The sequence below is a fragment of the Schistocerca cancellata genome, chromosome 8 (assembly GCF_023864275.1).
Source record: "Schistocerca cancellata isolate TAMUIC-IGC-003103 chromosome 8, iqSchCanc2.1, whole genome shotgun sequence".
NCBI lineage: Eukaryota > Metazoa > Arthropoda > Insecta > Orthoptera > Acrididae > Schistocerca > Schistocerca cancellata.
In genome coordinates, this window is record NC_064633.1 from 571,732,748 (window position 1) to 571,804,836 (window position 72,089).

A 72,089-nucleotide genomic window follows, 5' to 3' on the forward strand; every position below is an offset into this window, starting at 1 on the left:
CTCTCGCAGCCTTATAACCGTTCTCTGTTGACTATATTGCCGGTGTATTCTCGACAGCTCAAATTTACACCTGCTGCATCCGTAACCTGACTTGCCCACGTGAAAAGAAGAGTTTTTGCTACCTCGCAATTCCAGAAGGATAAGCAGTCTCGCAGCGTATGACACCTCTCTTCAGCCTACATGTTACATCTGTTTGAAAGATGGATAACGTGAAGCCGACCCATAATTTGGTTTCGCCAAATATTCACAGGAGATAATTAGGTGAATGTTTAATAGACAGTCGATTTATGTTACAGTTAAGAACACAGAGATGACGATGCAGGTGCTGCTATGATACAACGACGGCACTTGTGATTTATGGAAAACACTTATTCTTAGGATGAAGACAGAAATAATTTTATAGTAATGGGACAACGAAGAACATATTATTGTACAGCGCAGCGCAGAAAGCTGTCACACAAGATACCTTCAGGAGTAGGTAAAGTGAAGTAGAGAAAGACTTCCAATGGTAAAATGGAATGTATGTGCCTCCAGAATTAATCTTTGTGTTCATGGGTTCACACTAGCAGTAAATTTTCGGAAGTTTAAAAACATTTTGGATGTTTAAAACATTTTTAAAGAGATGTTTACTTCTTCCCTCACCTGTGTGCTATCAGCTTTCATCGAGAGGCTGTTATCAAGCAGTTCAAAAATCAAACACACCATCAGTTTCTCACAGTCATTCAAGAAACATGAGTATAAACAAAATCGTCAATTTCAAGCGCTTCAAAGTCTAGCACATAAATTGGTTCAGTATCACGAATACGAGCAAAGTCTGAGCTGGTACGAGTTATGATATTGCCCTCAACTCGTACAGCACGCGACGAAGTGGATGGTGGTGAGTTTTGTTTACAGATCTATTTTATGACAATGGCCGTAAAGTGTAGATGAAACTTGAATTTTTGGAGCGGTCGATAACAGTAGACGGCGAAAGTAGCTGACAGCGCACAAGTGAATGATGAAGTAAGAAACATTCTTTAAAAAAAATAGCAACCGAAACTGCCAAAACCACAGGAAAACATCACAGATAACCCAAATCTGGATGATCGGATAGTGATCTGAACCTCATGCCTCCCGAATACGAGTCCCTCGTCTTAACCACTCCATCTCCCCGCTCCTTAGTTGTTCGAGTGTTCCCACCAGTTGTACGAACTGATGCAGTTCGTCTGTTACGGATGTTTACGGAGAAATAAGAAAACTAGAGCCAGTTCCTTTTTTGAAATAGTTATTTATTCCATGAACTAGTTTTTGAGACTTTTCAGGCTCATCTTCAGATAGAGCGCGGGAGGTTACGTAGCTATTTTAAAACGTAATTCTGGGTGCTAGTTTGCGACAAAATGGGGAGTTTTGTTGTTTATATCAATCCATCTGCTTCCGATGTTATGGACAGTTGGTAACATATCACTTACTTTTACAGAATATATGTGTGTATACACGGTAGTAACAAAACTTTGCCAGCATCCAGCATGTTGTTGTGGTCTTCAGTCCTGAGACTGGTTTGATGCAGCTCTCCATGCTACTCTATCCTGTGCTAGCTTCTTCATCTCCCAGTACTTACTGCAACCTACATCCTTCTGAATCTGCGTAGTGTATTCATCTCTTGATCTCCCTCTACGATTTTTACCCTCCACGCTGCCCTCCAATGCTAAATCTGTGATCCCCTGATGCCTCAGAACATGTCCTACCAACCGGTCCCTTCTTCTTGTCAAGTTGTGCGACAAACTCCTCTTCTCCCCAGTTCTATTCAATACACTTTTACAGAATATATTTGTGTATACACGGTAGTAACGAAACTTTGCTAGCATCCAGCATTTGGATGGATATTAACAACAAAGCCAGCCATACTGTCGCAAGCCAGCACCCAGACATGCACTTTGAAATTGCTGTGTAACCTCCTTTGCACCACCTGAGGATGAGCCTGAAAAGGTTCGAAGCCCAGTTCATAGAATAAATAATTACTTCAAAGAAATGCAATTTTCTATATTTATATTAAATTGTATGAACGCTTGTGCAAGTGCGTGTGAATGGAAAACTTAAGACTAATTTCAAAAATGTATAGCTTAAAATAATTTCACCACAATCAGTAATTTGTTTTCAACTAATTTGTCCTCCTTGAGAGTAGTTACCGCAGTAGATAGTTTGTCGCAATGTCTTGTCCAAGCATGCGGGTGTCCAGTTAGTCAAGTCAGTGACGTAAGGAAACACTCCAAACATTTACAGAACAAAAAAAAAATGATCCTGTGAAGTATATTATTTACAGAACAACCCGATATCGTAATTCACATGAGTTGTTTTGCAAAAACACTTCAAGATGCTATGTTACACGAGACGTACGCAAACCCAACAGTTTGTCCGGAACGAAACTGGTACCGTGACTCATAGGACCCAGCTACTTATTTCCTTCTCTGCGTGAGCCAATGAACGGCGCCCTTGTGTCAAGTTTGACGAGTGGAATTTTTCAGAGAGCAGTTACACGGCCTCGCCCGTCACCTTGAAGGTAGGAAGGAAAGGACGGCAAGGAGTGATCGACCCGTTGACGGCAAAGTCATTAAAAGCGGAGTACCGGTGAAAGACCACAGCGCTGCCCACAAATGTTGGTAGTGATTTCACTGTGCTATCTTCTGCTATTTACAGTTGCCGTTGAGAACACATCCAGATTTTTTTTTTTTAACGTACGCTGTCACGGGCCACTCATTATTTCTCAGCTAGCTGCGAAAGAAAAGAAGGAAGGCCAGTTAAACCTTCCATCGGTATTGAGGTCATTAGAAACGCAATTTGAACAAGTTGTTGAGAAGAATCAGCAATACCATTTCTGATGGGAACGTACCAACATTCACTCTGAATGATACATGAAATTGCGGTTGTCGTCGGTTCACCGCATTTTTCCAACGTAGACCAGTAGTCGTGACGACGTTTTGGGTCAAGAGCCAATACTGGTGTTGTGTGCGACATGACGGGACACATACGAGTAGGTACCGATCTTATTATTAATTTGCAGAATGAAAACGTCAGACGTTCTAACTTGCAGTGTTTGTCAGGAGAATCAAAAAACATAGTATCTATTTTTGCGTACAGGGTGATTAAAAAAAACGTTTGCAAACTGACATGGTACATTGGACACACAACAAGGATCATTCATCACTAGAGACAGGACTATAGGCATTTGTATGTTGCATATGCATATGTATTTACATATGTGGCTCCTTTTCACCGGTAATTACATATTTTAACTAGAAACTAGTGACAATGCGTATTTTCGATCTATGTTTACATTATTTTAAAAATTTTGACGGGCGACCTCTAGCTCAATCTAGTTTTAGAGTCTCACAGATTGACCGCGACCTAGAACTGTGTGCAATCGCTATCTCAGAGGCCACTGCCTTGCCGAATCATTACAGAAGAGGAACAGAACAGGAACAGGCAGACAGAGTCAATGCCTCTTCGCCCGCGCCCCCGTTTAGTTCCCTCCACCGTCATACCGTGCGCATCGGCAACTATGAAATATAACTACGCAAGCTTTTAGTCGCACGTCCATTGTTTCAGTTTGGCTTTCTATGTCGAACGTGTTTACGACGTGTGATGTGTAACGTGTTGTGCGCCATGCCGCCCGAAAAAAGAAACGTCGTTTCGTGGATAGCTGACCATCCTGGAACTGTTTTGTATTGTAGAGTATGCGTCCACCTGCTTAGCTTGGTGGCAACGTGCTTGCCTCCCATGCAAGCGACCCCGGGCTCCATTCCCGCCGGCCGGGTTGGAGATTTTCCCCGCTTGAGGACTGCGTGTTGTGTTGTTCTCATCATCATTTCATCATCACCGGCGCGCAAGTCACCCAATGTGGTGTCGACTGAAGTAAGACTTGCACTTGGCGGCCGAATTTACCCGGATGAGGCCTCCCGGCCAACGATGCCTCATGCTCTTTTCATTTCTTTGTCGAGTTTGCGAGAAAAACGCTTTGCGCAAAAAAAGTTTCAAGTAGACCAGCATGTCAAGACAAGTCTTCATATCGCAGGAACGCAGAAGAAAGGATCACGACAACGACTTCTGACAACAGCAAGTTGGGATTTGTCCAAAGGTAACCAAAAAAAGTCGGTTTAACATGGATCTATGTCAAGCATTCATTGCAACCAATATTCCTCTTCACAAACTTACAAATCCACCCTCAAAGGATTTCTGCGCAAATATTGCTTAGATAAAAATATACCAGATGGATCAAATTGCGTAAAAATTACATACCGACAATTTATGTGAATGTTTTGGAAGAAATACGCAATGGACTCAAGGACAGCATTAGATGGATTTGAATGACGAAACTACAGACACTTGTGGCCGTTGCACTGCACATTTAACCGTTGGTGCTTTAAAAGAAGAGCCTTCTTCTTCCTATTTAGCGGCCTGCAAGGAACTTGAAAAAGTAAATCATTCTACGATCGCCACATTTCTGAATTTGGGTGTTAGAAAAATATTTCCAGAATCTTCTGTAGCTGTAAAGGTTTTTGTGTTTATTTCAGATGCTGCTCCGTATGATCAATCAAGAAAAGCCCATCGAGTATTTTATCCCAATTTGTTTCACGCGACGTGCTTTGCTCATGGAGTACGTCACCTTGCTGAAAGAAGTATGTTCCACGTTTGTGAATGTAAATAACCTGATTTCATCCACAAAGAAAGTGGCTGTAAAGGCCCCTCGTCGCATCAAGACCTACAGAGAAAAACTACCAAATGCGCCTTTACCTCCCGAACCAGTGGTAACTCGTTGGGGTACGTGGGCCGAAGCGGTGTTGTTCTACAATGAACATTTCGGGGCCATTAGAGGGGCAGTAAACGAGTTCGATAGACCAGAGGCTTTGGCAGTTTTCCAGTGCAAGAAGGCTTTTAATGTTTCTGGTTGGCGTTGAATCTATTCATTTAATGAATAAAATTAGTCTAGTGAACTCCTCATTGCTGGAGGTATTCCCAAGAAATCTTACAGAAAAGTCTGAAAACATTTTAAACAATAACCCTTGTGCCAAACTGACAGTTTTATTAATGGTATGGGTGAACTTTTACCAGAAACAATAAGTGCCAACGTAGCACCCAGATTCAAATACTGCCCAGTTACGTCAGTTTGTGTAGAATGGTATTTTTCTGCTTATAGAAATGTTTTGAAGGATCGAACACACACTCTTACTACCGAAATTTCGAACAGTACTTGATCGTTTACGTTTACAATAGTAGAAAAATGTAAAATAAATTATAAATGATGCTTTGGTCCAATAGCATTAACTAAAAGTTAATGCTGTTGAAAAAAATCATGACTGTATGTTGTTTTTCAAATAAAATATTACTCAGTTTTTAAGCGTGCCCCTCTGCGTGCGATATATCTCGAAGTTGGTGCTGTACATGTCGACTCACTCGCATCGCATCCGCTTGTTACCGACAACATTAGCAAAGAAGGAACAATTCTTGAAACGCGGTATGCGTCCTCATTTTGAAAATTTTTAGAAAATAATCCCAGAAAGGCCCCCTTGCTAACCTCTACCAGAAAGTATTCAGGAAATGGTATCAGCGTTCTGAATGTACCGATTTGTCGCGTGGCCGGCGCTCTTTCTCGTAACTGCTATGCACAGGTAAGACATTGAGATGTAATGAACGCAGTAACTACCATGTGTTTTATTATTTGATTTTTCGTAATTCGACAATTTTAATGCATTTTTAAGCATTTTTCATGCGTATTTGCGTGCATATTTTAAGATTTTTATGATGCATATAATCCGATCTCTAGTAATCACGTAGGACCCGTCGGTCACAAAGACCGTCCGGTGCTAATAAATGGCGTTGCGGTTATTTAGTCACATGCTATAAATGCACGCCCGCTACAGGATGTAACGCCGGAAATGCATATCCTCCTATTTCCATCTATTGTACTATAATTTTTTTCCTTATTTTTGTTACCTGAATATATGACGTTTCTGTGTCTTTACATATTCTAATTGTTTTACTATATATATATATATATATGCATTTATGTCGATGTATAATTGGTTTGTTTTGTAAATATTATTTGTATTTTTACGCCTGGTCTTGCCTAGGGAAAACTATGCTATCGAACGAATATGTCGATAGGTCGTGTGAAGAATCAAAGTGTGTAGGATCTTTGGTAGTGTTAACTCTGCCGCGTGGGGCGCGGGCAGAGGGAGTCTGGCTGGAGTAGCGAGTGGAGCAGGTGTGTTGTGTGAAGCTCCCGCGAGTTGCCGCGCTTTCAGGGTTTGGCAGAATGTAATTGCACTCGACTCGCGATGATAGTTTCTGACATGGTGTCGCGGACGGGAAGCATTAGCTGGCGCACATCAAGAGCCCGTTTCGCCTGGTGACCGTGTCGAGAAGAAGGCGCGCCAACATCCAGCTTCTGCAACAGCGACGGCCGACAATGAGTGACTGTCGCCACCTTCAAGATCGACGGCTTCAAACCTTCAATCAACCAACAAGGAAGACTGGAAGCACGTAAAGTTTTAGAACTGAATGGCAGACCTCAGCTTTTCAAACTGTACCATTTTCGTAACTATAATTACAGCAACTTAGCATGAACATTTGTTGCTCATTGTCCCAATTGCATTACCAAGCAGGGTCCCTTCCTTTTCCGGAATGAACCCGAGTGTCGTTGAAATTCAAACGCCAGCATTAAAGTACTATAATTCGATTTCAATGCTTTAATTTCAAAGTTCAGTTAAAGTATTCATAGCTGGCTACAATATTTAGATTACACAAGCACAAATTAAGAGTGCGAGTTTTGTTACCGTATTTTAGCTTACCTGTGACTGCAGCTCAGCTTGGTACGTACTAAATTTTACTATTGTTCAGCATCATTTAATTCAAGTTCAAAGTTAAATCTCTTATTTCTAAATTGCGTAGATTCAAGTAGCTTTTGAAATGATTGTTGAGGTAGTCCAAGACTAACTGTATTTTACTGAATTTCGATGTGCTTCGGAAAGAAAGCTCACTATTAACTTCAGTCACTAAATTAACTTTCAATTTTCCTGTTTTATTAATTCTTTTGCTAAATTAAGTCAGAGTGTAGCGAAATTCATTACTTTTGACAAACTTTCAGTTTTCACACTACACGTGTCAACCTTCAGTTGCCACGCTTCTAGTGCTAATTATATGTGTAATAACCTTTCTTTTTCAGTTACTATAGTAATTGTCCTTAGGACTGGCGACCGTAATTTCCCCCAAATCTCAAATATCTAACTACCGCTAGTTGATTGTTAACGTAACGGCCGCACATTTACTTTCTTTATTAACTTTACCCCTTTTCAAAATTAATTTCCACCAGTTTCATTAGCACAGTTCCTTTCATTAAGATGTAACCCTTTCCTCCCTCTTTACCGACAGATTAACTTCGGTGACGATTGCTTTTCCAAAACTCCCATTAGGTACACGCGGTTTAATTTTTCATTGTCATTAAGGTCGATAAGTGAGGGGGAGGTTACAAGGAGATGCTCAAAGTTCTGTCCATATGTACTGAAACACGCCTGACATCGCCGCTGCATTGAACGGCACACCCTGATGTATCTCGAGCACATGCTGCTGCCGCAACAATCTTGCCCACTAGATCCTCCGGCGATGTAACACGTGTTCCATACAGAAGACCCTTCAGATTCCCCCACAGGAAAAAACCAAATGGGGGGGGGGGGGGGAGATCGTGTGACGGCGGTTGCCGCGCGGCTGGCCCACCGCGACCAAACCTGCCTGCAGGTGTCCACTCATTTGTCTGCGCGGAGGCTCCGTCGTGCAAACATCAAGTGCAGGCACGGAAACATCATTCAGCATGTCCGGCATAGCCTCTCGCGGGAATAAAGAAACATTCCACCATTAAGTTAGTCCGGGAAATACATGGCACGATTAAACAGGCCTCGACGATGCCAGCCCAGACGTCAAGGGTAAATTTGCGTCGTGAGGCATGCATACAAATACAGGGTGTTTCAAAAATGATCGGTATATTTGAAACGGTAATAAAAACTAAACGAGCAGCGATAGAAATACACCGTTTGTTGCAATATGCTTGGGACAACAGTACATTTTCAGGCAGACAAACTTTCGAAATTACAGTAGTTACAATTTTCAACAACAGATGGCGCTGCGGTCTGGGAAACTCTATAGTACGATATTTTCCACATATCCACCATGTGTAGCAATAATATGGCGTAGTCTCTGAATGAAATCACCCGAAACCTTCGACAACGTGTCTGGCGGAAAGGCTTCACATGCCGATGAGATGTACTGCTTCAGCTGTTCAATTGTTTCTGGATTCTGGCGGTACACCTGGTCTTTCAAGTGTCCCCACAGAAAGAAGTCACAGGGGTTCATGTCTGGCGAATAGGGAGGCCAATCCACGCCACCTCCTGTATGTTTCGGATAGCCCAAAGCAATCACACGATCATCGAAATATTCATTCAGGAAATTAAAGACGTCGGCCGTGCGATGTGGCCGGGCACCATCTTGCATAAACCACGAGGTGTTCGCGGTGTCGTCTAAGGCAGTTTGTACCGCCACAAATTCACGAAGAATGTCCAGATAGCGTGATGCAGTAACCGTTTCGGATCTGAAAAATGGGCCAATGATTCCTTTGGAAGAAATGGCGGCACAGACCAGTACTTTTTGAGGATGCAGGGACGATGGGACTGCAACATGGGGCTTTTCGGTTCCCCATATGCGCCAATTCTGTTTATTTACGAAGCCGTCCAGGTAAAAATAAGCTTCGTCAGTAAACCAAATGCTGCCCACATGCATATCGCCGTCATCAATCCTGTGCACTATATCGTTAGCGAATGTCTCTCGTGCAGAAATGGTAGCGGCGCTGAGGGTTTGCCGCGTTTGAATTTTCTATGGATAGAGGTGTAAACTCTGGCGCATGAGACGATACGTGGACGTTGGCGTCATTTGGACCGCAGCTGCAACACGGCGAACGGAAACCCGAGTCCGCTGTCGGATCACCTGCTGCACTAGCTGCGCGTTGCCCTCTGTGGTTGCCGTACGCGGTCGCCCTACCTTTCCAGCAAGTTCACCTGTCACGTTCCCAGTCCGTTGAAATTTTTCAAACAGATCCTTTATTGTATCGCTTTTCGGTCCTTTGGTTACATTAAACCTCCGTTGAAAACTTCGTCTTGTTGCAACAACACTGTGTTCTAGGCGGTGGAATTCCAACACCAGAAAAATCCTCTGTTCTAAGGAATAAACCATGTTGTCCACAGCACACTTGCACGTTGTGAACAGCACACGCTTACAGCAGAAAGACGACGTACAGAATGGCGCACCCACAGACTGCGTTGTCTTCTATATCTTTCACATCACTTGCAGCGCCATCTGTTGTTGAAAACTGTAACTACTGTAATTTCGAAAGTTTGTCCGCCTGAAAATGTACTGTTGTCCCAAGTATATTGCAACAAACGGTGTATTTCTATCGCTGCTCGTTTAGTTTTTATTGCCGTTTCAAATATACCGGTCATTTTTGAAACACCCTGTAGCATTTAGGTTCACATCCACCCACGTATGTAGGCTGTGACCGTCCATCACACTCCCCAGTCAGAACGCAGCCTCATCGGTGAAGAGCACACTCGCTGTGAAGCTTCGGTCTCCAGCGGATTCCTGCAGAAACCAAAGCGCAAATCCCATGCGCTTGTTGTAGGCCCTCGGTTGCAAGGCCTGGACGCGTTGGAAATGAAGCGGATGCAGTCCTTCGCCGTGTCCAGTGCGCCAGATGGGCGATTGGAGGATATCAGTGGCGCTGGACGCACCTCGTGTACTTGCTGACAGCGTACGCTGCACCCTTTCTTCCGCCGCGACTGACCGTGTTCTCCGTTGGCGACCAGCATCCGCCTTGTGCACATGGAACGAGCCGGTTTCGCATTTCGGCGACGCAGGGTGGAGAGTAATGTGTGGCACTGTACCTTTTTATAGGGATATTCCGCACGATTCAGACGCACGGCCTCGGGATGATCAAACGCATCTCAGCCATTTCGCGAGTAGTTAGCCACGTTACTTCCAAGGCGTGAATGACGACGGTATGCGAACGCTCCGCCTGTGATCGTACAGTAACGCCCTCTCGCGACTGTAGCGACCTTTCGTGGGGCTTCCGACCTCGAGTTCCAATGCCATTACTGATCCTTGTTGTATGCCCAATGTGCCACGTCACCTTGTAAACTGTTTTTTGAATTACCCTGTATAAGTTATTTGCTTCGAAAAAAGTTATTGTGATACTACGGAGTTAGGCTGTCGACGTCATCACAGCAATAAATAGTGAGACAAACGAAAAAATGCACTACTGGCCATTAAAATTGCTGCACCAAGAAGAAATGCAGATGAGACACGGGTATTCATTGGACAAATATATTACACTAGAACTGACATGTGATTACATTTTCACGCAATTCGAGTGCATAGATCCTGAGAAATCAGTACCCAGAACAACCACCTCTGGCCGTAATAACGGCCTTGATACGCCTGGTCATTGAGTCAAACAGCGCTTGCATGTCGTGTACAGGTACAGCTGCCCATGCAGCTTCAACACGATACCACAGTTCATCAAGAGTAGTGACTGGCGGATTGTGACGAGCCAGTTGCTCGGCCACCATTGACCAGACCTTTTCAATTGGTGTGAGATCTGAAGAACGTGCTGACCAGGTGCACCCAGATTTGTCGTTGAGTACACCATCGCAGGCGCTCCTGTGTGTGATGCAGCGTCAAGGGTAACCGCAGCCATGGTCTCCGAGCTGATACTCCATCTACATGATTACTCTGCAATTCACATTTAAGTGCTTGGCAGAGGGTTCATCGAACCACAATCAAACTATCTCCCTACCATTCCACTCCCGAATAGCACGCGGGAAAAACGAACACCTAAACCTTTCTGTTCGAGCTCTGATTTCTCTTATTTTATTTTGATGATCATTCCTACCTATGCAGGTTGGGCTCAACAAAATATTTTCGTATTCGGAAGAGAAAGTTGGTGACTGAAATTTCGTAAATAGATCTCACCGCGACGAAAAACGTCTTGGCTTTAATGACTTCCATCCCAACTCGCGTATCATATCTGCCACACTCACTCCCCTATTACATGATAATACAAAACGAGCTGCCCTTTTTTGCACCCTGTCGATGTCCTCCGTCAATCCTTCCTGGTAAGGATCCCACACCGCGCAGCAATAATCTAACAGAGGACGAACGAGTGTAGTGTAAGCTGTCTCTTTAGTGGACTTGTTGCATCTTCTAAGTGTCCTGCCAATGAAACGCAACCTTTGGCTCGCCTTCCCCACAATATTATCTATGTGGTCTTTCCAACTGAAGTTGTTCGTAATTTTTACACCCAGGTACTTAGTTGAATTGACAGCCTTGAGAATTGTACTATTTATCGAGTAATCGAATTCCAACGGATTTCTTTTGGAACTCATGTGGATCACCTCACACTTTTCGTTATTTAGCGTCAACTGCCACCTGCCACACCATACAGCCATCTTTTCTAAATCGCTTTGCAACTGATACTGGTCTTCGGATGACCTTACTAGACGGTAAATTACAGCATCATCTGCGAACAACCTAAGAGAACTGCTCAGATTGTCACCCAGGTCATTTATATAGATCAGGAGCAGCAGAGGTACCAGGACGCTTCCCGGGGGAACACCTGATATCACTTCAGTTTTACTCGATGATTTGCCGTCTATTACCACGAACTGCGACCTTCCTGACAGGAAATCACGAATCCAGTCGCACAACTGAGACGATACCCCATAGAACCGCAGCTTGATTAGAAGTCGCTTGTGAGGAACGGTGTCAAAAGCTTTCCGGAAATCTAGAAATACGGAATCAACTTGAGATCCCCTGTCGATAGCGGCCATTACTTCGTGTGAATAAAGAGCTAGCTGCGTTGCACAAGAACGATGTTTTCTGAAACCATGCTGATTACGTATCAATAGATCGTTCCCTTCGAGGTGATTCATAATGTTTGAATACAGTATATGCTCCAAAACCCTACTGCAAACCAATGTCAATGATATAGGTCTGTACTTCGATGGGTTACTCCTACTACCCTTCTTAAACACTGGTGCGACCTGCGCAATTTTCCAATCTGTAGGTACAGATCCATCGGTGAGCGAGCGGTTGTATATGATAGCTAAGTAGGAAGCTATTGTATCAGCGTAATCTGAAAGGAACCTAATCGGTATACAATCTGGACCTGAAGACTTGCCAGTATCAAGCGATTTGAGTTGCTTCGAAACCCCTAAGGTATCTACTTCTAAGAAACTTATGCTAGCAGCTGTTCGTGTTTTAAATTCTGGAATATTCCATTCGTCTTCTCTGGTGAAGGAATTTCGGAAAACTGCGTTCAATAACTCCGCTTTAGCGGCACAGTCGTCGGTAACAGTACCATCGGCACTGCGCAGCGAAGGTATTGACTGCGTCTTGCCGCTTGTGTACTTTACATACGACCAGAATTTCTGCGGATTTTCTACCAAATTTCGAGACAATGTTTCGTTGTGGAACCTATTAAAGGCATCTCGCATTGAAGTCCGGGCCAAATTTCGCGCGTCTGTAAATTTTAGCCAATCTTCGGGATTTCGCGTTCTTCTGAATTTCGCATGCTTTTTCCGTTGCCTCTGCAACAGCGTTCGGACCTGTTTTGTGTACCATAGGGGATCAGTTCCATCTCTTACCAGTTTATGAGGTATGAATCTCTCAATTGCTGTTGCTACTATATCTTTGAATTTGAGCCACATCTCGTCTACATTTGCATAGTCAGTTCGGAAGGAATGGAGATTGTCTCTTAGGAAGGCTTCTAGTGACACTTTATCCGCTTTTTTAAATAAAATTATTTTGCGTTTGTTTCTGGTGGATTTGGAAGAAACGGTATTGAGCCTAGGTACAACGACCTTGTGATCACTAATCCCTGTATCAGTCATGATGCTCTCTATTAGCTCTGGATTGTTTGTAGCTAAGAGGTCAAGTGTGTTTTCGCAACCATTTGCAATTCGCGTGGGTTCGTGGACTAACTGCTTGAAATAATTTTCGGAGAAAGCATTTAGGACAATCTCGGAAGATGTTTTCCGCCTAACACCGGTTTTGAACAAGTATTTTTGCCAACATATCGGAGGAAGGTTGAAGTCCCCACCAACTATAACCGTATGAGTGGGGTATTTATTTGTTACGAGACTCAAATTTTCTCTGAACTGTTGAGCAACTATATCATCGGAGTCTGGGGGTGGGTAGAAGGAGCCAATTATTAACTTAGTTCGGCTGTTAAGTATAACCTCTACCCATACCAATTCGCACGGAGTATCTACTTCGACTTCACTACAAGATAAACCACTACTGAAAGACACAAACACTCCACCACCAATTCTGCCTAATCTATCTTTCCTGAACACCGTCTGAGACTTCGTAAAAATTTCTGCAGAACTTATTTCAGGCTTTAGCCAGCTTTCTGTACCTATAACGATTTCAGCTTCTGTGCTTTCTATTAGCGCTTGAAGCTCAGGGACTTTCCCAGCACAACTACAACAATTTACAACTACAATTCCGACTGTTCCTTGATCCAAGCACGTCCTGTATTTGCCATGCACCCTTTGAGATTGCAGCCCACCCCGTACTTTCTCGATGCCTTCTAACCTAAAAAACCGCCCAGTCCACGCCACACAGCCTCCGCTACCCGTGTAGCCTCCAACTGAGTGTAGTGAACTCCTGACCTATTCAGCGGAACCCGAAACCCCACCACACTATGGCGCAAGTCAAGGGTGCTGCAAACGTCGTCGAACTGTTCGTGCAGATGGTTGTTATCTTGCAAACTTCCCCCTTTGTTGACTGAGGGATCGAGACGTGGCTGCACGATCCGTTACAGCCATGCGGACACGATGCCTGTCATCTCGACTGCTAGTGATACGAGGCCGTTGGGATCCAGCACGGCGTTCCGTATTACCCTCCTGAACCCACTGATTCCATATTCTGCTAACAGTCATTCGATCTCGACCAACGCGAGCAGCAACGTCGCGATACGATAAACCGCAATCGCGACAGGCTACAATCCGACCTTTATCAAAGTCGGAAACGTGATGGTATGCATTTCTCCTCCTTACACGAGGCATCACAACAACGTTTCACCAGGCAACGCCGGTCAACTGCTGTTTGTGTACGAGAAGTCGGTTGAAAACTTCCCTCATGTCCACACGTTGTACGTTTCGACACCGGCGCCAACCTTGGGTGAATACTCTGAAAAGCTAACCATTTGCATATTACAGCATCTTCTTCCTGTCGGTTACATTTCGCGTCTGTAGCGCGTCATCTCCGTGGTGTAGTAATTTCAATGGCCAGTAGTGTAAGTAATGTATTATGAACGTTCTAGTGCCACTCCAGGAAACTGACTGGTTCTAAGCACCATTCTGAATGTTTTTATTTCACGTGCCGTTAATGCAGAGACGCTACGTTTCATTTGTGACCATACAATTACAGAAATACAGCAAATATACTGTAATTAGTGAAACGGTAGTCAACAAAACCGTTTCGCATTTCTGTTAAGCTTTTCACTAAGGAATAAAATAACTAAATTCAAGGACAAAATTGACTGCATCATTTTCTATACCTCACACAATTTCATCCTTGGGATCAGATTTGCCAAGTTTACTGTAGAACTCCCTGAGCTGTCGCGGACGAAATGGCAAAGTTGTTAACAAGTCTTCTTGTTTTCTAACTGATTAACGTGGGTGTTCTTTGAGACGAAGGACGGCATTGCATGAGTCTGCAGAGGTCTTTTCTCCTTTACACTGACATGCTTCCATTCTTCTGTTTGTGGGGAACAGTTTTTGTACAGCTGTTAGAAGTGGACGAGTAAAATAAATTTTGAATCTACTGGTACTAAACTTGGAGATCTTACCTGCCTGCATTGACAACAATGTTTCAGAGCGTCTTTAAAATCATAGAAGTCAGACGTATGTATTGTAATTGCCTGGAATAGGTTCATAACTTTAGTTGACTCAAGAGTCTTGTGGAACAAAGGCCCTGCTTCCTTTCATCGTTTCTCCGTAACCGCAAAATCTCTGTCCCACCTCAGAAAGCTGTGACCACTCACCAAAACATTGCATTTTCTATCTTCAAATCATATTGGGCTAAATGGAGGAGACCTTGAGTCATGATACTTGGCAATCCACTGGGAAGCGCTGCTACTTACAAAGACTATGTCCCATCTACTAATGAATGTTTCAAACATTTCCTCCGTGTTTTGACACTTGGAACAAGTCCAGGGACATGCAGTATAGTACAGAGAACAACACAGCACTGAAAATGCACTTCGTGAAAAAATGGCACTCAGAATGTGTTCCATTTCCATTTTTCAATTGGCAGCTTACATAAATGTATTATGTTATAACCCTCTAACAAACCAATTATAACAAGGACGCGATAACTCCGGCTTAGGCCCCCGAGTACTGATCGTCAAAAATCGGCGCCATTCGGGACACGGACACATAGTATGGACTGTTCTCTGTTTCATTTTCAGGTCGCTGCCACCACAGTGGCCCCTAGTTGTGACGCTGTAACTGCCTGAAGAAGTGTTGTTTGTCTGTGCGAGCGACATCTAGTTAATTAATAACAGCAATTGTATTTTAATCATTAGTGTATACGAGTCACGACAACAAATGTTTTGAATGTAATTTCTCTTCTAGTCACTGCATTGTATTGTAACAGCCTTAATTTAATGTAATGTTCCTAGCTGCAAATAGGTACCGCATTTGAAGATAACCGTCTCTAATGCGCGCTCACTTCGTGTCATGCCGGTGACTTCTCAGCACTGGAAGACAAACAGTAAAACATTCCCTCCCTCACATCCCCTAACCATAAAGTGGCCGCGCTACTTACCACTCTCTCTCTTAGGCAAGCAGCCAGCTTCGTTTGTCTCGCAAACAAATTCAGTACACCTTAAAACGCTATAGTCTCCAAGGATTCTTTCTTTTGTTACAGAGCAGGAGAACGACACTCTCAAGAAGTTCTATAACATTAGTTGACATTTTTGGGTTCTGCTGTCAGTTGCTAGTCGCATGTTATCATAATACGAGTATAGACAGAGAACCGCGGGACACACGAATAGTTGATTCCGGCCGCAATTGAGCTTAACAAGCCGTGTCATATACAAACATTGTCAGACCTACATTAAGTGACATTATCACTGGATTCTCTTCCTATGTCAGAATCATCTTACGTCCCTATTAGTTTTAAGTATACTTTCTACTTTAACGTGTAGGTACATGGCATTGTCCAACTACGCGCTAAGTTGAGAAATTGGGAAGACCATTCAAAAATTCCGGTAGCCGCCTTGTTAGCGTCAGTACCACCTTAAATGCAAGTGGCGGAAAAGGTAAATGAACAAGTTGCTGCAGTATCTTACTGATAAAATTCAACTGTGTCGTAAGTAATGACACGACCTGTGAACCTTGCCTAATCTGGGAAAAATTCTTAGCTAACGCACTGTCCAGGTGTGACTCCTGACCCGCTGTGACATCTTTACTACTGCCAGTAACTCTTTTCCCAGGTTTGAAACTTCGAAAATGTAGATCTAGACACCTTGCTGGAGTGCTGTCTAACCGTTTGAACCCTTATAAGTTCTGACATAATTCAATGTGGTTTACTCTGAAAGGCTGACTGAGACAGCGAGATTTACATTACGTGATTACATCGCCAAATCGTCCACGATATCTTCCGACATTACAATAGTGCCGTCAGATGTACTGTCATCTTCATTTCGAGAACTCGCGGCTACCTAGAATGAAAACGCCTGTCACATGAGTGCGAGGTCGCAAAACACCATTGATAATTACGCCATTCGACGTCTCACATATTGTCTACGGTTCAACCACAATGTTACCTGCTAATGACAGCAGGGGTCGAGTCAGGAGGTATCCAATGGTGAACACAGCATTAGGCTACGGAGCGTAGTTGAATTGCTTCGTGCACGAGTAATTAAAACAGTGCTACAGTCCAAATGGTATTGATACAAACCAAAGCAACGACTACGATAAACAAAGTAAACATTGCGTTATATCTACAACAACAGTTGCCGAAGCTGAAGTTTCGTCAGAAAGTAACCCAAGAAATTTCGCAGAGCGAGAAACAAGTGGCAGATGAAATATTAGCGTTTCTGCAAGGTGAGTCAGCGGAATGTCTGGTGTAGAGTGCGCTCCGCTGTGCGGACAATGTACATGAGGAGTACAATCATGACGAAAAGTGTTTAACAAGCGAAAGTTATACTGAAACAGAGGTTTAGCTATGTAGTTCATCATCGTTGTAGGTCGGGGAGGCTCAAAACCCGTCGCCAATGAAACGTAGTAAAGGACAGTCGTTGTCCAAGAAGCGGATGCTTAGCACAATTACATACATGGGATATCATTTGCAGCAAAAATTATGAATAGATTTAGAGTAAGTATGACAGTGTAGGGCATAAGAAAAACTACGGATATTCAAAGGAGGACAAGGCGCTCTCTTTACAAAAACTGGTGTTTCAGTTTCAGCGTTTCAAGGATGCTCGATACAATTTACAGGGTGTGCCTGACCCTGTGACCCACTAAGTTACGCACATCAAACTGCGACATATGTTACAGTGATTTCAAGGGAAGCAGTGGATGGCTGTATAACTTCAGAGAGTTACAGAACTGCCGGCCGGAGTGGCCGTGCGGTTATACGCGCTACAGTGTGGAACCGCGTGACCGCTACGGTCGCAGATTCGAATCCTGCCTCGGGCATGGATGTGTGTGATGTCCTTAGGTTAGTTAGGTTTAAGTAGTTCTAAGTTCTAGGGGACTGATGACCACAGTAGTTAAGTCCCATAGTGCTCAGAGCCATTTGAACCATTTTTAGTTACAGAAATGGAAGACGTAAGATACAAAATTTCGAACAACGCGTGAACTTGACAGTGCACAGCAAACTGTGCAATCGGCCCGAAAATTTGTAGTTGGGATAAACATACTAATCCCATCTTTCTGCAAGGCATTTGTTTTCAACTCTGACAAATCGGGAAGGAGAGAATCCTGGAAATTAGAGGTGCCAAGAGAGTTGTATCGAGATCAGCTAACATCAAGATCGTATGAACCATACTGTGAAAAGGCATTTTTTCGGCAGTCAAACATGTACAGGCGTAAAACGCAATACTTGAAAGACAGTCCTACATTCCAGCAGTACTACAAGCGCTCTTTCCCATTCTACAGCTTCAGGTGACCCATATTATGTCGAAAGTGGAGGTGGCACGTAGTTGGTCATGGGTCAAAGATTCTAAGCCTTTAAGCGTTCTTTGTCTCCTTCTACACACAGCGCAAAGAGTGATGAAAGTCACGATCACTTCATTTGTAATACGAATGTGTGACAAACTGATGACCATTGTTACACCCCCAATGAGCAATATCCCAGTTTTTCTTCCAGCGCATAATACACTACTGCCTATTGAAATTGCTACACCAAGAAGAAATGCAGATGATAAACGGGTATTCATTGGGCAAATATATTATACTAGAACTGACATATGATTACATTTTCACGCAATTTGGGTGCATAGATCCTGAGAAATCAGTACCCAGAACAACCACCTCTGGCCGTAATAACGACCTTGATGCGCCTAGACATTGAGTTAAACAGAGCTTGGATGGAGTGTAAAGGTGCAGCTGCCCATGCAGCTTCAACACGATACCACAGTTCAAATAGAGTAGTGACTGGCGTATTGTGACGAGCCAGTTGCTCGGCCACCATTGACCAGACGTTTTCAATTGGTGAGAGATCTGGAGAATGTGTTGGCGCCGGCAACAGTCGAACATTTTCTGTATCCAGAAAGGCCCGTACAAACCTGCAACATGCGGTCGTGCATTATCCTGCTGAAATGTAGGGTTTCGCAGGGATCGAATGAAGGGTAAAGCTACGGGTCGTAAGACATCTGAAATGTAATGTCCACTGTTCAAAGTGCCGTCAACGCGAACAAGAGGTGACCGAGACGTGTAACGAACGGCACCCCATACCATCACACCGGGTGATACGCCAGTATGGCGATGACGAATATACGCTCCCAATGTGCATTCACCGCGATGCCGCCAAACACGAATGCGACCGTCTTGATGCTGTAAACAGAACCTGGATTCACCCAAAAAAACGACGTTTTGCCATTCGTGCACCCAGGTTCGTCGTTGAGTACACAATCGCAAGCGCTCCTGTGTGTGATGCAGCGTCAAGGGTAACCGCAGCCATGGTCTCCGAGCTGATAGTCCATGCTGCTGCAAACGTTGTCGAACTGTTCGTGCGGATGGTTGTTGCGTTGCAAACGTTCCCATCTGTTCACTCAGGGATCGAGACGTGGCTGCACGATCTGTTCCGGCCATGCGGATAAGATGCCTGTCATCTCGACTGCTAGTGATACGAAGCCGTTGGGATCCAGCACGGCGTTCCGTATTACCCTCCTGAACCCACCGATTCCATATTCTGCTAACAGTCATTGGATCTCGACCAACGCGAGCAGCAATGTCGCGATACGATAAACCGCAATCGAGATAGGCTACAATCCGACGTTTATCAAAGTCGGAAACGTGATGGTACGCATTTCTACTCTTTACACGAGGCATCACAACAACGTTTCACCAGGCAACACCGGTCAACTGCTGTTTGTGTATGAGCAATCGGTTGGAAACTTTCCTCATGTCAGCAAGTTTTAGGTGTCGCCACACCGGCGCCAACCTTGTGTGAATGCTCTGAAAAGCTTATCATTTGCATATCACAGCATCTTCTTCCTGTCGGTTAAATTTCGCTTCTGTCGCGCGTCATCTTCTTGGTGGAGCAATTTTAATGGCCAGTAGTGTATATTTAACGGCGTGCGATAGTGAAATAATTTCACAGGAGGCCTTCGATCGGGAAAGTATCAATTTCGTCTCCTGCATCTGTGAAGACGGTCTGGAGGAATTTTCGCTCTGAAATAATAGTGTACTGAGATGGCTGAGTACTTTTATTTCATATATCCATCAACATCATCACAAGAAAAATCATATTCAGACATTGCTATACTCCTCGAAGGAAGATAGGACCGTGGGTGAGTTACTTTGAACAGTTCAATGACAGGATTATTGTCATCAAAATCAACACTCATGGCCAGGAGACCCTTTCTGGGGCTGTTCGGCCACCCAGGTCTAGTTTTTACTTGTTTTCACTCCACTTCGGCGCCTTGCTTGTTGATGATGATGAAACTATTATGAAGACAACACAACGCCCACTCCCCGAGCTGATAACATATCCGCAACGACCGGGAATCGAATCCGGGCCGTCCGCTGCACAATCGGCCGTGCTCACCACTCAGCTACGGAGGCGGAAGCAAGTAAACACTGCCGACAGATCGGGTATCCATGCAGATGGCACAAGTAGAAGACGAAGAGAGAGAGAGAAGGCAGAGTTCGGGAAAATATGGTCTTGGTAGTAAGAATAAGCAAGGCGAAATGCTAGTTGAGATCTGAGATCAATTTCAGCTAGCAATAACGAATAGCGGTTCTAATATTACAGGAGGAGGCGGTACACGTGGAAAAAGACAAGTTACGAGAAGACTGTGTGCGGATTACATCATGACCAGACAGAGATTTGTAAACCAACTATGGGACTGTAAGGCGTAGCCAGGAGCAGATACAGAATCAGATAGTAACTTAGTAGTGCTGAAGAGTGGGAAGAAATCAAATTAAAAAAAATAGTTTCTAATGTTTTCTGAAATGATTTGTCTAAAGGTAAGAAAAATGAAACATTTGACGTGCCATTGAATGATGCACTAAGTCGTATATAGAGAAAATGTGACATGTCACTTTTTTCTAACCAATTTTATTTCTTCCTTTTAGAGAAATTATTTCACAAAACAACTGTCCAGTTTTTAACCAACTTGTTATTTTCAAGTTGTGTTCAGGAAGCTGGAGAGATAATCGAAATATCGATCGACATTCTGTTACTGTACAGAATCTATAGACCAAGATAGAGAAAGCAGTACTTGATATTTATTTTATCAAAATGAGAGAAATAATTCTACCTTTTCTACGACAAAGTGTAACTTTCTAAGGACAAAATGGTCAGGCCTTAAAAAGATGAACTATTTGGCAATTTATCTACGTATCTAGCAACAAATATTGGTGAAATATTTAGATTTTCCCTGACTTCTTAATTATCCTGATTACTTTCAAGCAATGAAATCTGTTTTTGCAAAAGTAGACCACATGCTGGTGAACTGTCAACTTGATACCGATTTGTTCATTCCGATTCCTCGTTTTGTTATGAATATTCGGAAACGCTACACTGAATGTTTTCTAGGGAATGTTGAATCCCATAGTGCTCAGAGCCATTTCAACCATTTGACCCACTAACCGGCGAGATGTGTGGGTTATGAGCAGCCACTGGACCATGAAATACAAGTTTCCTCACCTTCCGCCTAACTTTCATAGTGCTTGCAGTGGATCCTGATACAGTTTGGAATTCGTTTGTGATGGTCTGGTTAGATGTCTGCCTATTACACATTACGACCCTCTTCAACTGTCGGTGGTCTCTATCAGTGTACAGACGAGGCCGGCCTGTACGCTTTTGTGCTGTACGTGTCCCTTCACGTTTTCACTTCACCATCACATCGGAAACAGTGGAACTAGGGATGTTTAGGAGTGTGGAAATCTCGTGAACAGACGTCTGACACAAGTAACACCCAATCACGTGACCACGTTCGAAATCCGTGAGTTCCGAGGAGCCCCCCATTCTGCTCTCTCACGATGTCTAGTGACTACTGAGGTCCTTGATATGGAGTACCTGGCAGTAGGTGGCAGCACAGTGCACCTAGTATGAAAAAGGTACACGTTTGTTCATATTTCTTGGAATGAAGTAAACAGAGAGTGAAGGTAAGCTAAGGTAACACGGGTGCAAAAAAAAGGGAAGAAATCGAAATGGTCCTCGGTAGAATAGATTAAGCTTCGATGAAATAAGGCGGATGACACGGGTAATGATCTAGCAGTTTCTGAAATCAATGGAGAAGAAGCAACGAAACTAATTAAGTCGGCTTGTGCAATCAATGAACTTAGTCATCAGACTTTAGCGAAAATAAACGGTCCAGTCACATTAATATGAGGACCGCCTACGTTCGATATCAACGTGCAGTTACTACTCACAGACAGCAGGTTGCAGCACAGGCAGTGGAGGAGGGTATACAAAGCGTGTCGGGAGCAGGGGGGGGGGGGGCAAGAGGCGATCACAGTACAGTCGTTGACGTAATGCGGAACGGAGCTATTTACCTGACGTTCAAAACGGCTTGACCATTGCCTATCGGGCAGAGGGTGAAAGCATTTCCGAAACGCTAAGTCCGTCAACTGTTCACCTGCCGTCGTGGCTGAAGTATACCATGCGTGGCAAAATGGCGCTGTCCGAAACCGGCGCGACGCCGAGGGTACTGGTGCACCACGGGCATTATACACTCCTGGAAATGGAAAAAAGAACACATTGACACCGGTGTGTCAGACCCACCATACTTGCTCCGGACACTGCGAAAGGGCTGTACAAGCAATGATCACACGCACGGCACAGCGGACACACCAGGAACCGCGGTGTTGGCCGTCGAATGGCGCTAGCTGCGCAGCATTTGTGCACCGCCGCCGTCAGTGTCAGCCAGTTTGCCGTGGCATACCGAGCTCCATCGCAGTCTTTAACACTGGTAGCATGCCGCGACAGCGTGGACGTGAACCGTATGTGCAGTTGACGGACTTTGAGCGAGGGCGTATAGTAGGCCGGGTGGACGTACCGCCGAATTGCTCAACACGTGGGGCGTGAGGTCTCCACAGTACATCGATGTTGTCGCCAGTGGTCGGCGGAAGGTGCACGTGCCCGTCGACCTGGGACCGGACCGCAGCGACGCACGGATGCAGGCCAAGACCGTAGGATCCTACGCAGTGCCGTAGGGGACCGCACCGCCACTTCCCAGCAAATTAGGGACACTGTTGCTCCTGGGGTATCGGCGAGGACCATTCGCAACCGTCTCCATGAAGCTGGGCTACGGTCCCGCACACCGTTAGGCCGTCTTCCGCTCACGCCCCAACATCGTGCAGCCCGCCTCCAGTGGTGTCGCGACAGGCGTGAATGGAGGGGCGAATGGAGACGTGTCGTCTTCAGCGATGAGAGTCGCTTCTGCCTTGGTGCCAATGATGGTCGTATGCGTGTTTGGCGCCGTGCAGGTGAGCGCCACAATCAGGACTGCATACGACCGAGGCACACAGGGCCAACACCCGGCATCATGGTGTGGGGAGCGATCTCCTACACTGGCCGTACACCACTGATGATCGTCGAGGGGACACTGAATAGTGCACGGTACATCCAAACCGTCATCGAACCCATTGTTCTACCATTCCTAGACCGGCAAGGGAACTTGCTGTTCCAACAGGACAATGCACGTCCGCATGTATCCCGTGCCACCCAACGTGCTCTAGAAGGTGTAAGTCAACTACCCTGGCCAGCAAGATCTCCGGATCTGTCCCCCATTGAGCATGTTTGGGACTGGATGAAGCGTCGTCTCACGCGGTCTGCACGTCCAGCACGAACGCTGGTCCAACTGAGGCGCCAGGTGGAAATGGCATGGCAAGCCGTTCCACAGGACTACATCCAGCATCTCTACGATCGTCTCCATGGGAGAATAGCAGCCTGCATTGCTGCGAAAGGTGGATATACACTGTACTAGTGCCGACATTGTGCATGCTCTGTTGCCTGTGTCTATGTGCCTGTGGTTCTGTCAGTGTGATCATGTGATGTATCTGACCCCAGGAATGTGTCAATAAAGTTTCCCCTTCCTGGGACAATGAATTCACGGTGTCCTTATTTCAATTTCCAGGAGTGTAGATGACAATCATGAATGCCGGCTGCGGAGATGTGTACGGGCGAATAGACGTGCAACTGTTGAGTAACTGACCTCCCAGATGAACAATGGGGATAACAACAGTTACGACTGTTCAGAGAACGTTGCTGCGAATGGGCCTTTGCAGCACGTGCGCCGGCCGGAGTTGCCGAGCGGTTCTATGCGCTTCAGTCTGGAACCGCGCTGCCGCTACGGTCGCAGGTTCGAATCCTGCCTCGGGCATGGATGTGTGTGATGTCATTAGGTTAGTTAGGTTTAAGTAGTTCTAAGTGCTAGGGGACTGATGACCCCAGAAGTTAAGTCCCATAGTGCTCAGAGCCATTTGAACCACTTTTTTTTTTTTTTTTTTTTCAGCAGGTGCCTGGTTTCCAACCTCGCATCTGGACGTTCACTGAGTGGTGACAGATGGCCTTTTCAGGTGAATCAGATTTCACCATCCAGCAGACAGATGGCCGTTAACATGTTTGGCGTGAAACGTCTGCAAGCGAGCACCCTGAGACAGTTATGGCCTGGGAAATGTTTTCGTGGCATTCACTGGGTAAACTCGTCATTCTGGAAGGCATAATGGATCAACAGAAGTATGCCTCTATCCTTGGGGACCATGTCCACCTCTGCATGCTGTTTGTTTTTCCTCGGCGTGATGGCTACTACCGGCAGGACAAGGCAACGTGTCACACTGCTCGCTGTGTACGTGCTTTGTTCTAAGACCACCACCACGAGAACAGCGTACTCCCCTGACCATCGAACTCTCTGGATTTAAACGCAACTCATACTCTATGGAACCACCTCGATGGAGCTGTTTACGCCGTGGATCGTCAACCGAGAAACCGGACGCAGCTGTATAGGCCGCGGCACTGGAGCCGGCACTGCTCCAGATCCTTGTCTATACCTTCCAGAACCTCATCTACTCTCTTCCTGCACGCCTCGGATCGGTCCACGGTGCTTTGAGTGGTGTGCCATTAACGTGAATGGACAGTGTATCATCCACACAATCCCAGAGGTAGCACGCGCAGATAAGCTTGAGAACTACACTAAATTGAAATAAGAACACCGTGAAGTCATTGTCCCAGGAAGGGGAAACTTTATTGACACATTCCTGAGGTCAGATACATCACATGATCACACTGACAGAACCAAAGGCACATAGACACAGGCAACAGAGCATGCACAATGTCGGCACTAGTACAGTGTATATCCACCTTTCGCAGCAATGCAGGCTGCTATTCTCCCATGGAGACGATCGTAGAGATGCTGGATGTAGTCCTGTGGAACGGCTCCATGGAGACGGTTGCGAATGGTCCTCGCCGATACCCCAGGAGCAACAGTGTCCCTAATTTGCTGGGAAGTGGCGGTGCGGTCCCCTATGGCACTGCGTAGGATCCTACGGTCTTGGCGTGCATCCGTGCGTCGCTGCGGTCCGGTCCCAGGTCGACGGGCACGTGCACCTTCCGCCGACCACTGGCGACAACATCGATGTACTGTGGAGACCTCACGACCCACGTGTTGAGCAATTCGGCGGTACGTCCACCCGGCCTCCCGCATGCCCACTATACGCCCTCGCTCAAAGTCCGTCAACTGCACATACAGTTCACGTCCACGCTGTCGCGGCATGCTACCAGTGTTAAAGACTGCGATGGAGCTCCGTATGCCACGGCAAACTGGCTGACACTGACGGCGGCGGTGCACAAATGCTGCGCAGCTAGCGCCATTCGACGGCCAACACCGCGGTTCCTGGTGTGTCCGCTGTGCCGTGCGTGTGATCATTGCTTGTACAGCCCTCTCGCAGTGTCTGGAGCAAGTATGGTGGGTCTGACACACCGGTGTCAATGTGTTCTTTTTTCCATTTCCAGGAGTGTATCTCAGAAATTGCTTTACAGCTCGTGTATCCAAGCTGCTGCCACAGAAAATATATTGTACTATAAAAAAGAAGATTGGCGATTTGTTACACTACGATCAGTTCGGCTTTAGGAAAGATAGAAACACAATTCAGATATTTCTGACATAACGTTTGATAATGGGAGCAACATTGAAGAGAAAGCAAGACTTTTTATAAGATTTTTTCGATCTAGAAAAAACAATAAACAATGCGAAATTCTGCAAGATGTTTTGAATTCGGAGGAAAATGGGCGTGAGTTATAGGGAAAGACATAATATGTACAACTACCACGAGGAAACAATAAGAATGGTAAACTAAGAACGAAGCGCTCCGATTAGAAAGAATATAAGACAGTGATGCTGTCAGTGTCTCCTACTATTCATTCTCTATATCGAAGAAGCAATGACGGAAATACTAGAAATGTTCAAAACTGGCGTTAAAATTCGGGGTGAAAGGATATCAATGATAAGATTCGCTGATGACTCTGCTATCGTCAGTGAAAGTGATTAAGGATTACGGGACATATTGAATGGAGTGAGCAGTGAATATGGATTGAGAATAAACCGAAGAAAGAGGAAAGTAATGAGAGTGGCATAAATGAATTACTTTTGAATACATTATGGGAGTGGCAGTGATCAATGTCTTACAAATATTTACTATTAAAAACAGTCTTGATCACGATTTATTTATCAAGGTGATCGGTTTCGATCACTACTGTGGTCATCTTCAGACCATTGAATAGGAACCTCTTTCTGTTGGAGAACAGGAAGAGGTTCCTATTCAATGGTCTGAAGATGACCACAGTAGTGATCGAAACCGATCACCTTGATAAATAAATCGTGATCAAGACTGTTTTTAATAGTAAATGTTGGCATAAATGAGATTAGTGAGAAACGCCACCAAAATTTGTCACCAAGAAACAGACAAAGTCAAGGAATTATGCTACCTTGGAAGCAAAATGACAGCTGACAGGCGAAGCAAGGACATAAAGCGCTGAGAAAGAGGGCATTCGTGAATAAAAGCAATTAACAAGTGTCAAACATCAGCCTCAATTCGAGGAAGAAATTTATGAGAATGTATGTCTGAAACACAGCACAGTGTGCAAGTATAACATACACTTTAGAGAAACCGGAAAAGAAAAGGATTCGAAGCGTCTGAGACGTGATGCTGTAGTAGTAAATTGAAAATTATATGGTGTGATAAGATAATTAATGAGAGGTCTCATCAGAATCGGAGATGAAGAAAGATGTGGGAAACACTGTCATGGAGAACGAACAGAAAGGTAGGAGATGGTGTTAATACGTTAGGGAATAAACTCTCTGATATTTGAGGCAGCTGTAGCAGGCGAAATTTGTGGAGGAAGACACAAATTGGATTACAACCAGTAAGCAACTGACAACGTGGGGGGGGAGGCTGTTTGGAAGGGGGAGGGGCTTGGGGGGGGGGGGAGCGAGTGCTTCTCTGAGATGAAGAGAATGAAACAAAATGAGCTTGATGAATTATGATAATCATTTATCCTGCATGAGGTGGAACCAAGTATCAATTGCTATGCCGGTGCACATACTTAAATTCTGGTCACTTCCACGTAAAGAAACCAATTACACTATTACAAGGCGAAGCACGTTACTTGGATCAGCTATAAATCAGTATATTCACTTCCAACTGCGTGGTACTGGAGTCAGAGCAAATTAATGTCTTCCAACTAAATTTTTTGTAATGTTTTAAATTATTCCTGTCAATGGAACAAGGCGTTATTACTGGAATAATTACGTGTCATTTAACTGCTTGTAGTTTTAAAACGCAATTACCTCCACGAACTTCTTACTTCCCAACTTTAATGATTTCCTTGATTGTGTGGTGGCGTTCCTCGAGGTAGTAATATTCCAGCATAGACACTTGCAATAAAATTTTTTTGACAACTAAATATTTCTATAGTACTAAAACAAAGTACTGGATTGCGAATTCACAAACGGATGAGATATTTTGAAACACAGTAATCTTGACGAAAACTGCCAATAAATCAGGCCCCGAACACGAAATTGCGCGATTACAGCCCAACATAAATTACTGCCAGGCCGTAAATCTCGGAGAGTGCAAGCAAGCAGCACGGCTGAGCCGTTCACGTGGAGATTCGCAGCTGAGTGGCCTTCGTTTAGATTTTCTGATGCTGCTCTGCACTTTGCAACTGTGACATGAGAACCTTATTAACAACTGAAAAATATACAATAAAAATATATAAACTAAATATTTAAAATAAAATACAGCTATAAACACACAAGTGAAATTATTGAAGTAGTACAATGCGTAATCCACCACCTATCAGAAAATGATCCCTGTTGGTTTTTTCCCGTCTTTTGCAACTAAGTGATTTAGGAAGCTCTCGGGTGTTTAATTTCCTTTAACCATTTTTTTTCTGTTCCGTCTTCTAATGAAGTACTATCAAAGGGAAAAACGTTATTTTCAGACAGTACATTCGTGTAATTCAGTAATCACATGAAAATATATATAGTAACAATGAATTTGTCTTTATATTTAGCTTTGCAAGTTTATTTATTTTTTGCTAGACGTGATTGTTCCAGATTTGCTTGTTATCAGTATTTTCTGGGTTTGCGTGCTTATCATAACATTGAATTACGCATGTATCGGCATCGATTTACTTTTTTACAGAAGCCAGATGGTTTAATACGAAACAGCAGAAATTTCACTTCGTCGAACGTAAGGTGAATTTAAGTTACTACGAGGATGAATGCCACTGAGTACTTCTCAGTTAGTGGTGTTATAAATACATTTCGTCTTATGTATACTACAGAAAACAGAGCAGTGCACAATATCCTTGTGCTTAATCGCAAGTACATCGGTGACTTCGAGTTTAGAAACGATTAATTTTGTTCTCCATGTTAGTGTAAAATTTGGATCCGTGAGCATGTCATGGAAAACTCGTGACAGAATTGCACTCATCTCACAGCCGAGGAGAACACTATGGTCAGCACTCTGGACTCGCATTCCTGAGGATGACGGTTCAAACTCGCGTCCGGGCATCCAGATTTAGGTTTCCCACGATTTTCCTAAATCGCTTCAGGCAAATGTAGGGATGGTTCCTTTGAAAGGCCACTGCCCATTTCCTTCCTCACCTTTGACGCAATCCGAGCTTGTGCTCCGTCTCTATTAACCTCGATGTCTACGGGACGTTCAACCCAATCCTCTTTTCCCTTAACATTCTAAAACCACGGCAAAATACATAGAAGTCTCCCGCGCCCTAATCGTGTAGGGATCGTATTATTTTTGTTTTGTGTCTCTGAGTGCTGTAACTGTATGGGTATCGTGCTTCTGAGGCCGCTACAGTGGACTGGTAAAAAGTAAACTGAAAACCACTCCTGTGCTATCCAGTACACAGTAGATGATCAACGATTATATGGCTTGGGCGCACGTGATCGTAGAATCCTTATCCGTTCCCCAGAGAGTATATTTATGATTTGAGAGCTTAAGAAAAACGGGTTTTGTATTGTCTCAATGAAGCCGTAACTTACGGTGCCAGCGGTGATTTGAAACTTCCGCGCAGAAAATCAACGTGTTGCCCACTTCCACATATTTCTCCTGTTCAGTGGGCTGTCCTGTCGGGAATTTCTTTATGATGCGGTCTAAAGTAAGAGAATTAGGCTCTTATTAGGAAACGCTAATAACTTCCATTCATTACTCTGCAAAAATTGCACTCCTTTTTAATAAGTAACCATTAGCATAGAGGCAGTGCTGCCCAGATTTGGACTTAATTGATGATTAATATTTGTGGTTTCTGTCCCAGTGTGCCTAGATGTGACAATTATCAGAAATACTGGGGGCTTAAGATCTGTCGCTGAGGTATTGCAGTTTGGCGGCACGTAAATTGGCTCGTTCGTCGTTCTCCTCCAGATCCAAATAAGGAAACTAATGAGCTACTTGACCGATAGCCTGTCACGTTTGTTAACCCAGGAAGGTAGTCACGTCGGAAACTGTAAGATACTAATAAAGAATAGACAAAGAATGGAAAAATCAAAGACAGGTAGTGCAGCGATGAAATACATGCCTGTTAATGCTATGATGCGGATTACAGTTTAGTTCAGTAAATACACTCCTGGAAATTGAAATAAGAACACCGTGAATTCATTGTCCCAGGAAGGGGAAACTTTATTGACACATTCCTGGGGTCAGATACATCACATGATCACACTGACAGAACCACAGGCACATAGACACAGGCAACAGAGCATGCACAATGTCGGCACTAGTACAGTGTATATCCACCTTTCGCAGCAATGCAGGCTGCTATTCTCCCATGGAGACGATCGTAGAGATGCTGGATGTCGTCCTGTGGAACGGCTTGCCATGCCATTTCCACCTGGCGCCTCAGTTGGACCAGCGTTCGTGCTGGACGTGCAGACCGCGTGAGACGACGCTTCATCCAGTCCCAAACATGCTCAATGGGGGACAGATCCGGAGATCTTGCTGGCCAGGGTAGTTGACTTACACCTTCTAGAGCACGTTGGGTGGCACGGGATACATGCGGACGTGCATTGTCCTGTTGGAACAGCAAGTTCCCTTGCCGGTCTAGGAATGGTAGAACGATGGGTTCGATGACGGTTTGGATGTACCGTGCACTACTCAGTGTCCCCTCGACGATCACCAGTGGTGTACGGCCAGTGTAGGAGATCGCTCCCCACACCATGATGCCGGGTGTTGGCCCTGTGTGCCTCGGTCGTATGCAGTCCTGATTGTGGCGCTCACCTGCAAGGCGCCAAACACGCATACGACCATCATTGGCACCAAGGCAGAAGCGACTCTCATCGCTGAAGACGACACGTCTCCATTCGTCCCTCCATTCACGCCTGTCGCGACACCACAGGAGGCGGGCTGCACGATGCTGGGGCGTGAGCGGAAGACGGCCTAACGGTGTGCGGGACCGTAGCCCAGCTTCATGGAGACGGTTGCGAATGGTCCTCGCCGATACCCCAGGAGCAACAGTGTCCCTAATTTGCTGGGAAGTGGCGGTGCGGTCCCCTACGCCACTGCGTAGGATCCTACGGTCTTGGCGTGCATCCGTGCGTCGCTGCGGTCCGGTCCCAGGTCGACGGGCACGTGCACCTTCCGCCGACCACTGGCGACAACATCGATATACTGTGGAGACCTCACGCCCCACGTGTTGAGCAATTCGGCGGTACGTCCACCCGGCCTCCCGCATGCCCACTACATGCCCTCGCTCAAAGTCCGTCAACTGCACATACGGTTCACGTCCACGCTGTCGCGGCATGCTACCAGTGTTAAAGACTGCGATGGAGCTCCGTATGCCACGGCAAACTGGCTGACACTGACGGCGGCGGTGCACAAATGCTGCGCAGCTAGCGCCATTCGACGGCCAACACCGCGTTTCCTGGTGTGTCCGCTGTGCCGTGCGTGTGATCATTGCTTGTACAGCCCTCTCGCAGTGTCCGGAGCAAGTATGGTGGGTCTGACACACCGGTGTCAATGTGTTCTTTTTTCCATTTCCAGGAGTGTAGATTCTGAACGTCAGTTTTGTCAGCTGGGCTTCCTCTCAGTTTCCATCTGAGAAACAGGAAATAGATAACGTATATTTTAAGAATCTGTGCCATCAGAAACGATCGAAGTTCACTTTATCCACTAAAAGAAGAAAAATCATATATATTTGCGTGATTTCGAAACTTAAAATATTCCTCGATGTTCACTATCCGCGGGGTAACAGGAAGCAGCACAATAAACCACATTCTATTTCGTTGTGGTTGGTATCTGTTCCTCTTCCAATTTTTATCTCCTTGAATTTAACCACGACGACGCCATATCCGGCTGTTTTTTTTTCTTTTTGTTTCTTTTTACCCATTTATGCCTCATATTTCGCCGCGACTGTCATACATTCCTAAAAAAAGATGTTAAATAATATTTTCTAAAGTTTGTGTGGCTTATTTTTGACGAACTGTCGATTTTAGATTTGAAAATACGCTTATGAAGAGCATTTAGTGGACCAGATAGGGCTTCTTGAAAATTAAGTATCGTGGACTGAAAGAAATTAATGCGAACTCAATGAGACTGTGTCCGCGTCCATAGCTAGGTGGTCAGCTTGCTTGACTTTCATGCAGAAGACCCTGGTTCGATTCCTGTAACTGTGAAGGATTTAGTTCCAGGTGGAACGGGCTGCACTCTACCTCGTGAAGCCGATTGAGGAGCTACTTGACCGAGTAGTAACGGCCCCAGGCCAAGAAAGCCGGGATAGCCGTGTGCCCCCCCGTACTGCATCCAAAGACGCTGTTGGTGGAGGATTACATGGCTGTCAGTTGGTGCCGATCGGCGCGGCTATTAATGAAGGTACCCGAAACGAACAGTCTAAACATTTGTGGGTAAAAGAATGAAATGTGGAGCTGCATGAGGAGAGCCTTTCAAATCCTCTCTTACATCCAACCAGACGTCCTTAGAAAGTTGACATTCCAATGTGGGCTGTATATAATAATAATAATAATAATAATAATAATAATAATAATGAATATATGGTCTTACAGTAATATTAGCCTTATTAGCATTATGTCAAGTACTGTGATCATAACAGAACATTCTTGCCGAACGAGAGTATTGAAGTACTGAGAGAAATTCGTTGCAGCAGTTAGAAGGAGTTAGCTCTGGAGAAGAATCTGATGGTCTGGAAAACATAGAGAAATACTTGTGTAAAGGTAGCAGCTCAGAATAATAACAACAACTTAGGGAGAAGGTTTTCTGAGATAATGACGAAAATGTGACAGAAATAGTGGTTCACTTTGTACAAAAGGAAATTAGCTGAGAGGTTACCGAACAGTTTGTTGCAGAGTTGTATGGAGAAAGATTTAATGTTATCCACAGGCACAGACAGATGTTGCACTGCAGTTATGGAATGACAGTGATTTCACAAATGTGGAGAGGTATCAAGGAAAACGACGAAGTAAGAAACCTACGAAGATGAAAGCGTGTGTAAGATGGACGTCACCTGTCCGGCTGCAACCACCCCAGCTCTGCGTAGGAAGGACTGATATCATCAAACACCTCATCGTTTACATATCTTACGCAGATATTCATGGCTAGGTCGAAGGATACTGGAAATTTTTCCATTTATGGTGTGTTGCCATACAACATAGCAATAAAGATTCTGCTGGGCTTGTAATTCCACAAGTTTTTATTTTAATTTAGGTTTAGATCTATGTATTAAAAGTTATCCAGGACGACAGGAAGCGTTTAGATCAAATATTAAAAATAGTCTGAGGTTGTACAATGTTCTTTGCTAACCCAGTTCTTGAGTTAACAAAGAAGATTGTGCAACCCAGGACTATTTTTAATATTAGCCGTAATGAGGTTGCTGTATCACCACGCCACAACGGAATGGAGGAGGAGGAGATTAGTGTTTAACGTCCCGTCGATAACGAGGTCATTAGAGACGGAGCGCAAGCTCGGGTGAGGGAAGGATGGGGAAGGAAATCGGCCGTGCCCTTTCAAAGGAACCATCCCGGCATTTGCCTGAAGCGATTTAAGGAAATCACGGAAAACCTAAATCAGGATGGTTGGAGACGGGATTGAACCGTCGTCCTCCCGAATGCGCGTCCAGTGTGCTAACCACTGCGCCACCTCGCTCGGTCAACGGAATGGAAGAGCATTTATATCACACGTTATGAAAGAAAGATACGTATCACGAAATGATTATCATTGCATTTTCCCGCTGCCACCTTCATTAAGTGCTCACACACGGTGCTTACTAAGACGTCACGAACAAAGTTTTTCTTTTTTCATTCTAAATCATTTAACACGTAAATCATTAACGTTACGAAGTTTTCACACAAAAGCTTCTGTCTGCACGAGCTGCGGTCTTCAAGTTGTGCTCCTCGGGAGCTGAATAGTGTTGGAAGATTTACTGTGGGCAGTAGCTGTAAGGGGCCTGGAGAATAACGTCAGACAAGAGGAACCCCAGGCAGCGCATTACTGCTGGTTGGTGCACGTGAATGATTTAAAGGCGTGTAAAACCTGATTTATTGGTCTTCTCTGCAACCGTAGACTCTTGACCTTCACTGCAAAGACCGGTTCCTGCTGGAAGTTAGACAAGTATAATAGCAGCGACAGAAGTAGCAACTATTTACGCAGTGCATCAAGAGTTCAACCATATATTCATATTAACCTTTCTGTCTAACTGCTGCATAAAAAGCGAATGCGGTTCACTATAACCTTAAATTCACTTTAGTGAATAAATAACATAACAGCAAGGGGAAAGCGGTGTCCGGAAACCAGAACACTGCCTTAGCTCTATGCACTGAGGTGACGAAAGTTATGGGTTACCTGTCAATATCATATTGGACCTCCTTTTGTCCGGTGTGGTGCAACGACTCGACGCGGCATGGGCGTAACAAGTCGTTGGAAGTCGACTGCAGAAATATTGAGGGATGTTGTCTCCATAGTCGTTCATAACTGCGAAGCTGTTGCCGGTGCAGGGTTTTGTGCACGAACTGATCTTTCGATTAAGTCCCACACATGTCAGATGGGATTCATGTCGGGCGATCTGTGTGGTGAAATCATTCGTTCGAACTGTCCACAATGCTCTTCGAACCATCGCGAACTATTGTGGCCCAGTGACACGGTGCATTGTCATCCGTAAAAAATTCCATCGCCCTTAATGGCTGCAAATGGTCTCCAAGTAGCCCAACATATCCAGAACTCAGTCCATTCCATGTACGCAGAGCCCACACCATTATGGAGCCACCACCATGTTGCACCAGTGCCTCGTTGACAACCGTGGTGTCTGCGCCACACTCGAACCCTACCATCAGCTCGTACCAACTGAAGTCACGACTCATCTGACAAGCCCACGGTTTGCCAGTCGTGTAGGGTGCTATTGATATGATCATGATCCCAGGAGAGGCGCTGCAGGTGATGTAATGCTGTTAACAAGTGCACTTACCATAGCATCTTAACGCCAGATTTCGCCGCCCTGTCCTAAAGGATACCCACATGGATATCTGCGGTTATTTCACGCAGCGTTGCATGTCTGTTAGCACTGACAATACTGTTCCATAAAAACACGGGAGAACTGCCGGATATCAGTAACTTCCTGCCACGATATTTCGGCGCAGAGTCTTCTGGCCATCTTCAGGTGAATGCCACTGCAGTAGTACTGGCGAGTACGCGCTGAGCTCCGCTATTTAAAGCCTTCTGAGGTGACATTGCGCATGCGCTGCTCAGCGTGCGCGTTCATAACGGCTCCGTGCGCTGCGCCTCGCGCTCTCCACTGCGAAAGCCTGGCGTATCGGTGTCAGGTCGATTTCCATCTTTGTGCAGATAACTACATCGACTACGAAGTTTCTCTATAACAGGATTCCAAGCAGAGTTCAGCTGATAACCGCTATCTCGATTGATGAGAGTCTCGTTGTCAGACAATCTTATTTCCACAGATTCATTGATAATCGAGCTCCAAAAGTTTGATGTATGGGCCAAAATTTTTGTGTCGTTGTAATTCATGGAATGGTGTGTGGAAATACAATGTTCGGCGATTGCGGACTTGGTGGGTTGGAGAAGGCGAGTATGCCGTTGGTGTTCCACAATGCGTTCCTGCACAGTTCGTGTTGTTTGCCCAATATATGATTTGCCGCATTCACATGGAATTTTGTAAACACCTGGTTTACGCAGGCCCAGGTCGTCTTTAACGGATCCCACCAGTGATGAAATTTTGGAAGGAGGGCGAAAGATGACTCTCACTTGATACTTTCTCAATATTCTGCCTATCTGTGAAGAAATATTCCCAATAAATGGTAGATAAACAGTCGACCTGAAGGCCTCTTCCTCTTCCTTGTTCCGTCGTTTGTAGGTATTTTTGAAGAATGGCTTTTCACCTAGGCAAGTGAACAGAGTGATGAAGACCTACAAACGACGGAACTTGATGGTGCACCAGTAAAGTCCGGACTTAGACCGCTGTGCCACCGCCATGAGTTGGTTTGTCGGTCCGGTAACACATGTGGTTGGCAGCTCGGGACATGGACACCAGGCTTGAGAAAAGTCTCGGAAACCAGGCAAATGTCGATGGCCTCATCCCGCAGCAGCTGTCGAAATTCGCCATCTTGGGTGCGGATGCCCTGGGCATTCCACACGCAGACTGTGACTCCTCATTGACTACAGGCCATGCTGGAAGGCCAGTGGTCCAGTGGAGATTGCCTGAATGGCTGCACTGAGTTGCCACGGGATATCTTTGAGAAGCTCCCGAAGTTCTTGCAGGAGGACCATGCTGGAATCGGCCGCCTGGGATGGTACAGTTGCAGCTCGGGAGTGTTGAGCCGGGCTTGCCACGACGCCAGCCTGCGAGTGGTCGTGTTGTCCCTGGTCTTCACCCCGCTGCTGTCCAGAGCGCCGCGCTGGTAGTCGCGCTGTGGCCCGTGGACGGCCGTCCATCTCGGTGTTGGTAGCTGTTGCAACAGTGGCCGGCTCCGTCACAGGTACGGAGGCCTGTGGTGAGGAGCCAGAGGTAGTAGCAGCAGCAAAACTGACGCCAGGTCCGACTGGTGCAGGTCGCTTTATGGAGTCAGGTCGTTGACCACGGCTCCGTGCCACAGCCCGGTGGAAGCTGGAACAGCCGCGGTAGGACGCCACATGTTCCCCACCACATCCAACGCATTTGGGCGGTCCATCTGTCCGCTGCCGTGTGCAGTCTCGACTGGCGTGCTCCCCTGCACACTTAACACAGCGTGGGGGAAGCGTGCAGAACCGCGCTACATGCCCAAGCATTTGACGGTTGTAGCATTGTGGTTCGCCCCTCTTAAAGAGCGCAGTTTTTCTGCAGTAACAGGTGTCGCCGCGATCTCCGTGACCTGCCATAGCCCGCGGTTGTGTGGGATATCACAGGTGACCACAAGGACCAGCGGAGTCTCCTTTCTGGTGCGGCAAGAGGGTAGGCGGGTTATCTACCGGTGACCAAATCCATAGCCTATATCCTCCAGTTGCCGTCAGACGTGACCCAGGCTGTAGTTTCGAGGGAGGCCCCGAAAGACGATCTTGAGTGTCTTGTCCATTGCAGATGGGTAAGTGTAGAACGGCTTCCCTCGTTCTCCGAATGTAGCCGTAAGCTTTCTGTAATCTTCTGCCGTTTTTAAGGTGACCTTATAAACCAGGTTAGTGCCAGCCGGCTTGATAACGAAGTTATCTTGGCCGACAAGGCGAAGGAGCATCCGGTAGAGGCCATCGTAGTCCTCCGTGTGTTGGACCACAATGGGCGGCGGTTTGGGTTTTCTCTTCTGAGCAAGCATCTCCACACCTACGGCGCTGAGGAGAGTTGAGCCTTTCTGGCCGGTGGTTTGACGAGGTGAAACCCTTCGTCATCGACGATGACATCTGCCTGTTTCGCCTTTTTGTCCTTAGGAGGGGCGCGGGTTGTTCCTGCGGCAGTGGTCGCTTGCCTTTTCGTCGTCCTGGTGGCGGTGGAAGCGTCATTTCTTGCCGTCGACTCGTCGTCCGAATCGGGCAGCGGAACTTGCAGTGCGTCAAAACGTATTCCGTTTCCGTATCCATATACGTTGCCACGTTCATCGTAGGTGGGGGGTCGGATGCGGCAGCCGACAAAGCGGGCTTTGCCGGACGGTGATCCGCCACACCCTTCGCTGTACGGACACCCTCCCGCTACGACATCTCAACGCTAACTGCGTGCGTCACATGATGCTTCACTTTTTTTTTACTTTATTGTTATTTAAACACCTGAACAAAACAGGTAGGCTGGCAGCGGCATGCTACGCCGCTCTTCAGCCAGAGAGTTGACAATCACAGTACAAAAAATGGAGAATGAAATGAACATAGTGACGGGCAAAAAACAGTGGTCACAGTCACACAAAAAACACGGAGCCGTTCACACTCGACGAGAAAGACACTGAAAACACGTTGACACGGCGCACAGAACACTGACGAATCCGATGGCACAAGTGAACGGAGAAGCGTGACGGCGGACACTAAAAACACGAAACGACGTCACACACACGAGACACAGATGGCGATGATCTCCGGCGCGCGAAAGTCCACGTAGCGTGTGCGAGTCCGGGGACCTGCCAAGAGGGGAAGCAGGGTGAGGGTGGGTGGAGAGGGAGGAGAGGGGAGAACAGAGATGCCAATGGCTGAGGAGAGGGGAGGAGGAGTAGAAGGACAGGGGAGGGGAGGCCCGGGGGAGAAGTGGGGACGAGGGGGGGGAGGTATGGAGGGTGCCCAAAGGAACAGATACAGGAAGAGGGAGGGAGGATCAAATTTGGTAGGAGGGGTAGATGGAGGGGAGGAGGACATCATCAGGGAGGGTGAACTGGCGGAAGCCACCTCGGGAGAGGGTAAGGAGGGTGGAGAGATGGAGACCGGGTGGGACGTGGGAATACAGGCACGGCAGCGGGCGGGGGTGGGAGAGGAGCGGGGAGACGAGCGGGTGAGGAGGATCGAGTTTGCGGGAGGTGTACAGGATCCGTATCCTTTCAAGGAAGAGGAGAAGGTGGGGGAAAGGGATGAGATCGTACAGGATCCACGTGGGGGAGGGGAGACGGATGCGATAGGCGAGGCGGAGAGCATGGCGTTCAAGGATTTGGAGGGATTTGTAAAAGGTAGGGGGGGGGCGGAGATCCAAGCCGGATGGGCATAACAAAGGATAGGGCGGATGAGGGATTTATAGGTGTGGAGGATGGTGGAGGGGTCCAGACCCCACGTACGGCCGGAGAGGAGCTTGAGGAGACTGAGGCGGGAGCGTGCCTTGGCTCAGATTGTCCGGAGATGGGGAGTCCAGAAGAGGCGACGGTCGAGGGTGACGCCAAGGTACATAAGGGTGGGATGAGGGCGATAGCACGGCCACAGATGGTGAGATAGAAATCAAGGAGGCGGAAGGAAGGGGTGGTTTTGCCTACAATGATCGCCTGGGTTTTGGGATGCTTCACCAATGCACTGCCCTTTTATACCTTCTGTACGCGATGCCACCGCCATTTGTACACGTGCATATCGCTATCCCATGGCTTTCGTCACTTCAGTGTCTTCCGGCAAACGTTGCGCTGATGAAGGGACGGTGGCCGGCGTCGTGCTTTTATCTCCTCCCCTTCTCCTTTATGATAAGAACGAAAAGGTTATTACAGCTATAAACCAAGTTGCTACGATCTTCTTCAACAAAGAAATTCATGGTATCCAGTAAGGTATTACATAAACAATGTAAGTCCAGAAGACCACCAAATACTAGTACTCGAAAGACCAACATATAGTTCCACACTAAGGGCTACACCCTCTTAAAGAAAGAAACCTATCCATAGGTTTTCTCAATGCAAATGGTCGTCGAACCAAATAACTTACAATGCAGTCCATTGTGGATAAAGGAAAAGCCAAAATTTTTGGTGTCACTGAAAACAGAAGCAGAAGAAGAAGAAATGAAGCAGGCAAAAAGGAATACAAACATCTCAAAAATGAGATCAACAGGAAGTGCAAAATGGCTAAGCAGGGATGGCTAGAGGACAAATGTAAGGATGTAGAGGCTTATCTCACTAGGGGTAAGATAGATACTGCCACAGGAAAATTGAAGAGACCTTTGGAGATAAGAGCACCACTTGTATGAACATCAAGAGCTCAGATGGAAACCCAGTTCTAAGCAAAGAAGGGAAAGCAGAAAGGTGGAAGGAGTATATAGAGGGTCTATACAAGGGCGATGTACTTAAGGACAATATTATGGAAATGGAAGAGGATGTAGATGAAGATGAAATGGGAGAAATGAAACTGCGTGAAGAGTTTGACAGAGCATTGAAAGGCCTGAGTCGAAACAAGGCCCCCGGAGTAGACAACATTCCATTGGAACTACTGACGGCCTTGGGAGAGCCAGTCCTGACAAAACTCTACCATCTGGTGAGCAAGATGTATGAAACAGGCGAAATACCCTCAGACTTCAAGAAGAATATAATAATTCCAATCCCAAAGAAAGCAGGTGTTGACAGATGTGAAAATTACTGAACAATCAGTTTAATAAGCCACAGCCGTAAAATACTAATACGAATTCTTTACAGACGAATGGAAAAACTAGTAGAAGCCGACATCGGGGAAGATCAGTTTGGATTCCGTAGAAATACTGGAACACGTGAGGCAATACTGGCCTTACGACTTATCTTAGAAGAAAGATTAAGGAAAGGCAAACCTACGTTTCTAGTATTTGTAGACTTAGAGAAGCTTTTGACAATGTTGACTCGAATACTCTCTTTCAAATTCTAAAGGTGGCAGGGGTAAAATACAGGGAGCGAAAGGCTATTTACAATTTGTACAGAAACCAGATTGCAGTTATAAGAGTCGAGGGACATGAAAGGGAAGCAGCTGTTGGGAAGGGAGTAAGACAGGGTTGTAGCCTCTCCCCGATGTTATTCAATCTGTATATTGAGCAAGCAGTAAAGGAACAAAAGAAAAATTCGGAAGAGGTATTAAAATCCATAAAAACTTTGAGGTTCGCCGATGACATTGTAATTCTGTCAGAGACAGCAAAGGACTTGGAAGAGCAGTTGAATGGAATGGATAGTGTCTTGAAAGGAGGATATAAGATGAACATCAACAAAAGCAAAACGAGGATAATGGAATGTAGTAGAATTAAGTCGGGTGATGCTGAGGGAATTAGATTAGGAAATGAGACACTTAAAGTAGTAAAGGAGTTTTGCTATTTGGGGAGCAAAATAACTGATGATGGTCGAAGTAGAGAGGATATAAAATGTAGACTGGCAATGACAAGCAAAGCGTTTCTGAAGAAGAGAAATTTGTTAACATCGAGTATAGATTTAAGTGTCAGGAAGTCGTTTCTGACAGTATTTGTATGGAGTGTAGCCATGTATGGAAGTGAATCATGGACGATAAATAGTTTTCGAAACGTGGTGCTACAGAAGAATGCTGAAGATTATATGGGTAGATCACATATCTACATCTACATCTACATCTACATTTATACTCCGCAAGCCACCCAACGGTGTGTGGCGGAGGGCACTTTACGTGCCACTGTCATTACCTCCCTTTTCTGTTCCAGTCGCGTATGGTTCGCGGGAAGAACGACTGTCTGAAAACCTCTGTGCGCGCTCTAATCTCTCTAATTTTACATTCGTGATCTCCTCGGTTCGCCAATGACATTGTAATTCTGTCAGAGACAGCAAAGGACCTGGAAGAGCAGTTGAATGGAATGGATAGTGTCTTGAACAGATTCCTACATAGTAGATTCTGAGTTTCCAAAAACGACATGATATTCGAGCAAAAAACATGTTCTAAAATTCTACAACAGATCGACGTCAGAGATATAGGTCTATAGTTTTGCGCATCTGCTCGACGACCCTTCTTGAAGACTGGGACTGCCTGTGCTCTTTTCCAATCATTTGGAACCTTCCGTTCCTCTAGAGACTTGCGGTACACGGCTGTTAGAAGGGGGGCAAGTTCTTTCGCGTACTCTGTGTAGAATCGAATTGGTATCCCGTCAGGTCCAGTGAACTTTCCTCTGTTGAGTGATTCCAGTTGCTTTTCTATTCCTTGGACACTTATTTCGATGTCAGCCATTTTTTCGTTTGTGCGAGGATTTAGAGAAGGAACTGCAGTGCGGTCTTCCTCTGTGAAACAGCTTTGGAAAAAGGTGTTTAGTATTTCAGCTTTACGCTTGTCATCCTCTGTTTCAATGCCATCATCATCCCGGAGTGTCTGGATATGCTGTTTCGAGCCACTTACTGATTTAACGTAAGACCAGAACTTCCTAGGATTTTCTGTCAAGTCGGTACATAGAATTTTACTTTCGAATTCACTGAACGCTTCACGCATAGCCCTCCTTACGCTAACTTTGACATCGTTTAGCTTCTGTTTGTCTGAGAGGTTTTGGCTGCGTTTAAACTTGCAGTGAAGCTCTCTTTGCTTTCGCAGTAGTTTCCTAACTTTGTTGTTGTACCACGGTGGGTTTTTCCCGTCCCTCACAGTTTTACTCGGCACGTACCTGTCTAAAACGCATTTTACGATTGCCTTGAACTTTTTCCATAAACACTCAACATTGTCAGTGTCGGAACAGAAATTTTCGTTTTGATCTGTTAGGTAGTCTGAAATCTGCCTTCTATTACTCTTGCTAAACAGATAAACCTTCCGCCCTTTTTTTATATTCCTATTAACTTCCAAATTCAGGGATGCTGCAACGGCCTTATGATCACTGATTCCCTGTTCTGCACTTACAGAGTCGAAAATTTCGGGTCTGTTTGTTACCAGTAGGTCCAAGATGTTATCTCCACGAGTCGGTTCTCTGTTTAATTGCTCGAGGTAATTTTCGGATAGTGCACTCAGTATAATGTCACTCGATGCTCTGTCCCTACCACCCGTCCTAAACATCTGAGTGTCCCAGTCTATATCTAGTAAATTGAAATCTCCACCTAAGACTATAACATGCTGATAAAATTTATGTGAAATGTATTCCAAATTTTCTCTCAGTTGTTCTGCCACTAATGCTGCTGAGTCGGGGGGTCGGTAAAAGGAGCCAATTATTAACCTAGCTCGGTTGTTGAGTGTAACCTCCACCCATAATAATTCACAGGAACTATCCACTTCTACTTCACTACAGGATAAACTACTACTAACAGCGACCAACACTCCACCACCGGTTGCATGCAATCTATCCTTTCTAAACACCGTCTGTACCTTTGTAAAAATTTCGGCAGAATATCTAATGAGGAAGTATTGAATAGGATTGGGGAGAAGAGAAGTTTGTGGCACAACTTGACCAGAAGAAGGGATCGGTTGGTAGGACATGTTCAGAGGCATCAAGGGATCACCAATTTAGTATTGGAGGGCAGCGTGGAGAGTAAAAGTCGTAGAGGGAGACCAAGAGATGAATACACTAAGCAGATTCAGAAGGATGTAGGTTGCAGTAGGTACTGGGAGATGAAGAAGCTTGCGCAGGATAGAGTAGCATGGAGAGCTGCATCAAACCAGTCTCAGGACTGAAAACCACAACAACAACAACAGAAAACAGAGCATATGACCTTCGTATTGGACCGAAAGATTTTATACATCATCGAAAAGACTCTCAAAATCAAGCAAGAAGAGTAGCTATCTTCCATGACAAAATAATACCAGCTATTAGGATTATGCCTCCTGAAGTATGTTGTGGCATTCAATCTGTTAGCTTAAAGATAAGTCCAAAAAATGTATCTACTTTGGATTAATATATAATCCCCAAAGGACCAAATAAATCTAGAATATATAAAAGTAAATGCAGAATATATTATGTATCTGGTAACACTGAGTCCATTAATAATAATGGGAGATTTTAATGCCAGATCTACAGCTTTCGGTCATACAATCTCAAATAGGAACGGCCACTTGCTCGAAGAACTAATACCAAAAAACTGTCTCTTCAGGCTTGAAAACGATAAATCCATCCTTTTTGGAGCTATGGGTAGTTCCATACCTGACCATTTCAACTGCACTAATGACAATGGAAGCCAGTGTTGTGAAATGTGGATCGGTGACGGAAATGGAGGTGATCAGCTCCTAATCTTCTTTAATACCTACTTGGTGCCAGGTAATACTCAGCATAGAGAATTAAAACAAGTCAGAAAACTTTTCATGACTTCAGTAGGCTGGACGCGTGAAAAATTCAACAAACACTAGCGATGTTCCTCCGATATGTTGAAGAAACGAAGTAGATATGGTTCAAATGGCTCTAAGCACTATGGGACTTAACAACTGAGATCATCAGTCCCCTAGACTTAGAACTACTTAAACCTAACTAACCTAAGGACATCACAAACATCCATGCCCGAGGCAGGATTCGAACCTGCGGCCGTAGCGGTCGCGCGGTTCCAAACTGTACCGCCTAGAACCGCTCGGCCACTCCGGCCGGCAGGCCTTGTCACCCTCAGCTGCTTTCAGGCCCGGGGAACAGCTGCAGTCAGTGAATGCAGATCCACCTCAACCACTTTTCGAGTGAACATTGCGAAGCAAACTGTATGCAACGCATATTTATAGTCGGGTGCCTCGCAAACGGTCATTCCTCGTAGCGGAACATGAAGTTTTCAGCGCGCTAATCAACACAGAAAATGGGACGTAACTAACTGGACACCTACCATGTAGCTGTATGATACAAGGTATCGAGTGCCCCACTCACCCAACGAGGCGTTTGATCTACCGCGCGTAGGTGGTGTAACTCAGGCTGGAAGTGACTCTGTGATGTTTTGAGGGTGATTTTCACATCCTGATTTGGGCCCACTCGTTCAGATTAACGTGAACATGAACCAGGATGCTTACTTAGACATTCCAGGTGACCAATCGTTGCCCTTTCTTCTACATCTTTGTACTGACACCTCCGTCATCCGAGGGAGCTACAGCCGAAGCTGCACGCATATGTTCCCGGTTTGACGAACACTTCACGAGCCCTAGGGTTCCTTGATTGGCCCGGTATACCACTCGATCTTAAAGCTATAGAAAACATCTGTGGCTATTTGGAACTGCGGGTAAAATGTTTCAGTCAACATTAATGAGTTTTTATGAGCTAAAAATGCGCAAGGTGCAGCACATGTGGTTGTGGAGTGGAAGGAGGAACCCAAGAACATACAGAGGCAGCAGTATTCATAGTTATACACTCTTTATTTAAGTTCAGAACACGATTAATAGTCACTCAGTTTAACTGTTATAATTATTACAACAAATAACAGATTTCATATAGCAGTCAGTGAAAATGTCAACAACTGCCCAGGGAAGTAAGCAAGGGTACTCAGTCAGCCCCTTTAGGCAAAAATTACTGTAAGATTGCATCTCTTAGGCAATATTAAATTCAAATTGCAAAGAAAATTTACTGACAAACCATAGTCATTCTCAGACTACTCTTCACCACAAGGGCTCAAATAATGAACGTTCTCCTTGTACAAATAATTTAAGTTCATAAAACTACTCCAAAAATTTAAAAACAAATATATGACACAACAATAAAATAATTAAATACACCCAGACAGCGGGGTCAGGTAGTTGCTAATTTCCCCGAGCCTATTACCAAGTTATGTAGGCTCAATTTCAAAATTATTTTCCTCCTGCAAGGCAATTAAATGCAACTTCACCAGAATTTAGCTAAAGCGGAAATACAGAAATAATACAACGATTAACAAGCGTTAACACTAGAAACAACCAATCTGAAAGGAAAATTACTACCGTGTTCAAATGAATCTAAATACTAGTTTACCTAAAACAAGAGACTTCAATTCTTACTATTTGCCAGGCCAGGGCAATGAATAACCAAATTATTCAAACATTCAATGTGAGGGTGAATTAGCCACACACAGTGAGATTAAGACATGTTAATTTGCCCTTTGAGGCTTCAGTTACTAGTAACGAGTTTTGAAAAGAATTGCAGGGTGGTTTCACAAGATCCACAAATCTAGGCCTCGGTGCCAGCAGTAATGTAGCCGAATCGCTCTATCTACGGGCGACATAGCGTGAGGGCGCCACACACAGACAACAGACAACCGGCGGCAGAAATCCAAGAAGCTACATCTGTAACAGAATAAGGTTGACCATCAGCAAGGAGCAACAGAATGAATCAAATTCAGTTACAGACATGCATAACAAGGCAACAGATTTACCAGGCTTCGGTGGCGAGAGCGGACAGAAGCGTTAGCGAGCGTCGGCACGTGTCGACCAGTCACGCAAACAACTAGTGGACAGTGGGGACACGAATACACAAATGAGGCCCAATTGGCTTAGCAAAGTGAGTAAACAAACCGGGCAGGCTGAGACAGCAAACACAGGAAAGAACTCGGAGCCACCTGCAAGGCCAACTCCTGTATTCAATGCAGTCTCCGAATTCGAAAATTTATGGCAAACTTTAGATTAAAACACTCAACTTCACTCTTGCTATTTAAAAAACAACACCGAGGTAAAACAATCAGAGCTCTGGTAACAATTCATCACGCAGGACACAGTTTTAAAACTGCATGAGCAGTGACCACTCTTTAGTCTACCAAACAATCTTTAATCGCAAAACATATCCTCTCTCGTGTTGCCTACCCAGACGCTTTTATAACTGCTAGAAATTTTAATTCACTCATAGGATAGCCAGCAATAACGAGGCGAATCCAGGGCAGCCACTAATTCAACAAATTATCACAGTTACAGCAGGCTCCTCACTACCGCAGCTTAGAACATCGAGTTCACTTTACTCAAACAATGGAAAATCCAGAATGGAATGTAACCATATTAGAGAAGGAAAGTTGCTACTCACCATATAGCGGAGATGCTGAGTCGCAGATAGGCACAACAAATAGATTCTCACAATTATACACTACTGGCCATAAAAATTGCTACACCAAGAAGAAATGCAGATGATAAATGAGTATTCATTGGACAAATGTATTATACTAGAACCGACATGTGATTACATTTTCACGCAATTTGGGTGCATAGATCCTGAGAAATCAGTACCCAGAACAACCACCTCTGGCCGTATTAACGGCCTTGATACGCCTGGGCATTGAGTCAAACAGAGCTTGGATGGAGTGTACAGGTACAGCTGCCCATGCAACTTCAGCACGATACCACAGTTCATCAAGAGTAGTGACTGGAGTATTGTGACGAGCCAGTTGCTAGGCCACCATTGACCAGATGGTTTCAATCGGTGAGAGATCTGGAGAATGTGCTGGCCAGGGCAGCAGTCGAACATTTTCTGTATATAGAAAGGCCCGTACAGGACATGCAACATGCGGTCGTGCATTATCCTGCTGAATTGTAGGATTTCGCAGGGATCGAATGAAGGGTAGAGCCACGGGTCGTAACACATCTGAAATGTAACGTCCACTGTTCAAAGTGCCGTCAATGCGAACAAGAGGTGACCGAGACGTGTAACGAATGGCACCCCATACCATCACACCGGGTGATACGCCAGTATGGCGATAACGAATACACGCTTCCAATGTGCGTTCACCGCGATGTCGCCAAACACGGATGCGACCATCGTGATGTTGTAAACAGAACCAGGATTCATCCGAAAAAATGACGTTTTGCCATTCGTGCACCCAGGTTCGTCGTTGAGTACAGCATCGCAGGAGCTCCTGTCTGAGATGCAGCGTCAAGGGTAACCTCAGCCACAGTCTCCGAGCTGATAGTCCATGCTGCTGCAAACGTCGTCGCACTGTTCGTGCAGATGGTTGTTGTCTCGCAAACGTCCCCATCTGTTGACTCAGGGATCGAGCCGTGGCTGCACGATCCGTTTCAACCACGCAGATAAGATGCCTGTTATCTCGACTGTGATGATACGAGGCCGTTGGGATCCAGCACGGCGTTCCATATTACCCTCCTGAACCCACCGATTCCATATTCTGTTAATAGTCATTGGATCTCGACCAACGCGAGCAGCAATGTCGCAATACGATAAACCGCAATCGCGATAGGCTACAATCCAACGTCTATCAAAGTCGGAAACGTGAGGGTACGCATTTCTCCTCCTTACACGAGACATCACAACAACGTTTCACCAGGCAACGCCGGTCAACTGCTGTTTGTGTATGAGAAATCGGTTGGAAACTTTCCTCATGTCAGCACGTTGTAGGTGTCACCACCGGCGGCAACCTTGTGTGAAGGCTCTAAAAAGCCAATCATTTGCATATCACAGCATCTTCTTCCTGTCGGTTTCATTTGGCGTCTGTAGCACGTCATCTTCGTGTTGTAGCAATTTTGTTGGCCAGTAGTGCAGCTTTCGGCCATTAAGACCTTTGTCAACAATAGACACACACACGCAAACGCAATTCGCACACACGACTGCATTGTGGTTTCAGTCGTGTGTGCGAGTTTCGTTTGCGGGAGTGTATGTATGTGTGTATGTGTGTGTGTGTGTGTGTGTGTGTGTGTGTGTGTAGGTATGTGTGTCTGTTGTTGACAAAGGCCTTAATAGCCGAAAGCTATAATTGTGAGAATCTTTTTGTTGTGCCAATCTGCGACTCGAGTTCAGTTTAAATTAGTCATAAGACAGACTGCTGCGGCACATGGTCGCATCAGAAATTCCAAACAATAAAGGCTTACAAGGTGAGACAATGTACCAGAAATATGTTGCACATTCAGCGTTACGCTCTCACCACGGGCACTTGAAGCAGCCATTAGCAACTGAGGACATAAGAAAATACCGTCCGTCGGAACACAGGTTAGACGCGGGCAGACCACAGCTGAGCCGCCTCGCTGCGGCCCCGCAAGAACACCACTCCGGCCATCGTTGAGCGCGCTGCCAACTTGTTCTGAAGCCAGCCCAGACGTCGGAGCAGGCAGGAGACGTCCGTTGCTAAGGCTGGTATTACACTATCAAATCTCTTTGTCAAATATCTTTGTCAAAAATCTTTGTCAAACAAATTTGATGGTGTAATAGGATCTTTGTCAAATGTCGTCCAATATATGATCAAATCTAGGGCCTCGCTGTAGATTTGATCAAGTAGTGTTTTTTTAAACATTGCCGGTAAATACAGTTGGTGTGTGCCGACAACTACAAAATTAATAGAGATGTATGAAGCTGATTAGGCGCTTTACAACGTGAGGCACCCTGAATACAAAAATAGATTAAGAAGATTGGTGACCTGACCTGACCTAACCTAACATAACCCTCTCCTGTAGCAAGGAATCGGAGTGTTACAGTGAGGCTGTCTTGTGAAGATGTAGCAGTTCTTAAGTGAATATTGTGCTTTGTGATATGAGGATACACTTCACTGAGCACATACAGAAATGTATGCTCATCCATTCTTAAGTAATTGTTGTACGACTTGACGTCTTCCACTGTAAGCTCACGTAACAAGTTTTGTTGAATGCTTTTATCGTGTCGTCGTAAAACCCACGGCTTCACCCAGATTAGATTAGTTTTTCGTTTCATAGATACGTGCTGAGGAGATCCTCGTGGATGTGGAATATGTCAATTTTTTAAAGCTGAAATAACAATAACAATACTAATAGTATGAATAAATACAAACGTCATTTGTTTCTATTAAAAATTTCGTCAATGGAGTAGAAGGAGTTGGCCACTAATAAGTCTTTCAGGCTCCTTTTTAAACTGATCTTTATCTGTAACTAAATTTTTTATGTTTGCTGGCAAATTATTGAAGATGAGTCTTCCTGAGTAGTGGACCCCTTTTTGAACTAAAGCAAGTGCTTTTAAGTCCTTCTGCAGATCATTTTTGTTCCTGGTATTGTATGTATGAACTGAGTTGTTTGTTAGAAAAAGAGATATATTATTTAGGACAAGTTTCATTAAGGAGTAAATATACTGAGAGGCAGTAGTTAATATACCCAGTTCTTTGAAGAGGTTTCTGCAGGACGTCCGTGAATTTACTCCACAAATAATACGTATTACACGCTTTTGGACTCTGAAAACTTTTGTTTGACTTAGAGTTACCCCAAAATATTATACCATATGACATTATGGAATGAAAGTATGCAAGCTTTTTCATTTTTATGTTGCCTATGTCTGCTAACACTCGAATTGCAAATACAGATTTGTTAAGGTGTTTCTGCAGTTCTGTGGTGTGCTCCCCCCAACTGAATTTATTATCAAGTTGTAATCCCAGGAATTTAAGACTGTCAACCTCGTATGTATGGTTCCCCTTTTTCCCCCACTTCTTTTCCGCATGTGCACACAATGCAATTGCGGTACGTGCAACTGCTGCGGTTAGTAACAAGGTGTTGTCAGCCATCTTGAACTTTGACGAAAAATTTGGTGACAGTGTAATACCCCTTCTAGCGCTGCGTCAAAGATCTTTGTCAAATATATTTGACGGAATATTTGATCACATCTTTGATCAAATCTTTGACAAAGAAATTTGATAGTGTAATACTGGCCTAACTGGCATCCGTTCGTCAATGTCTGCGGCACCGAGCCACACCTACCAGCCGCACGAAAAGGGCCAGCGAGAGGCGCCGCCGGCCAGAAACAATGCGCAGCGGAAGACAGCACAAACGTGCGAATCGACGTATCGCCGGCGAGCCACTTGGCTCGAACAACATTACAGTATATGAGTGAGTGGCGCCCGTTGTTTCGGACATGTCCGACACAGAACAGACACCACAGATTCGTATGATTTGATTGGCCTAGCCGGGCAATGGATCCATCTTCTTCAGCGCAGATGCACAAATATGTCCCACCGCCTGTAGGAATCTCGGAGAAGCGAAAATGGAAGAAACGAACAGGGACAGCGGGTATGTGGCGCTCGGTGGGAATTTGGGTCAGTCGTGAAGCGTGCCGAGATAGTCCGCGCAGCTGCGCTATCGCTGTGTCCCAGATGGCACATCTGCCTAGTAAGTAGGAAATCCCGGGTTCGAATCCCGGTGCGATCCGGTACATATTTTCAATATCGCAGCTGTTACCGCGTAATTTCGCGATGCAGCTGACAGCAGCGATCCCCCCCCCCCTCCCTTATCTATCCTTTCTTCCCCTCTCCATCTTGGTAGTTATGCAGGTTCTACTCATCAGCGAGTGGGTTCAGCAGAATCCAGCATACCTGAAGAAACTTGTGGTTCGTCTTTCTCGCAGAACAGAGAGAGCTTATTAAGGCTAGAAGCGGTTTTACTCGGTATTACCGTGTTGTCTCCAGGAGGCGATTTCATGTCCATCCTATGCATATTTACTGCTACTAGAAATCTGGTCTCGAAGACTCACTTTGTAAGTAGGCTGTTTATGTTTTCTTATTGGCAACGTTACGTAGCGCTCTGTACGAAAATCACTGGCTGTGCTGTGTGCAGTCTGTGGCTAGTTTGCATTGTTGTCTGCCATTGTAGTGTTAGCCAGCGGCAGCTGGATGTGAACAGCGCAGTTGGAAGTGAGCCGCCAGCAGTGGTGGATGTGGCGAGAGAGATGGCGGAGTTTTGATAATTTGTAATACTGGATATTATGAACTGATATATATATTATGACTATTAAGGTAAATACATTGTTCGTTCCCTATTAAAATCTTTCATTTGCTAACTATCCCTATCAGTAGTTAGTGCCTTCCGTAGTTTGAATCTTTTATTTAGCTGGCAGTAGTGGCGCTCGCTGTATTGCAGTAGTTCGAGTAACCAAGATTTTTGGTGAGGTAAGTGATTTGTGAAAGGTACAGGTTAATGTTAATCAGGGCCATTCCTTTGTAGGGATTTCTGAAAGTCAGATTGCGTTGCGCTAAGAATATTGTGTGTCAGGTTAAGCACAGTCTCGTATACAATTCTTCAAAAGGGGACGTTTCAACTTGTATGTTTGACAATATATAGGATGATTCCAAAAGAAAATATAGACTTCAGTTGTTTACCATAGACGAACTAGGAAAGATAGAAGCACATTGCTTATGTCATCGGATAGGGGAAGATTCAAAGATTTATGTTGCACAGACACTATACCATTCACTAAACATTAGCACCAGGCGTTGTTAGAGAAACATAGAAACGGTAGTCCACTTTATGCCACACAGAAATAAACAGGTCCCTCTTTATTGAATCGACACCTTCAGCGATTCTATTCCTCAGCTCTTAAAGGGTAGCTGCCACAGGTGGGACAAAGATGCTGTCTTTTATAATCAGCATGAATACACACGCAGCTCTAGTGGGCACTTGAAGGCTTAGGGACTCCTGCGACCTCTGTCAACTCATGTCTTGAGGCTTTGCGAAAGCTTTTCTGCTGAAAGCGGACAGTAAGAGCAGAGTTTATCAGAATTCGCGTGTTCCAGCAGCTTTTGAACTTTCGCCGAACACTTGTTGGTGATTGTTTGCGTCTTTGTACATGAGGTAGGTAGGACATATCATAGTTGCAAGCTGCACATCACATTGTTACACATTCTTATATTGTAGACAAATCACACTCCATTTTGAATAAGCTGGTCAGCTTGTCGATGTTTGATGGGAACGACATGAAGAAGCAACTAGATAGTTGGTGGCATGAATGATACAGGTTGTGTTTCCGAAATCTAGATTGTAACAGTAGTCGATATCTCACAGAATTTCCTATTTCATGATCTAAGGAGCGGGAGGAGCCACAGCCGTTGAACTTCATAAAGAATGGAAGTAGAATGAACCGCAAGACAGCTATAATTGGTGATTTTATTATTGTGACAACCGGCTTCACTGAATGAAAATAGTATCTTCAGGTGGAAACAGTGTCACATTAGCGCAGCAAGATGCCCCCCCAACGTCCATAGTCAAAAATCAAACCCTTGAAGAGAAGAAGTCGGCACTGGTTCAAATGACTCTGATCACTATGGGACTTAACTACCGAGGTCATCAGTCCCCTAGAACTTAGAACTACTTAAACCTAACTAACCTAAGCACATCACACACATCCATGCCCGAGGCAGGATTCGAACCTGCGACCGTAGCGGTCGCACGGTTCCAGACTGAAGCGCCTAGAACCGCTCGGCCACTCCGCCACTCCGGCCGGCTCGGCACTGGTCATCGGGCCTCGGTTCGAAGCGACAATCATCACTGAACAGAATAATGCTCCAGCCAATGATATTCCAGGCTGAAAATGCGATACCAACCTGACTGCCAACTGGCACATGGCCAGACAACCAGGAGAGATGGTCTGAGGTGCCATTTCTTTTGGTTGTCATCCACGGTACCTCTACAGCAGAGCAGTATGTCGATGACACTCTAAGTCCTGTTGTGATGTCCTTCATGGCAAGCCATCCTGGGCTTACATTTTAGCAATATAATATCCGTTCACTCTCGGTGACAGTTTCTGCCCCTCGTCTTCGTGACTGCCAAACCCTACCTGGGCCATCATGCTCGCCCAATCTCTCTTTAATTAAGAACTGGAGCATTATGGGCAGGGCTCGAGATTTTTATGATATGATGCGCCAGTTGGACAGAATTTGACACGAGACCCCGCAGGACGACAGGCATCAGTCCTGTTAATGAGTAAGATAACACACACGGCAAGAGTTTCTTCGTCTTAGTGCTTGCCAAACCCTTTCTTGGCCAGGAAGGTCGCCGAATCTCTCCCCATATGAGAACTTTTGGAGCGTTATGAGCAGGGCCCTACAATTAGTTCAGGGTTTTACTTAATGAGCCAATTGATCATAATTTGGCACGATATCCCTCAGGAGGAATCCAACAACTCTATCAGTCAGGGCGAAGCCGAATAAAGGCTATAAAGGCCAGAGATGGAGCAACGTCTTACTGGGTTTGCTCAATTTGTGAAGATCTTTCTTTTGAATAAATCATTCAGTTTTTATGAAACTGTAATAATATATTTGACTGTACATGTACATCACAACATCGGTTTTCGTTCCATTCCTGCAATTCCTTCGTGGTGCGTCGTTTTTCTTGTCTTAGATTGTACGTAATGCTAACTTGCCACAAGGATCTGTGACTGTAATATAGGCATGTAATAATGTTCAGCTTTTGCTATCTACTCATGAACTGCAAACAGCCTTAAACATCACTGTGGGCAAGCCACAGGCGACTGTGTGCTGTTGATAAGGTAATGCGATGAGACACGTAGTTTTTCATTATGCAATATGAGACATCTACAAACGGCCTACGCCTACTGTTCGTGCGAAACCTCATTCCATTTTGGCACGCTGACCACCGTGTGGCTGCCGGCGGTCACAGCAGATCTGCACGTCCGTCGCCGTGTGCCTCACCTGGCCTGGCTCTGAAACATCCATCACCAGTTAAATATTCACTTACGACCATTGGTTCCTTATCTTAAAACACCCAGTTTAGTACCCTCTGCCGTGTGTATAACTGGCGCATATAAGTATGGAAGACTGAACATTGGCAAACCTATGTTTATATCTTGTGTGGAGTTAGAGAAAGTTATACAACACTGACTGGAATGCATTCCTTGAAATTCCGAGGACAGAAGCGGATAGCTTCTATTATGTCATTAACGTAGAATTTGAACAGCAAGAGTCCAAAGACAGTTCGCTGGGAGACGCCTAAATTTATTTCTACTTCTGTCGATAACTCTACATCCAAGATATCATGCTGCGTCCACCCCAACAAGGAATTCTCAGTTCTGTCGCAGATTTGGTTTGCTAATTCATACGATCGTACTTTCCTTACTAAGCGGTGGTGTGTACTGAGTCAAATTCTTTTCGGAATGGAAGAAACATCATGTCTAATTGATTGCCTCGATCCACGGCTTTCAGAATGTTGTAATACTACTTCACAGTTTAGCTACATAAATCGCAATTTCTCATTTCTTGAAATCTCCATATCGTGTCATTTAGCCAAAAAGTGTTAAATAAAACATGCAGCATGGATTAACACGTTGTAAACAACAATTTTACAGAAATTCGTCTTCGAGACGCCACCGTCTAAACTAAATGAGAACAAACATCGAAATGAATACGCACTTGGCGTGCTACGTGCCTTTTTTTTCTCATTTTTCTGGGTGTGCGAGAAAAATAAGTTTTCCTAATCATAGTAACTTTGTAATTAAGTCCTTAGTTACAGCAAAAGATTCATTTTTAGAATGAATAATTATAACGCTTCAATTCAAAAACTTTTATTGTTTCATTGAATTTCAAACTTAAAATCAACCTTTCTAGATTTTGCTAGTTTCCGTCTGTCATTAATTTTCGAACTAGGATAATTTTGAATTCAACATACAGCGTGTACTGTCTCATTCTGTCCCACCAAGTGCGAGTGTATAGCGATACATAAACATTCCATGTAACTGAAGTTTCGATTTACTATCCTAGTTAGTCTTGACTCGAGAGTTCTAGATTATTCCATGCTTCCCATCAACGCGACATTTACGTTGTCATACATGTGAACTGTTCTGTACGTGTTACATGTGGAAATAAATGCTTGGTTCTGTGTGACGTGCACAAGCTCGTCACCAAGTGTTAACACAACACCATTACTGTCCATGACAACACTCTTCACTAAATCGCTGGTTTCTTCGAATAGCTCCACTTTAATCCCTTCTCTCTGTAGTACCCCATTCCACACTTTCCTCCATACCTCACAGTCGAAACATTACTGCAAAATATTTCTTCTTTATCGCGTGACTAGCTCTGTACTGACGTATTATCCTCACTCTTCACTATCAATCGTCTCCTGTCTCCTACCTCGATTACAAAAGAAAATTGTGACCCGATGGGCATAGTCCAGGGTGATTCAAAAAGAATACTACAACTTTAAAAATGTGTATTTAATGAAAGAAACATAATATAACCTTCTGTTATACGTCGTACAAAGAGTATTTAAAAAGGTTTTTTTCACTCAAAAACAAGTTCAGAGATGTTCAATATGGCCCCCTCCAGACACTCGAGCAATATCAACCCGATACTCCAACTCGTTCCACACTCTCTGTAGCATATCAGGCGCAACAGTTTGGATAGCTGCTGTTATTTCTCGTTTCAAATCATCAATGGTGGCTGGGAGAGGTGGCCGAAACACCATATCCTTAACATACCCCCATAAGAAAAAATCGCAGGTGGTAAGATCAGGGCTTCTTGGAGGCCAGTGATGAAGTGCTCTGTCACGGGCTGCCTGGCGGCCGATCCATCGCCTTGGGTAGTTGACGTTCAGGTTTCATAACTAACCTTTTTCGTAGGACTCTCCATACAGTTGATTGTGGAATTTGCAGCTCTCTGCTAGCTCTGCGAGTCGATTTTCCTGGGCTGCGAACAAATGCTTGCTGGATGCGTGCTACATTTTCATCACTCGTTCTCGGCCGTCCAGAACTTTTCCCTTTGCACAAACACCCATTCTCTGTAAACTGTTTATACCAACGTTTAATACACCACCTATCAGAAGGTTTAACACCATACTTCGTTCGAAATGCACGCTGAACAACTGTCGTCGATTCACTTCTGCCGTACTCAATAACACAAAAACCTTTCTGTTGAGCGGTCGCCATCTTAGCATCAACTGACGCTGACGCCTAGTCAATAGCGCCTCAAGCGAACAAATGTACAACTAAATGAAACTTTATAGCTCCCTTAATTCGCCGACAGATAGTGCTTAGCTCTGCCTTTTGTCGTTGCAGAGTTTTAAATTCCTAAAGTTGTGGTATTCATTTTGAATCACCCTGTATTTGACTACATACATCGTAAAATTTAAATTTCATAAATTTACAAGAAACGAATATATTTACAAACAAAGTTTTATTTAACAGGATACATTTATTAACATTTTACGTTTGTATGAGCAAAAATAGGTAAATAAATAGGCAGTAACTTTTCATTGGAAACAAAAGCAGTTAACAATACAGGATTACTGGAAAATGACCAAACAAAAATCACACAAGACGAAAATTTCTGTTACAAGTTCTATTGAGAAATGACATAACAGACGAAAAAGGTGAAATAACACATTAATTCACTTCAGTTTTGGCTAGGTGAGAATTTCGAAAATTGGGAGCTGTCTGTGTTTAAGACACTCAGACATGGACAGCAACACACAATTAACTATGTTTCCATAAACCAGTAACGTCTGTACTATCTGGATGTGAAACTCTGATTTCAGAGCACGGAACTTCAGCGTGACTGCAGATTCTTATAATCTGCATAGTCTGCCATGCTGTAGTTAGCAAAAGTAAATCCATCGGTCAGTATATGATAAAGAATTCTTTACTTGAACTTTTTATAAACATGCGATGTAATAGGATGACGTGGGAGCAGAAACGAAAATTATTTTCCTTATGTGTTCTCAGGACTACAGGTGGCAGTTGTATTGCAGTAAGGAAGGAAATGAAATACGAGCGCCTACGGCCAGCACGTTAAGACAGCTGGAATTCAACATCCACAGAGTATAGAGATCACTGCCATAAACGAACCAGAGTAACTTTGAACTAATTTTTATTTGTAGTAATCGAACATCATATTAAATAGCAATTAATATGGGTAAGCGGTCAGTCAAAGTAATTTACTTCTGCATGTAGTGCACATGATATAAGAGAGTGCTTACTTCCGCAAGGTCCGTCACACTTGCATAAATAAATAAAAGTAGTAGCATGTATGCAGAGATGAGAGACCACAGAAAAATTAATAATTTCGTACTTTTTTGCCTATTTTCGATCGGTGTGTATCTCTTTGAAGAGAAGAAGAATCATCGTTTTCGTTTTTATGAACAAAGGGCAAATGTCATTGCAGATAAAAATATGGAGATTAAGTTTCTTCTTTTGTTGTTTGCATAATCAGTCGGAATGCCAGTCTGAAATGAAACTAAGATGTTCCACATAGCCATTAGTTTTACGGTCATCCTAAATTAAAAACCATTATTAAATATTATTCAACTGTTTTTATTCTGATTCAGGGCATAATGTTATAGGTAGCACACTTCAGAGAAACAAGAGCAGAACGGATAGTAATCTTTTATGGCCTCCAAAATCACCAAAGGGACTACCGATAAGCACTTTCCGAACATTATTGGACTACTCATTCAATCACGCGGCACGTTTTCCACCCCCAGTTCAGTACTGAAGGGCGCGTTCACCTAAGACAAACTACAGCCACATATATTGTGTAAATCTTGTAAGACGTGTATATTTCTATTGTCTATTGTCAAACCACAATTTATGAAATATTTTATTAATAGGATTAAGTAGGAATAATTAATATTTGTCATTTTGGAAATAACTGTGGTAGCAGGGAATGTCTGCACCAAAGTATTGTTGGCGGGAGAGACCGCACATGGATATAATTTTAAAAAGGGCAGGAGAGACCGCGTATGGATACATTTTAAGAAAAGAACGGGAAATACTGCGCATTGATACATTTTGTAATGGTAGCAGGGACTGTCTGTACCAGAAAGCATTGTTGGCGGGAGAGAGCGCACTTTAGCGTTCGTAGGAAGTCATTAGTAACCGAGAAGTGAAGCGAGTCGGTAGCACGTCTGAAGCGAGAGGTTGAGAGGAGCGGTGTGCCTGCCAGTCACTAGCTATGATTTACAAGAGATTATGAACGGATGTACAGAGACATCAGCTAACTATTATCATAAGAGGAACTAATATTATTGAATTATTTTCTTTGTGAAACTCAAGACTACTGAAGGTATGTTTGCGCAATGCTAGTTGTAAGATTATTGTAAAAAGTAATTCGCATTTGAACGTTTGTAAAATCATTTCATTACCAACAGTAAATATTTCAAGAATCATTTTAGAATATAATTAATTTTTGCTAGCAATATTGCATTACTTATTATAATCCATCTCAAAATCCATCAACGTAAAACTTTGCAAAATTTTATTGTTGTCAAGAAAATTACGTAATTTCAGTCAAATTAATTAAAGAATAACGTCAGCTTTGCTATTAAAGAATAACGTCAGCTTTGGTAATAAATGTAGCCACTTATTATGACAGCCCACCAACACCTAATAGAGTATAGTAAAACAGAGTAAGTATATTCATGTCGCAGTTCGATGTAGCAGTCAGATGGCGATCCAGTAACAGTAAAAAAGGTAAGGAAAAGTTTTGGGTTATATCAGGTAACGACTGAGGCCATGACGAGGACACATTCTAAGTTTCGTCGAAATAATCAGCAAATCACTTTTAATAAGCAGCATTTAAATTTGTATGCGAAGATTGCACTTATTATTATTATTGAGGAAGAGAATTAATTTCAAAGAGAAGATTTCATTTGTTATTATTAAGCAAGAGGTAGAAATCCTAAGGGAAGATTTCATAGGTTATTGTAGAAGGGAAGGTCGCGTAACAAAAGAGATATAGAGGAGACGGGAAGGTTTCAATCTGTCACATCTAAACACTACTTGGAATATTCATTTTGCCGGGAAACTTCAAGCATTAAAAATCAGTGATCACGCTGGAAGAGGAAGGCTGTACATCAGGTCCTAAAGGTCGCCACCATCAAACGCAGTGGGGCGTCGAAGTAATGAAAATAAAATTAAAAATTATATCTTGATTATAAAATGCGCTTCTCCTCACTATAATGCTAAGAGCGTACGGTTCGGATGTCTCGAACTATAATACCTACGCCAGCGTTAGTGTCGACGCGTTTACTGGCAAATGCCGTGTTTAAAGATTCATGCTGCATTGCTGGAGTGCCGAGAGGAACAAGGTTTCCACTGATGTCGCGAGTTCCTTATTATACTGTAGAAAGAAGGTCAGTTGCAAATGAGGACCAGGAGATCGGCAAGGTCAAAAATAAATGCATGTAACAGGGTCACAGGAACCGAAAACCGGTAATACAGGTCGGAGACTTTACGAATAAGCTCAGTTCAATGACCGCAGCGACACACTCAGTAATTATAATATTCCCCAGCTGCGAAGCAAAACAGGAACCCAGTAGCAACTGTGCGGCTTTGATGATGAGTATGCTGGGTGACCATTTGTTATGCAAAATATCTATGCAAAAAAAATTGAACTGCTCATACTCCGAAGTATGGAGATAGCGAAATTACCTGTACCAACTGCGTATCGCACCAAGTTTTCAATAGTGTCTGAAATTTCAATACGTTTGTGATAAACGTCACTATATATTCATCATCGTTATTTCTTAAAATACAAAACATTAATACAAGACATAAATTAATTAAGAACACTTCAGACAATCTCCACGTATCCTAGATGCGAAACTACAATTAAACTCACGGAGCGGAGTGTTTTAACACCAATAATTTCACTGTACTGTAACGCATTTTTCAAGCCCATGTCAACATATACAGACACATCAGATACAAACAGAATTACCTCCAGATAAAGAACGCGGAGTTATGGAATAATAGCTTTAATTGATGTAAACAAAACATTACGAATTTCAGATGGATGTACAACTTTTTTTAAGCAATTAAAGGTGGGTTTAAGCAGTAAAATATTTCTAATATTATCACTGTTATTTGTAAAAACGACATGAATATTTAAAAAAATAAATTAATGTAACGTGTTTTGTGAGTATATTTTATTACGATGAAGTTGTGGAACGTATAAGAGGATGGAAAACAATAAGCAGCAAATTCTCCTTTCCTGGAGGTTCTTTCCTAGTGTTTGGGATGGGAGCAGAGATAGATAAGTAAATGAAACACTCCAGACCCTTCAAAGTTGAGAAGGTAGTGTAGTATATGGAAACTGCATAGGTCTGGTAACATCAAACAACAGGCTCAAATAATACAGGATGTAAAAAAAAAAGTGTAGCCAATCTCTCAGGAACCATTCCTCACGCATAGAAGAAGAAAATGTTTTGGATAAGGAAACGCTTAATTTACATGTTACAAGATATTTTCTGCTTCTCTTCATAATCATATTAATCACAGAAAACACACAGAAACAGAACATATCAGGGTTGTTTACTTAAATGAAATATTCAAAATACCCTCATGGTTGCGTTTGGTTCGAATGTACCGTAAGTTGCATTTCTTAACTTCACGCCAATGTTTGTTGTTCCAATTGAACGAAGGCAATGTTGAGATGTGACTCACTTCATTGGTCGTGTTGACCTGCGACTAACTTCACTGCTCTACTAGCATCAACTGTTTAGCGTTCACCCCGGACTTGGTATCTGGTACAGCGCAATGGAAGTCTACTCAAATGTGAAGTTGGCAGACGCTCATTCGCTGTATGGGTTAGCAGACGGTACTGTAATACCCGTGGCACTCGACGTTTGTATCGCGAGAGATTTACGGAAAGATGTTGCCCCGACAGGAGCACATTTGAAGAAACTGACCACCGTCTTGCGAAGCATGGGGCGCTTGAGCCTACTGCTCGCGACTGGCGAAGGCCTACAAGGACGAGGACAACTCAGCTAGCGAAGGAGCTTCACCTGCAGTTGACGACAACCCTGGTGTGAGCGTAAGACAATTAGCTACAACAAGTATTGTTGACCACACGACTGGAGAGTGCCACGTGAGACCCTGGTGTATCCGTGCCACGTACAGCGTGTGCGGACACTGTCGGCAGCTCATTTTCCTGTTGGGGTACACTTCTCTGAACGGTTCACTCAAGACTGTGCCAGTCCTCACTTTAGTGCAAGTGTGTTGTTCACGGATGAGGCTTTGTTGCAAAGTAGAGGGTTAATGTGTTGAATAACTGTAGAAATTGAGCTCTGACTTGAAAAAAAAAATTGTTTCCAGACCGATATCCATATGACATTTCTTCTTCTTCTGCTTCTGAGGGATGTCTCCCGAAAATCCGGCCGTGTTTCGTTTCCTGTGTTAATTAGTCACCGATGATGTGGACATATATGTAACTTTGTGATAAAGATTTATGACGAGATACATGTTACGATAGACGTATCGACAATGCATTTTATCATCAAGGCGGTTGTCTGATGGCGCGCTTTCACAGTTGCAGTAAAATGTCAGTCTATAATGTGCAGTACGTGCAACTTAATTTGGGCTGTTTTTTATAAATATAGAATTGGTTCTATGCCAGTTGCTAATGATAACCGCACAACAAGAGAAACAGTATATAAAAATTTACGTGTGTTGGCACATGAATGTTCACTTTTTGTCAGTTGATCTTTCACCAGGAAACTGCAATGAAGATGGTTCAAATGGCTCTGAGCACCATGCGACTTAACTCCTGAGGTCATCAGTCGCCTAGAATTTAGAACTAATTAAACCTAACTAACCTAAGGACATCACACACATCCATGCCCGAGGCAGGATTCGAACCTGCTACCGTAGCGGTCGCTCGGTTCCAGACTGTAGCGCCTAGAACCGCACGGCCACACCGGCCGACTGCAATTAAGAATTTGACAGGACGCTTTTGGAGATCAAGAGGTAATAGGGAACTGCTCAGTAAGAACAAAAAAGATTGATGCTATTTAGTTTTCATTATACTTTGCAGAAAGAGAGATTGGTATATCGCAAGAAGAAAAAGACTGTGAGAAGTAAGAAAAAGTACCGGATTAAACCCGAAACGAGAATAGTTTCACAATCTCACTTGATGTTGCGTTGAATGATATTTATAACTTGGTACTTGGTAGAGAAAGCTAAGAGTCTTATTGTTGTGTATAAGTAATAGAACCTAGGTAATCACACAGATGTTGGGGGTAAAAGAAGCTAGAAATAAAGGACTTGCAGCGTGACAGCAATCGTGGCGGGGATGTAGGTTAAATATGTCATTTAAAATTAGAAGAACGCAGTTACACCGTCAGCAATTAAAATCGCAGCATCGTGAAGGCAACACGCAACAAACGTCAGATTTGTCTCATGCGTTATACGCCGTGCTTGTAAATGCAAATATCAGCGTTTGAGCGGAACTGCACATTGCTGTTAGCATTAATCCATGTATTTTCTGAATTTTAAGACTTCCCCGGCGTACAGATTGTCACATAAAATTTCTGGGGCACTGCCGGAGGTCTGCAACTTGCTGCCAGAAGCTTCTGGTCGTCCTCAGGTGAGTACTGACTAAAGCGCACTGCCCAAGATCCACTAAGAAGGTGGGCCTTAGGTCCCATAGTAAGCAATATTGGAGCAGCTACCTACGATTTGGCCAAATACTTGTCGTCTTTACTCAAACCTATTGTATGCAAGTGTCCACATCATATGAGAAATTTAAATGATTTTATTAGCTGCCTTCAGCCCGGACATCAACGACTTGTTAGTCAATTTTGATGACGTTTAGCTTTTTACGAACGCTCCTCTGGTGGGGTCACTATATCTCATCGGTAATAGGTTTGGCGTTGCCATTGCAGCTTTTCGAGCACACACTCTCCTTGACGTACTTTTTATTTAATAAGGCGCTTTTTGAACCCTCTGGCGGTGTAGCCATGACTGAGTCCTTTGTCTCTCCTCATGGCCAGTCTTTTTATGGAAGATTTTGAGAAATAAGCGCTCGCCTGACCTATTTTGTTTTGGCGATACGTTGGCGAAACTTTTATGGTTTTGTCTCACATTTGGAAAGTTTCCGAGCGTTGCAAAACATATGAACTCCATACATGAAAACATAAAATTTACTATGGATATAAAGAAAGATGGTTATTTCTCGTTTTTAGACATCTTGGTGCGACATATGAACGATGCCACATTTGGGCATCCGGTGTATCGAAAGCACACTCGTACAGACCTACACTCCTGGAAATTGAAATAAGAGCACCGTGAATTCATTGTCCCAGGAAGGGGAAACTTTATTGACACATTCCTGGGGTCAGATACATCACATGATCACACTGACAGAACCACAGGCACATAGACACAGGCAACAGAGCATGCACAATGTCGGCACTAGTACAGTGTATATCCACCTTTCGCAGCAATGCAGGCTGCTATTCTCCCATGGAGACGATCGTAGAGATGCTGGATGTAGTCCTGTGGAACGGCTTGCCATGCCATTTCCACCTGGCGCCTCAGTTGGACCAGCGTTCGTGCTGGACGTGCAGACCGCGTGAGACGACGCTTCATCCAGTCCCAAACATGCTCAATGGGGGACAGATCCGGAGATCTTGCTGGCCAGGGTAGTTGACTTACACCTTCTAGAGCACGTTGGGTGGCACAGGATACATGCGGACGTGCATTGTCCTGTTGGAACAGCAAGTTCCCTTGCCGGTCTAGGAATGGTAGAACGATGGGTTCGATGACGGTTTGGATGTACCGTGCACTACTCAGAGTCCCCTCGACGATCACCAGTGGTGTACGGCCAGTGTAGGAGATCGCTCCCCACACCATGATGCCGGGTGTTGGCCCTGTGTGCCTCGGTCGTATGCAGTCCTGATTGTGGCGCTCACCTGCACGGCGCCAAACACGCATACGACCATCATTGGCACCAAGGCACAAGCGACTCTCATCGCTGAAGACGACACGTCTCCATTCGTCCCTCCATTCACGCCTGTCGCGACACCACTGGAGGCGGGCTGCACAATGTTGGGGCGTGAGCGGAAGACGGCCTAAAGGTGTGCGGGACCGTAGCCCAGCTTCATGGAGACGGTTGCGAATGGTCCTCGCCGATACCCAAGGAGCAACAGTGTCCCTAATTTGCTGGGAAGTGGTGGTGCGGTCCCCTACGGCACTGCGTAGGATCCTACGGTCTTGGCGTGCATCCGTGCGTCGCTGCGGTCCGGTCCCAGGCCGACGGGCACGTGCACCTTCCGCCGACCACTGGCGACAACATCGATGTACTGTGGAGACCTCACGCCCCACGTGTTGAGCAATTCGGCGGTACGTCCACCCGGCCTCCTGCATGCCCACTATAGGCCCTCGCTGAAAGTCCGTCAACTGCACATACGGTTCACGTCCACGCTGTCGCGGCATGCTACCAGTGTTAAAGACTGCGATGGAGCTCCGTATGCCACGGCAAACTGGCTGACACTGACGGCGGCGGTGCACAAATGCTGCGCAGCTAGCGCCATTCGACGGCCAACACCGCGGTTCCTGGTGTGTCCGCTGTGCCGTGCGTGTGATCAGTGCTTGTACAGCCCTCTCGCAGTGTCCGGAGCAAGTATGGTGGGTCTGACACACCGGTGTCAATGTGTTCTTTTTTCCATTTCCAGGAGTGTAGTTGGGGCGACTACCTGTCTCCCGTAAGCGAACGTTAATATTTCAAGGGCAGACCGACCCCCGGAAACTTCTGAGCACCGATGGCTGTACTACCTTTTCTTATTGATGTTTGATTGTGTTGGCTCATAGCCGATGGTTTGAATTTATATGCTTTTAGTTGGGTTTTCAATCACGGGCCTTCAGCCGTCTCAAAATTTAAATTTCTTACTTGTTAAATCTTAGATAGTTTGGGCCTTCTGCCTCGTTCTTTAAAAATTATTTAAGAATAAAGCTTTGGGCCTTCTGCCTTTGAAAATTTATTGTTTTGTGTTTTTAAATTATGGGCCTTCAGCCGTTTTAAAATTTAAAATTCTTTACTTGTCAAGTCTTAGATTGTTTGGGCCTTCTGCCTCATTTAGAATATTATTTAAGGATAAAATCTTGCGCTTTCTGGCTTTTGAAAATTTGTTGTAGTTGTGTTTTAAATCATGGACCTTCAGCCGTTTTAAAAATTAAAGAGGTTTTGCCCTTAAGCCATAAGATTGTGTGACATAATTAGTCGATAGTTAAGCTCGGAACTTTGCACTGTAATGTTTGGGCAACTAAATAAAGTTCTATGTGTTCGAGTGTAACTGACAGCCGCTCATTTCTGGCCCCTTTCCACAATTCCAACCACCTGTTCTGTCCTGCGGATTTAACCGTGCGTTTCAAGCTACTCGTTCCCCGCCGGAAACGGCAGCTGGCGCTCGTAGGACCTAACGCACGCGCCACAGCCTGTCTTACTCGTGGGTTTCGTCAAGAAGGTAACGCAAGACGGCACGTTGCCCATTGTGTCTTGACCCACCTCGACACAATGGCTATTCGGCTGTTGTCCTGGCCTGCAATTTCTGCAGATCTTTCATACACTGAAAATGTCTGCTTAGGGGCTGCCAAGAGACTGCTGTGCCACCACCCACTGCGGTTTCGTGTTGTGAGTAATGTGGACAGCACTTAAAAACACTGCAGCCGCAGAGTTGACGGTACTCACGACACACACGAGAAACAAATGAAGACAACAAAAGAAAAGAATGCTACTGGATGTAGAACAAGCGAAAGCACAGTGAAGTGCGTTGAATGCAAATGCAGCACAAGAAAAAGGCCAAAAAAACCACAAAAGGTGAAAGATCAACCAAATCTTTCACTACAACCTCCGCTAGCGACCAGAGAAAAACCTGTCGACTTCACAACATGTGAGAAAGAGATAAAGAGGGCAAAAGTAAATTGTACATCTCCTTCATAAGTTAAACTGGGTGTCAAGGCGTATTGTGTATGTTTTCATTATTTAAGAACCACCGCTGATCTTGCTTTATCACTCAAACCGAAACGCGTCTGGTGTAACAGTCTCTTAAGCTGCAATACCCCTAAGAAGGAAAAAAAAATATTAATAATAGTTGAGTAATTAACTATTTTAAAATGTTGTTTCGCCATTACAGAGAAATAAAGTGTGTGACTGACCAAATGTATTGTCTCTAAGGTAATCATACATACAACTATCAAATCACTTGTAGTGATCGAGAAGTCTTTCCGTCGGAATTTAGCCACAACCTGATATCAGCAAAGTAACCTACGAAAGCGTTTCACATCATCATGAAAATTGGAGATAAGTTAGACGTTCTAGGACTATAATATTCACAATCCATTTGTTTCATAATTCATGACGTGGTTTGTCAACTGTCCAGATGTTCACATGACGATAGTTTGATGTACGCCTCCTCCAACGCGCTACGTCATCAGGAATATATATATATATATATATATATATATATATATATATATAGAGAGAGAGAGAGAGAGAGAGAGAGAGAGAGAGAGAGAGAGAGCGAATTTTCGCTCATCACTCAGCAGCAAAAGTGGGCAGTGGTTTGAAATTTTCTTGCAGTTTAAAACTACTGTCGAATGTGAGTCTAACGTGGGACTTTTCCATTGTGCGGGTATATGCTCTACCAACTGAGCTATCCAAGTAAGACTGTGATAAAATTTATCCTACGCAATACTAGGAACGTTGGTATATGTACTTGTCGTTTGTAGAGAGAGAGAGAGAGCGAATTTTCGCTCATCACTCAGCAGCAAAAGTGGGCAGTGGTTTGAAATTTTCTGGCAGTTTAAAACTACTGTCGAATGTAAGTCTAACGTGGGACTTTTCCATTGTGCGGGTATATGCTCTACCAACTGAGCTATCCAAGTAAGACTGTGATAAAATTTATCCTACGCAATACTAGGAACGTTGGTATATGTACTTGTCGTTTGTAGGATTCCGCAACTCAGACGGTAAAAGTGGAACTCATATAGGATCACTCAGCTGTCCATTTGCCTATGTGTTCGACCGCGTCTGTTTGTCCGTTTTCAGAACGGGTAAATTTCTCAGGTCAACATTTATGTCATGTGCTAAGGTCTGCAGTCCCTTGGCGGCGTAGAAATTTAAGCTTCTAAGTCAATACGATCAACACTTACGGCCATTTATGCCACATGCCTTGACACATAGTTCGATACTCGCAAACTCACTCACCAAAACCTGCAGATGAACTATGTACACAGATGTTGCGCCTGATGGCCTAATGGAAAAGCGCGTGCCTCGAAACCGAGAGGTTTTGGGAACGAATCTTGGTCGCACCAAAGATTTTTCTGTCGTTTTAGTCCAGCCTTCACCTCTCAGTGACATGAAAGAAGTGGTTCGGATTCTGCTTTAAACTGTCGCTCCCGTTTTCCCGGTTGGAGAACTAATGTAGGTTATGGAACCGAAAGTTGCCGAATCGGCGTCTTATAGAACCACTTGGAGCATGCTCCTGAGCCACACGAAATTATTATTATCTATATACATAGCAAAGTATGTGCAAATCCTCAGAGCGTGAGTTCTGCTCGCATTTGACTGTTTTTTTTTTTTTTTTTTTTTTTTGTGTATGAAATACAGATCGGTGACTTGATCCACATTTACTAGTAGATTACCGACAGAAACTCATCATTGAACCGGATCTTCTTGAGCTGAACCTCAAGAAAGGGAAAATTTTATACTCGCTGAATTTAAAATAGTGGAGCTGGAGGATGTTAATGCTATAGAAGGAACGACGTAGATATTAGTTCGAAACATAGATAGTTTGTAGATGTGTAAGACACTATACTTCAAAGAATATGAGAAAACAAAGACAGACATAAAACAGAATGTACGAATAAAAAATACATCAACAAATGCAAACAACAAGAGGTTACGAAGATGAAGAAAAAAATCCTTAAGTTGTAAGAAATCTGACTGTTCTGTATGACTAATAAATTTTATAATAATGATGAAGAAAACTGAAATTGACACATGCAAAACGGACTGTGGAAGTAAGTTATTACTTGCGCCCTTTAATATTTGAGTTATTACATCCTCCTCTTGATTTAATAGACTTTTATTTTGGCAGTTGCTCTTGCGTGTAAGGATACCCTGTAATCAGAGATAATTTTGTAGCTCTCATTTCTGTCAGCCTCCGGAATTAACTCGCCACCAGCTTTTTTGATTAAGACCGTAAACCGCGCTGCAGTCCCTATATTAACGCCGCATTTCTTTTAACGCTGCAGTCCTATTAGCCGCACCTTCCACCTTAACTGCACTGGATTTTCTCTTTCGCAAAATAATGACTGCGGTTTTTGTGCCACGTCTCAATATGTACTTAAGTTCGCTACATAACCTAATTATATTGACATGTTTTGTTCATCCAGTCTCCAGGTATTTCTCTTGGGTGTCGATATTCCGGATGCTGTAATCATTTGGAATCTCCGTTCTTGCAAACAGTGACTGACAATTAGTTCTCAATATCAATTCTTCAGTTTATAAAGAACACTTCTGGTTGTACATAACGTGCATCATCATCATCAGAGTTCTGCCAAAAGACAGGTTTTCACACGGTAGTTCTCCAACCTGTCCAGTCTTCTGCCATCCTCTTCTGGTCTGCATAATTTCCTCTTCCCTTTATGTCGTCTATCATCTTGTATCTCCTTCTTCCTCTCGGTCGTCTCCCACAAACCAATCCTTCCAAAGCATCTGCTAGCAAGCACTCCCAACCAGTTCTTTTTCCTTTCTCTTACAACCTTCAGTAGACATCTTCTCTCACCAACCCTTTACAATACTCTTTCACTATTCACTCTATCCATCCAGTTTATTCTCTCCATTCTCCTCCACATCCAAATTGCAAATTCTTCTAACCTTTTTTTCATCCTCTCGTCTCAGCGTCCATGTTTCTGCCCCTTATAGTGCCACACTCCAAACAAAACATTTTCCAAGCCTTTTCCTTAGACCTTTATCTAATTTGCAAAATAAGTGTCTCATCTTTCTGTTGAATTCGTCTTTCTCTATGGCAATTCGAGTTTTAACCTCCTGTTGATATCACGTCTTCAGTTATTGTGCTTCCAAGATATTTAAAAGCACTTACTTGCTCATTTTAATATTGGACAGTCTCCATCTTGCACTGATGACCATACTCTTTGTTTTTGCCACGTTTATTTGCATCCCATATTCCACACAAGCTTCGTTCAGATCTTTGTGCCTGTTATTCACTGTCTGCTCACTTTCTGCCACTAATAACATGTCATCAGCAAATCTTATACATTCTATTCTCTGTCCACCAATACATATTCTTTTTTCCCCATCTCAGCCTTTCGCAATAATCTCTTCAATGTATGCGTTAAACATGAGTGGGGAAAGGCAACAACCTTGTCTAACACCTCGTCCAATGCTGCTTCATTCTGACATTTCATTCCCAATCCTTATCCTTACTTTCTGGTGTAACTATAGATTCTGTAACAGTCGTCTCTCTTTCCAATCGACTCCTTTCCTCTTCAAAATATCCACCACCTTGTTGCACTGAACTCTGTCAAAAGCCTTTTCTAAATCTATAAAAACAGCAAAGATTTCTCTACCATTTTCCATATATCTTTCCCCCGTATTTCTTAACAGGCCAATATCATCTCTTGTTCCTTTTCCTCTTCTAAATCCGAACTGCTCCTCTGCAATCCCTTTATCCAGCTTGCCATATAGCCTTCTATTCAACACTCTCAGCAAGACTTTAGCTGCATGGGAAATTAGACTGCTGGTCCTATGCTCTTCACATTTCTTAGTGTTTCTCTTTTTCTCTATTGCTATCATAAATTTTGCAAGGAAGTCCTCAGGCCATTCCCCTTTGTCATAATCTCGTAACAGAGGTATATTATTTCTTTTCTTGCCTTGTTTCCCAGATTCTTCAACAGTTCTGCTGGCAAATCATCAATTCCACATGCCTTCCTATTCTTCATCTCCTTCAGCCTCTTTTCTACTTCTGCTTCCAAGATGGTGAATCCCTTTCCATATTCTGGCACATATTGTTCCTCTTCAACCTTAATTTCGTTTTGTATTTCATCCCCCTTTCACAGACATTCAATATATTCTTGCCATCTGTTCAAAATCTCCTGTGGTTCTTCTGCTAGAGTACCATCCACTCTTTCTATTTACATGTTATTCCTCTTTCTTTTACTTTCGAAAACTATCTCACTAGCCAGTCTATACAACATTTCATACTTTCCCTCTTTCCCCATTTGCTCTATTTCGTCGCATTTCTGTTTCATCCATTTCTTCCTTACTTCTTCAGTTTCTCTTCTTAATTCAATGTTCAGTTTCCTGTGCCTCTTTTTGTCTTCTTCAGTTTCTGTATTTTTCCACTTGCTCCACTCTTCCATCTTTTTCAACATGTTTTCTGTTACTCATTTTTTCGTGGTTCTTTGGGATATTCTAATTCCTATTACTTCTTTGGCAGAGTCCATGAGTCCTTCCCTCATTTTTATCCATTTGTCATAAACACTACTTGTTTCCCATTTTTCCATAAATCTGTTTTCCAAATCTGATTCCTTTTCTACCTCTTAGAGTCTTTCTATGTTTAGTCTTTCTTTTGCTTTACCTCTCCAGAATTTTTTCAACTTCACTTGTATTTCTCCCAGTACTAGGTTGTGGTCTGAATTTATATCCTCTCCTGGATGAGCTTTGGCATTCTTCAAACAGTTCCTAAACCTGTCTTGTATCAGGATGTAGTCCAACTCAATTTTTCCCTATTCAAATTTGATATCCATGTGTAACGTCTCCTTTGTGGTTTTCAAATAATGTGTTACCACTGCCAACGAATTCTCTTTACAGAAACTAATTAGTTGTTCACCTCTCTCATTTCTTATTCCTAATCCAAATTTTCCTACTATATCTTCATTTCTTCCTTCACCCACTACTGCATTCCAGTCTCCCATGATGATAATACAGGCATTTCTATTTTCTTTCTCGATGAGTTCTTGTATTTTCTTATAATATTCTTCCACTTCCTCGTATCTATGTTCGCTGGTTGGCATATATACCTGTATTAACACCAAATCTTTTGAACTACCCCTCAGTCATATCATCATCAGTATTCCATCAATATTAATTACCTTATTTTTCAGCTTTTGCCCTATCAATATTCCTACTCCGGTTTCACCACTCTTGATTTCCCTTGAGTAAAAGAGCTTATAATCTCCACTTTCTATCTCCCCATTGTCTCCCTATCTCACTTCACAAAAACCAAGGGCATCTAATCTGCTCCTTTTCATCTCCTGTTTTGCATTCTCTAGCATGCCTGCCTGCAGCAGTGTCCTCACATTCTATGTGTAACGCACAATTCCTATTTTTCGATTTCAAAATAATGATTCTTTGTCGTGTATTTGCAGTAACAGTAATCTTTATTAAATCATATTATGACAGCAATTTAAAATAAAATTATATGCTTCCAACATTGCTTTGCTTAGTACTCTGAGTCAACACTTGCCTGTATAAACAACTGCGTAATCCATAATCTACAGTTACCAGTTTCTGACAAAGATGTTCATCTCCAGAAGCCTGTTAGTGTTTAGATAATGATTTGTGGAAGTTTACATAAATTTCCGGCTCTTTTTTCCCCCTTATAATAAAAGTTGCTTAGTGTGGAGGTATCCTACCGCAAAACCCGATGAGAGAAACGGCATGTTTATCTGTAACTCTAACAAATAACAAATGTACACGTTGTAACCAAAGCTTTAACACAGAGCCATTGAAAACTTCTCGTGATGATACGGCAGTGTTGACTGTTTGCGTTCACTTAATAACGGGAAATATACAGAGTGCGATAGCCAAGACAGGCCACGCTAAATATGTCAAGAATGAATAAATATATCAAGTTGCGGTTTTCGACACGTTATACCGAACTTTACAGGTAATATCCTGACGTTCTCAGGTAATTTTTGTCGTTCATAGTCGCCGAATTACGACACCTGGTATGTTACTTTCTAATGGAAATATATTCCTTCATGTGACATTTAAAAGAGGCTTCTAAGAGAACTTGAACTGCATAACACGTATGGGGCTTGACCAAACAGTATCAACATAACAGCGCCGTAAATCACTGTCCCGCCATTATGACAATAAGTTCGAGGAACGTCTGCACTATTACCCAAGCAGTTTAATCAAGAACTGTTCGTCTATTTATTATCCCCGCTGTGATATCAACGACTCAAAATGCTGATATTGAGCACTTCTACAAGCTATAAAGTGATTCTAAAAAAATAATACTGCACGTTGAAATTCATCTGGAGTTACCGGCAGCACAGGTCCGTGTTATAAACACACCATGCCTTCAAGAGTCGTCGCTGTTTCTTAACAGACCTCTTGTTTGAATTTTTACACTGAGAATAGTACAGAAGTGCTAAGCTTCGTGAGTGAGGAGATCATTTTCTGTTTTCTGAACGACCGTTCCAGTGCTCTACAGAAGTTGTCTTAAGAGAGTCTGTCATTGCACGTGCGGAATGGTAGGGACATCCGTCATATTGGTACCACGCGTACTACCTTATGTCCAGTGAGCTGTCTTCCATTAATTGCGGCAACAGCATGTCTAAGGAACCCGAGATTCTTGGGT